This window comes from Pan troglodytes, chromosome 3, assembly GCF_028858775.2.
Source record: "Pan troglodytes isolate AG18354 chromosome 3, NHGRI_mPanTro3-v2.0_pri, whole genome shotgun sequence".
NCBI classification, from domain to species: Eukaryota; Metazoa; Chordata; class Mammalia; order Primates; family Hominidae; genus Pan; species Pan troglodytes.
The window spans coordinates 29,157,672-29,229,760 of record NC_072401.2 but is presented as its reverse complement, the minus strand read 5'-3'; positions in this window follow the sequence as shown (position 1 = coordinate 29,229,760).

Genomic DNA, 72,089 nt, shown 5'->3' with positions numbered 1-72,089 from the left:
ATAAGAACTTTTACAAACTTCAAGACCTCTGCTTATCTCTCTACTCCTATTACTTCAGACCACATTTTATAATCTAAGGCCCAACTATGTCAAATGTTTCTCTGTAGGCTCAGAAATGCATCCATGCTCTTTCTTTCCTACAGGGTTTTGCTGTGCTATGGCATCACCTTGCAACATGCTCAATAGTCTCAATTCCTCTTTTAGCCTGACTGATGTCTCTCATTTTTAACTCGTAACTATGATGTCATTTTTACTAAGGAGACTTTGTTAACTCTCAAAGAAGGTTCCATTGAGTTCCCATAGAAACTTGAATTTATTTCTGTCATGGTATGGGCCTATAATCTATCTCCCTGAGACAGAAATCATATCTGTCTTGTTTGTACAATAGTCCAAAAACCTACCACAGGACTAGCACGTTGTGGTTACTCAATAATTATATGCTAAATTATTAAGGGGAGTAGCAGCTTTGAATTCCAAATGTCCATTTATTTGTATTTTTAATATTTTTTAGAAACTAGATTTCTTTTCTACCATCCCATTGCATCTTAATTGTTTAGGGTTTCATGTGTAGCTCAATAAATATCTGTTGACTACACCAGTGAGAGTAATCTTCTTGTGATATTACAAAATGGTATGTTCTCGTGAAAAGTAAAAACACTACGATTGCAGAAACCTGTCTTTTGCTCTTCTACCTCCACAGGGACTAGAATAGGACTTGGCTCATAGTAGATGGCTAGCACTTTTTACTGAATGAGTAGGTGAGACAATGAATCCTGTTCCAAGCAGTTTTAAAAATAATTAAGTTTCAGCATCATCATAATGAGCATTCATTGTCATTGTGCTGGATTCAATGGTGCAGTGGTGTACAGAGATTTTAAATTGAGTAAATAGCATTAAATTAGTTTTATAGCCTGACACTTGTTTCTCCAATATCAGTGTTAATTTCCATATGTAAATAAATTATTAAGTATTGTTTTATTACCTATAATAAACATTGATACTATACAAAAATATTTTGCCAATCTTTTTTATTTTTTATTTAAATAATAGTTTACAAATGTTTGTCCTTTTACCTCTGTAAGCTATAATCAGTAGAGGAAACTTTAAACAATCTTAGATATACTATGGAAAACGTAAGATTTTTCTTCAGTTGGTTAGGACCTCCCTTCCCAGCTCTACTCCCTCTTTTCTTCCTATTTATTATCAAGGAGGCAAAATATTTCACCTCTGCAGAGTTGCAATTGACTGTTTGGGGGTGGGTAAATACCATTTAATTTTCTCTGAGTATCCACCTGGCAGGTTAGCTTTCTGTATAAATCAAATGTAATAGCACATGCTTGAAGTAAGAACAAAAATGAGAGAGCAAAATTGGCCTTGAGAGCAGCAATCTTAAAATAGCCTTGCTCTTAACATTATTAGAGAAAAAAAATGTGTGATTTCTCCAATGGAAATGGCAAGCACAAAGGAAAATAAAAAGTGTTCAAAGTGGCAGTGTTTCTGCTTGTTCAGATTCTTAAAATATGGCTTCACATACAATCTCATAAAACAGTAAATGAGAGGAAAAAAAGGGAAAAAAAGTTCTCTCGTTGCATTCCCTCAAGAAAGCACAAAAAGACAGATGGCCCAAACGAGAGAGTCCCTGGTCAGATAAGTCCTTAATAATCTTCCTGTGCTTGGACAGAAAAACTATGCAGTGAACTATGTAATGACTTTGTTCTCCCAGGAGAAGCACAACAGTGAGAAAAGAAAGATGCCTAAAAATGGCCACATCTTTGACAACATGGGTTATAATGCTTCATTTTGTTAAGTAATAAAAGAATAATAAGAACCTTTTCTTTTGTACCTTGCGCTATCCTTACTTGGGTATAAAACCAAAAGACAAAAGTCTAAAATAGTATGAATTCTATGGTTTATTTATTTTCCTTTCTGTTATATAATGAGGGAAGAACAAAGAAATTTGCTTTACTCTGTCTCTAGGAAATGAATAGTGGCAAAAACAAAGAAAGAAAGCAGAAACAGCCCAAACCAACAGAGTGTTAAAATAAATTCAAGAATCTGAATTATTATCTCACACAGAACTACGGAGCTCCAATTTCATCTGTCAGTAGCAGATGCCAGTCTTGTACCAGACTCTCAGTTTCTATATTACCTATAAAATAATACCTATTGTGCGAGATCCTAGACTAATTAGCATTAATCACTTCAAGCATTCCTAATTGGAAGATAAAACAGTTTTCCCTTTCAAAGACTCAACACCAACATCCTGGTAGTATAATTAGGGGAACTCTTCGTTAGAAAACTTAATTTCAGAGAAGCATACATCCAATGCTTGACTCATTCTTCAGAATACACCAAAAACAAAAAAAAAAAGAGCACCACAGGGGTTTGTTCATGGAAAGAAGTATGATACATTGGAAAGACTGTTTCATTTTCAAATCCTGACTCTGACACTTGGTTATGTGAACTTGCTTGTTATTTAATCTCCCTGCACTGTAATTTTTCAGATGTAAATAAAAATAGTCTCTATTTCAGAAAAGTGCTATGAGGTTTAAATATGAGAGTAAATATGAAATAATTGATATATTTTAGGTTTTTTTCTTTACTATATATTATCATATCAAATATATGTGATCTCAAGAGAGATCTGAAATGAACCAAAATAAAATAGCACACTTAATTCTTAATTAACATACTCCAGCAGTATAGACTAGAGACTGGCAAGCTCCAGTCCGTAGGCCAAATCCAGCCTATGACTGTTTTTGTAAGTAAAAGTTAATTGGAATCCATGCTTTCTTATTTACATATTTTCTACTGCTTTGTTCTTGCTTCCAAGGCAGATTTGTGCAATTGCAATGAGACTGTAAAGACTCCAAGCCTAGAATCTTTAGCCCTTTACATAAATAAATAAATAAATAAAGTTTGCGAACCCTCATTTGAAAAAGAGGGAGGTTAGCATAATTCTTGAGAATTTCCAAAGTTGTTTAAAAAAAATCTGAAATGTATATATGCCGAGCACTAATATCGTCAACTTGCTATGAACTAATAATTAACCTAAATACCCATCTTTAAAGATTTGTTTCCATTCAGTAATTTAGGTGAAAATGGAATATATGTGTTTTGGTTTGCTTTGCTGAACTCCAAAATACAATAATAGCTGTACTCTTACAAAATATAACAGCTCAGTAAATTGACTAAGCCAAGCATTTTTAAACCCTCAGGTTGTCTTCTCTTCGACTTCTGTTTGTAATCACCTCCTTTCTTCTGTAACTACTGTTTCAAACACGCAACCAATGTCTCATGTCTATTGCTGAAAGAAACCTTAATTAGCCATCATTTAGTTCAAGACATTCGTTTTAGAAGAAAGAAACTGAGGCTTAGAGGATGAAGTGAACTATGTCCACACTGGTGATTAGCACCAGAGCTGAGAGGGGAATCTAGTCTCTGGGATCCTATTCCAGTGACCTTTTTAAGATACCAGAATGCTTCTTCAATCTGACTAGCCTCTATTCAAATCCTAGGATCTGCATTCAAATATTATCTTTGATTTCTGGATTTTTAATATCTCCCTGTATCCTCAATCCCAGTCCAAATAAGTCCTGTCTACAGAAAAACTGTATTCCCATCAAGCTTAAAAATTTGCTGTTATAATTTGGGAAAGAGTTGTACCCACGAATTTCTCCCACTTTTTTTCTCTTTCTACCTCTCATGTTCTTACAAGGTCTTTTCCATGGCCACAGCTCTTCCAATAGGACTTGCTGGTTTGTCACCAAATCTTACAAATGACCTATTGTGTTCCCTCCTTGCACCCATTTCTAGCCCTGCTTCCCAGTGGCAGCTGACTTTTTATATCCCTCCTTCCTTTTGTCAAATAATAAGGAATAATACTCCTTATTCCCCTGAAGATGTTTTCTTGTGGCTCTTTTCCTGTTATTCCAACCTGTCTTCCACTCTCTGAAGCTATTTTCTCTGAAGCCTTCTCCCTTTTTTTCTTTTTTATTTCATGTATCTCAAATGTTACCTGCACTCAGGAATTCTGCTACTCTTTATTTACATCATCCCCAAGAGTATGGTTGATAATCCTAAATTCAGACAGCATTGTGACAAAGGATTCAAGAAAATCTCCAGTTAAGTCCTAAGTAAATTTTTTTCCTGTCTCATCTGTTTACCTATGTCAGTGAATAGCATTATTATTCCTAGAGTCCTGGTTTTTAAAATCTCTCTCTCTCTCTCTCTCAGTCTCTCTCTCCCCCTCCCTCTGTTTCTCTCCCCTTTCCTCCCTCCCTTCACATGGTTCTTCTTTCTCTCTGTAACCATGTGGATTCTCAACCACATGATATTTCTTATTTCACTAAACTCTCATTTTTTCCTATTTATACTATTGTCATCTCCCTAATCCAGACATGAGACACTTCCCCTTTCTTTCATGGATAAAGGAATCAGAATAACCGTGCACTCTCAATGTCAAGAGGAAGATGAAGAAGTCAGAATGTACTCAGCATATTGCACCATTGATCCTGGTTTTGCTCAGAAAAAAAGAAAGCATCCTTAAATAATGTGAAACTGTACTAAAGGAAGCAGAAACAAGGGACACTTGAATAAAAACCAGCACATTCATAACAGGATTATGAATTCAAAAATACTTTAACTAAAATCATGTTAATAAGTGGAATTTTGTCTGTAATGTGAGTATAGATAGTGTGTTTTTAAGTTGAATTTAGTTTGCACTATGTGCCAAAACACCATTCTAAGTACTTTACACATATTAACTTATTTAAGTTTTCAAACTACACATGAGTTAAGTGGCCTTATTATAGCCATTTTGTAAATGGAAAGAATAATACACAAAGAGTTTGATCAAGGAATTTATAAGTAGTAAAGGGTATATTTGAATTCAGTGGAACCTCAGCTGTTAACTACAAATCTATAATGCTACTCTGGAAATAATTACTTTTGGAAGAAATTTATTACTTGACTGACCAATGTATTTTTACCTATTTACTCATTCATATATATATATATATATATATTTATTTATTTATATTTATATTTATTTTTTCCCCAAAACCTGGTCTGCAACAGTCAACGTATCCCATAGGGATATATCAGTGACAAGACAGACATGTCTTTGCCCTCATGGAGCTGGCTAATGGATCAGATGTAAGACAAGCAAGAAAAGGAAAGAAGGAAATGTAGGATAATCCTAGACATTTTATTTGAACAAATAGGTGGATGGTGACATTTTTTCCTGAGAAAAATGAGAATTATCCAGTCTCGTGTGTAATTTTCAATTAATTTGAGAGGACTAGACTTTTGTTTTGTTGATTTGCTTTTATCAGGAGGCACATAATGTCTAGGACTTCTCTTTTCATTATCGTTTTACCTATTATTGTTCGATGCTGAGACACAATAATAAATTCGAAGTGGGAAATTGTTGCTAGTCAAATTCTATAATTTCTTTTAATTTTTTTTTGCTATAATACTTTTACGAAAATAAACTTTCCCTCATTGCATATTCATTTGCACAAATTCATTTAGCTATAAAATTAATATAGAAAATATGAAATAAATGCTTGGTTATTTTTCTTAATTTACCAGTTTTTAAGATTAAAAAGTACTTATTATTATCTCCCAAAGGTAATCAATATTATTGTGTGTATGTGTACCTATAAAAATGCATTAAACTCATAAATTTAAATACACTTTATGTGTTTCATTTCATGTGTTTTAATTGATTGCTGAGTCCTTTAGCAATTTAATACATGCTTTTTTAAAAAATAGAGTGACTTAATTCTAATAACAAAAAGTGACTCAACTTTAATACTTTTAACTCAAATGCAGGGCTTAAGGTTGTACTCAGAACATTCTCTATTACCTTATCTCTACTTTTTCTTTCTTACACAGAGTGAATCCTGGTTTTACAGGACACAGAGGATGAGAGAACTAACACACCACATGATTACATATTTTCAATTGCAAATTACAAACAATGGTCCAGAATAACATTATAAATATCCACAGTGCTAACATTCTTAAAATAAACCAAATAATTGCTACAAATAGTAAATTTTTTCAGTTGTTGTCCACAATCTTCACCTCCACTTTTTAAGGTGTGACACACATAGTGACAGGATATTGATGTTATTTATTATATTTTAATTTTTATTTAGTCTTTAGTTCTAGAATTTACTACATAATCTTAATTTACATTTTGTTATTCTCTTAATCTCTACTCATTTATTGATCTGAAGGTCTTTCTCTAGTATATTTCTCAGGAATGGCACATGGAAATAATATTGCTCAAGTTCTTATATATTGATAACAGCTTATCTGCACACTTTATCTTTGAATAATACTTTTGCTCATTATAAACTCCATGGACATTTTCTACCTTTGAACAACTTAAATATAATCTGCCATTTTCTTTGTGGCAAATATTGCCCTTAACAAGTCTTAGGATTATCTAATTTTCTTTTCTTGCAAGTTCTTGCTCTTTCCGTTTAGATGCAAAAATTTTTTTTTCTAAAAATATCAATAATTTTTAAAAAACATATCTTGACTGGTTTTGCTGAGTAGGTATTTACAGGCATGCAAAGTGCCAATTCAGTATATAATTTCAAGTATTTTTTTAAAAAATCTACTTAACAGTTATATTGCATTCCAGGTTAGTTTTTTTTTACTCTGTCTCTTTGTTTTGAGTTTTATAAGTTTATTTTTCTCTTATTTGCTATTTCTTTCAAGGCATTATTTCATTGTTCAAAAAATTGTGTTTCTTTTAGGTTATACTGCATAACAAATTATTTTTTCTTTGTTTTTATAATTTATTTTATAATTGAATACTTTTATTTTTTCTTGTTCATATCTTTTCTCTTTCTTTTGAGATGAAGTCTCACTCTGTTGCCCAGGCTGGAGTGCAATGGCACGGTATTGGCTCACTGCAACCTCCGCCTCCTGGGCTCAAGCAATTCTCCTCTCTCAGCCTCCCGAGTAGCTGGGATTACAGGCATGTGCCACCATACTCAGCTATTTTTTTGTATTTTCAGTAGAGACAGGGTTTCACCATGTTGGCCAGGCCGATCTCCAACTCCTGACCTCAGGTGATCACCTACCCCAGCCTCCCAAAGGATTACAGGCTTAAGCCACCACACCCAGCCCTTGTTTATATCTTATATGACATTTTCAATATCTTTTAATTATTTTGAAATATTATGTTACACTTTTTTCCTGTTTTGTGGACAAGTCTTTGGGTATGGTTTCATTGTATGTAAAGACGTTTCAATCCATAGTCTCATTTTTCATATACAATTTTTCCAATGAATGTGATCTTGACTATTTTATGTTGCAAAATTAGCTTTTTATGGATTTTAATGCAAAATTAGTTTTCTGAATCTCTAGGTGGAAGCTTGGTTCAGCACAAGTCTTCTAACTCTACAGAGTTAAACCTACAGTTATCTCTTCTCTGTTGTTTACAAGCAATGCTAAAAAGTATGGTGATTTGCTTTCTGAAAATTTTGCTTCTGTTTCACTTTTGTTATTCCCTCATGCTTATGCATGCTAAATAAATTTGTATGCATAAGCATGGAGGAATTGCAGGAGAATGATCACCCAGTTATACAATGAAGCCCCAGTGCTTATATACCCTTCCTCAAGGGGGAAGAAAGGCAAGGGGCATAGAAGTAAACAATTTTCAGGGAAAATGAATGAGCCCAAAGAACAATGGTGTGGGACAATATTCTTCTATGCTCTGGGGGAGGTGGCGGGAAGGTGAGGGCAGAACTTGATTGTAAACAAAGGTTGACTTCTGTAGATAAAGTCTTCCAGGTAAGTCTCTCTCAGAGCTGTCCTCAGAAGAATAGATGAAAAGTCCACCTGGGCAGGACGATGGCTCCCAGGCTTTTCTTTTTTTCTGATGGCTAATCTTTCCTGGTTATGTGATGAGATTCCTAGAAATGGGTCTTAAGACAATTTCATTTGCCTTATAAAGAAGCTTCTCAGTTAGATAAATGAATTTCAGAGAGAGTTCCTTCCCATGTTTCAGAAAAGTAAGATGATCAGAGAGACAGAGGGTGGGGAAAGGTCAGAGAGAGACCTTGGTTCTGAAGTTTATTTCTGAGGCCTTTCAATTTTTTTTTTTTAATTCAGGGCTCTCAGCATGCCAAAACACCATATTTTGGAGTATTAGTTTCCGAGCCCCAACAACAGAAGAGCTTCTGATAACATTTTCAGAATTAAGACTGTTCACTCACTCATTCACTTATTTATTCACTCAATCATTAACTTATTCATTCATTTTTATATTCAACATATAGTTAGTGATCACATACAATGTCCTTGACACACTAAATCCTCTAGACTTAGTGGTTAACTAGTAAAAACAATTATTAAATCCCTGCCCTGATAAAGTTGATGATAAATAGGTGGAGATAAATAATAAACAATAAACAAATGAACAAATACATAAAATGTCCAGTTGGGATAAAGAGTATAAAGAAAAATAAAGTAAAATAATGATTTGGATAATAATTACTGCATGTGAGAAAGGCCTCTATAGACAAATGACATCTGAGCAAAGACTTAATTCAAGCAAGAGAGATAGAGTCCTGTGGATATTTGAGAGCAGCATCACTCACTCATCCACTCATTTCTCAAATATTTTAGAGTTCTACTTTAGGTAACATCTCAGCTAAGCACTGGAGATTAAAATGAGTAAAAGGGTCACTGTCCTGAAGCAGTTCAGAATGACTAATATATTTTATTGTTTTATTCATCAATTTTATAAATGTTACACAGATTTAATTGAATGATCTTCTAAAACCAGTAAAAAAGCACATGTGCTTTCTTTAAGAATTAAAGGAAGAACTACATTTAAATAAATTCCCAGTATTATCAAGAAGATAATTCACTTCTTTCAACATTTTTTTCTTACCTCATGGTATTTAAGTCATTCTCAAATTCTCAGTGTGAGTTTATTAAAGAGTTGTTATGTAGTTTGAGTACAGAGATTCATTCTCATCTACATAGAGTGCTCTCTTTTATCCTATTGATTGTTTTGATCTTATTTTTGTCTTCCCTTCTAAGATGGAAGTCGCCTTAACAATCCTTCTGAGGCATACAAAAGAGAAGTAGCACAAGCCGAGAGAGTTTCGTTGCTCTTTCTCTAAGAAATGAAGATTTTGTAATGAGAGCACAGAACACGGAGTCTCCCTCAAGGCAGAGGAATAAGTGCTTAGCTTTCCAACTCTGCATGTGAAATGATTCACTAATTAGTAGTCCTAAATGTTAGGGAAAGAGAGATGGAGAAATAAAAGCTGCTTATATGATGTTTTGTGCATGATGAAAGTGTTATATAAAACTTTGCTTCTTCATGGAAAATACCACTCTGTAAAAATCTGGTGCTATAAACTGTTACTTAAGCGGGTTCCTACAGCTGCAGACTTATTAAAACCCAGCAGGTAAAGCTATAATAAACAAATACCACCTGCTGCTGGAACAGGTGTTTGTGTCCTCATTTAGAAACCAAACTAAATGAGAGGATGCACAGGGGTTAGAAGAGACTATTTCTTGGATTACCAGGAGCCTGGCATTCTGCAATTCATTGCTTGTGTGTCCTTGAACTTAATGCTGTGGGTTTTGACTTGCCAGGTTAGTTGATGATGCCTCAAGGATGAAACTTCAGTACAATTAAGAAGACCTATATCTTCTCCTGGTAGGATTCCTCACACTCTGTGTCACATTTTTTTTCTCCTAAAGTTGACCTCTCTTCATCCTGCACTACTTAAATCAATTACAGGACACAAATTATTGAGAAGAGTTCCCTTAACCTCGTACACCAAACAAAAAGAAATTTTACAGTATAAATTAGAGTATACCGATAGCATACTATAAAATGTAATAAGTACCTTTTAAATATTATTGCATTATGTGATATTAAACTCTTCTACTCCTAGGTTTTTTTCTTTTTTATTTCTCACAACTATTCTAATTGTAACACTCACTATTTTCTGAGATAAGAAAATATAGTTTCATTGTACCAAAGATTTGTGACCTCTTCTTTTTAAACAATTTAGCTCTCCATCCTCATTTTATAATAATTCTGAGAAAGTATGATTAGAAGAGGCTCAAAAAACTTTGGGTAAATGGTTTCCCCAATTTGTTTTCAGTAGCTGCTTTTTTGTTTTGGCTTGAGGTGTGCCTAATATTGTAATATCAGATAGAAAAAGTAATTGTGAAAATGCTTGGACTATTTCAAAGTGCTCTGTGGATATAAAAAACAGTTGCATTGAGTTTTGCTTAAAGCCCATAGGAAATAAGCACTGCAATTTTGAAGTAAGTTTTAAGACTTCCGCCAAAGACTTGCAAAAGAGAGTTTGTGACTCTTAGAACCCTCTCACAGGGACTAGAGGTTGAGACCAAAGAGGTTTTGGGAGACCACCTGGAAAAATATTATTTATATCACTAAGTTTGGAGATCACAGTGATAGTAGGTGAGATCTCATACTCACACATTGGAAAATAAGAAAAGCAAAACACAACTGGTAGCTGCTTTGAAAGCAGAACAAAGGAGAAGTGACTGACGTGGGCAACCTGTGTGCTCAAACTTTGTGATCAACATATACAAGGTATATGGATATTCAGATGCTGTACTTGAGAGCTTCACAGAGGAATGTTTTAGTTAAAGCAACACTGGGTTCTTGCTGTAAAGACATAATCCCTACACATTCAGAGGCTTAATAAGATATAATTTTATTTCTTGCTCATATAAAGTCCAAGCAAGTAGGAAGAAGGCTTTCTTCCTTGTAGTCATTTAGGGGCTCAAGGTCCTTCTGTAGTATGACTACTCTTGGTGATTAAAATTCTTCCCTACTCTTCTTGATACTGAGAAGTTAGACCGTCTAACCCAGTTTGATCTGCAAGGGTGTACATTGGATCTTTTCACAGTCCATATCCTTGCATAGATCTAAGGAAAATTCTTCAAAATACAGCCCCTTACTAAGATGCCACTTTGAGGAAACAACTCAACACTACAAATAAGGATCATGACTGTTTGGTTGTTAGTTATGTTTATCTTCCATAGTGAAGCATAAATTAGTAAGAGGGACCTCTAGGTGTTTCAGGGCTAGTGATCATGTAAAGGATCATCCAGGATAGAGAGGTCCTCCATTCCTTTAAGGGAATGGAGGGAGAAAATGTTCTGTGATCCAGCATATAAGTGGATTTCCAAGGAAATCAAAATAGCCATGAAATGTGACAGAGCAGGAGCATCACCATCTTGGACAAATACTGCCATTTTAAGTTTCCTCTTGATTAAAAACCTCCTAAATCCAGCCCCAAAACATAAGCCTAATGGCTAATGTCAGCATGACCATAAGCCAGAAGTGACACCTCTGACCAGAAATATTCCAACCCTGAGATAAACCACCCCTGACCAGAAACATCCCAACCCTGAGATAACCTCCTCTCCCACCAGAAACATGCCAGCCCCGAGATAACATCCCCTCTGACCAGAGACATTCCAACTCTGCAATCAAACTCTCCTACACAGAAACATTCTGAGTGTGTGATAAGCTCTCCCTCCCTAAACCCTTAAATACCCTTAATCTGTAAGAGAGAAGGCGCCTGACTGAAATTGGCCAGAAATCCCTCTCAGGTTTATTCTCCGAAATAAATGTCTTTGACTGTTGAGCTGCTTTTCACATTTCTTTCTTCTTTCTTTAACTCTTAAAAAAGGAAATGTCAGCAATAAAAATTTCCTAAACTAGAGAAAATAATCTGTCAGTGCTGGTAAGCCATTATTTTTCTACTCTCTTAACTCTTTTTCTTTTCTATTTTTCTCATTTTCAGCCCCATCCCTATTCTTTTGGAGTCAGAAGTGGCTGATAAAAAATAAAGAAGGAAGAAATAAAATTGGGGATAGAAAAGAGATTATCCTATCCCTTTCACAGTAGAACTTGCAATACTGTTTTTAATTTTATTATGAATCTGCATTGTACTACATATTACTTACTACCCAAGGAACTTTCAATTACCCAAAAATAAAACAACAACATGACAGCAAAAAAACCCTACCAGATTAACCTTTAATTTCATTCAGAAACATGGGAAGATCTGCCCCAGAGAACACATTTAAAAAGGTAGTTAAAAAAAAACCTTATTATTATTTGATGGTTAGTTGTTTTATTATTATGTCCCACAAGTCATGCTTATACAATGTGAGGATGGAATAAATAAAAAGTAGTGTATTGACTATATGAAAGAAAATCTTTAGTAGGTATATAAAATTAAAGGTTGTGGTTTATCACTTTTCTCATTTTATGAATGCTAATCTCCATACCTATGATATTTATTAATTGCACATAATTGTATTTGAATACACTTTTCTTCCTTAGTTCAAAGTGAGCATTATTTACTTTTTGGTGATTTATCATCATTGAGAGTTTCAGCATCACTTTAAAATAATGTAATTATAGAAGAGATCAGGCATATTAGAAAAACTGGCTCTCTCCTTCAGTCTTTCTTAATACTTTCTTCCTCTTTTCCAGGTAGAATGGATTAACCTTTCTTGCAGTTAATTCTATAACTTATAGACATCTGTTTCTCCTGTTGGACCTGAACACCTTGAAGGCAGGGATTTTGAATTCCCTTTATCTTCTACAATACCAAATATGTAAAGGATCTGGTAAATAGAAGAGCTAAATTTTTTGAAAAAGAGGCTGAAAGTTAAAATTTTATAATAAATTCCTGAAATTATCTTTTTAGTGTCTTTTTCTTTAAAAAATTCCTTTTATGTCTTTAAAGTGGAACATTGGAAAAAATTAGTTAATTGAGGCTTTTAGATCTATGTTCCTATTAATCAAAATTTTAATAATATAGATATATATGATAGATCCAGTGTTTTACAAGATGCCTTCCTTGATATCATAATGAAGTCTAACATGTTAAAAAGTCCCTGCAGTAGAGACCTACATAATTCAGAATTCTGTCTTTCTTTTTCCTATACACAGCAACTGGAAAGTGACAAGTGCATTGGTGTGTAGTTGAGCAGCTCTGAGAAAGGGATTAATTGGTCCAAGAGGGAGTATTTCCAATGGGATATTTAGCCTTGGAAAAAGGCAACACAATGCAAGCTATCCCTTCTGCTCAGAAAAGCTTTTTGGGTGTCTATACCATCTCTCCCAAATCATAAAATCTGTGTTGCCCATTGTTTTGCAAGTCAAATTGTGAAACACTTTTGATTCCAATGTGAGGAAACAAAAAGGATCTTTTAATGAATCATGTTATTAATTCACACCTGTATGTTTTTGTTACATTTAAAATTAAGTGAATATCACTTAAGATTTCTCAGACTTTAGAAAAAAGTCAGTACGAAAAAAACCTCCAAGTTTAACATTTGTTGTCATTGTCAACCTAATTGATTATCTTAGGGAAGCAGATTGTACAGTAGTGACAAAATATGATTTGAAAGGAGAAATATATTATTGAAGTGGTACATTAACTACGAAGTAATCTTAGAGCTTCTAAGGGTTCACAGTCCTTCTGTTACATGTGAATGGAAAGTAAATGAACTACGCTAAATATTTTTCTACATTCTTCCCTTGTCTTTCGAGGTCACCAAAATTATTTCTGTTAGCCAATTTCCTTCCTATTAGCTCTCACATCAGAGTAACTGCCTTGTAGAATTTCTTTGATGCTGGACATTTATGACATGTTGGACTTTTACTGCTTGAGGCTGTTTCTAGCACATTCACTAATTATGTTTAAATAGGAGCTTGCTCTTATAAAATGGCAAATCTGGATTTTTAGAGCAGAACAGTTAAAACAACATTGATGCAAATCCAAGGAAAGTGGGGTTAAAACAGAAGCCCATTCAGCCAAGAATAACAATTCAATGGAAAAGAAATTAATTCATACATATATTTCAGAGGACATATTTCAGGGCTTCCACTTTTTTATCCACTATGAAATACTTCTTTTCTTTAACATGTTTGCAATTCATCACCTTTTCAGATAGACAACCTCAGCAATTTAAATGCAGACCTATTGTGCTTTGTTGCTCTTGTTCAGTGATGTAAGACACAAAATTTAACACTTGCCATCCTTCTCTCTGCAACCAATACCAAAAACCAGGCTCTTATGTGACTCCCTATACTGCTGTTTCCTCTGTGCCTAGATACACGGTGCAAAATGACAGAGAAAACTCCTAACATGGCAACCATATCAGAGGAAGAGAGAGAGTAAAGAGACTTTTTAGTCTGAATTTTTTCCCTAGCTTATGGTATCCATTTAGGCAAGTCAATAAACTTCGAGTCTTAGTTTTACTATTCATAAAATGAGAAATTAAGTTGAAATTTTGTTTTTTCCCCAAATTGACCAACTGTAATATTATCATTATTATTATTACCATAGATTTATACTTATTTTCGTTTACTGAACTATAACTTTATGCAAAAAGCGCCCAAACCTTAACTGTACAGATCAATGAATTTTTAGGTATGCATGGACCTGTGCAAGTACCGCTCAGATCAAAGGATAGGTTTCCAGCCCCCAGTGGGCTTGCTTGTTTCCCCACTGAGTTCATACCCTTTACCACTCTCTAGACTTCTGACATAGCTTTGTTTTTTCTGCTTTTGAACTTTTTGTAAATGGAATTATTCATATGTGGTATTTTGTGTCTGCCTTCTTCTGTTCAACAATACATCTGTGAAAGTCATCCATGTTGTCATTAGTAGTAATAGCTTATTTTTCATTGTTGTGTTGTATCCCATTGTGTGTATATGATCTTTGAGTTGTTTTGAGGTTTTGACTATCGTGAAGAAGACTGCTGATAACATTTTTGTAAGCAATATTTTTTTTTTGGAGGAAGATATGTAACCTGAAACAAAACTTCTGAATCATAGGTTAATCATATTTTTAACATTAGTACATATTTTGAGAAAGTGTTTCATATGTTTTATAACTGTACCATTGTGTACCTTTTTTTATTTTTGGTAAATTTTTGCTAACTCATGGTTGTATAATTATATGTTTTTATGGATTCTCAAATGTCTAAGCATTTTTACTTAAAAATATAAGTAATATCTATGATAGTTTGATGTCATAATTATATTTTGTCAAATTTCCATTAAGACTATCTAAAATTATTAACAGACAAAATAGTCATCTTGATATAATTTTAAATGCTTTAATGCTAACCATATTTGTTCTAGATAATTGTTCCTGGGTCACTCCCCCAAGAACTTTCAATTTTTAAAAAGTATATTTCTACTATATAAACAATATTTTTATTAAAATCAAAGCAAAATGTAAGCAGTTTGAGTTTGCAATTAAAGAAAATTTTAAGAACACACCAGAAAAAAATATTAACACTATCATGAGTTAATATGAATTAGTTTTTTGATTGTCTATGCTTACAATGTAACTTCTGTAGGAAGTTTTGGTTTAGGGTTAGCTAAAATTTTTGTCAAACATGTATGAACCCTAACTTTGTTTTCCAAATGATATCATAAATCTTTTTAAAATTTCACCACTCTGACAGCTGTTATTACCTTTATTATTATTAATGTTACTTTTATTATTGGCATTGAAAGTAATGGCAAAAACTGCGATTACTTTTGTACCAACCTCATATAATCCATTTTGCCACATAAGTCTTTGAGAATTATTTCATGAGCTTGGAAATAATGTTGTAGGACTTTTCCTTATTTCAGCTAAAAATGAGGTTCTTTGTCCCATGTCCACGAAAATTCAGGCTCACAGACAATTAAGTGGTGATTAAGACAGGGTTGCAAGGCCAGAGTCTCCGCTAGAGCACTTCCTGCATGCTGTAGAATCCCAGGTCTACACAGGAAGAGGAGGGGCCAGGCTCCTCCCTGCTGCAAATGGCATGAACTTCCTGAGGCGCCACCCAAATGGGCAGGCTGGTTGGAGTTTCTCCAGGGACTCCCTCCCATATGGCTGTCTCAATAACATGCATTATTAAAAATGATATACACTATGGCCATTACATACCACTATCATCCAATGATAAAAGCAACATGATGGCAAAAGTAGAAAAGTTGAAGTTGGCTTTGTCTTTCAATGGAATGTAGTTGGTTTGTTATTGTTAATTATCTGGGTCATCTTAAAGCAAAACTGGTGCCTCTAACCTTTATATTTGCACAATGGACCATGATTACATATGGCAGACACTGCACTCAATAAAAAATATTTTAGGATGAGTATATTTTTCCAAAATTAAACCTGTGTACATTTTCCAGTTTCTTTTTCCTGTCAAAATTTGTTTAGAAAACAACAATAACAAAAAACTAGTGTTGGGGGAGAACTCAGATAAAAATAAAAGGTCTGACTCTTGGGATCACTTCCTATATTGGTAATCCCAAATTACATAATCTGGAGCCAAGGATATATTAGTAACCCCAAATTACATAATCTGGAGCCAAGTGTTGATTTTCATGGTGGCTAAACTTATTTTTGCTAAATTTCTGTGATGAGAATAGTAACACAAATCACTGGAATAAAAGAGAAACCAAAAATGCATACTAAAAAATGAACTAATATTTTGTTCATACAAACATGCTGCAAATTATAATTCTATTTATTTACAATCAGTTTTATTTACAAAGAGGACTTCACCCCTGGACACAGCTGAGCAGTACCCTGAGGCTCTAACAGCTACAGCGGACCTCCCATATAAGGCAGTAGTACTCCACATGGGAGCTACCTCCATCTCCTGCCTTGGATGCCAGGTCAATAACTAGAGATAAGTTGCATCATCACCCTGCTGAAAATGAGCTAGGGCTGATAGAAGGGAAAAAAATAAACACTAAACTGGTTTTAATAATTAATTAGAAAGATCCAGTAGGAGCTACAGAAATACCCCAGGGATTGTATTTTTAGAGTATTTGATTAAGAGGGATAGAATGTAACTATCAATAAGCAAGAATTAATTAACTTGGGGAACATTTTCTCAGGACATGGGATTTAACTCCCCGGTAAGGGACAAAAAGAATGGGGTAAATTTGCTGCTGAATTAGCTCCTAGCAATCCAGAAAAAAAAAATGATGTCTGGTGCTCAGTAAAGTGGAAATATTTATGTTGCCCTCACAGGTGGTAGAGGATGAAATAAAGAGACTGAGGGAAGGAGCATGCTAGAATGACATAATCAATGTAGCTGGTGACCACTAATAAGTCCAGAAGAAACACCATTCACCAAGGTCATTAGAAACATGGTGAGTGAGGCACCAGAACTTCAATGATGACTCTTCTCTTCAGGCCATGGCTGATCATAGGAGAAGAGGGTCACAGAGCTAGAATTCTTAATATCCATGGAAATAGTGCACTCTCAAAGTAATGGAGGCCAGGAAGCAGCATTTACCCTCCACAAGCCAAAAAGCCACAATTTTCTTGAAATTCAGCAAGACAGGTAGGTGCCCAAGGATTTGCTAAATTAAATTTGTTAATTTATTCAACTTCAATTACAAAAGAGCAGCTAACAGAGCTTGATCCACAGGGGGCTGAGAAGATGGCATTACTAGGGTCAAACTAGATGCACAGTCAATAAAATTGCTGCTTAACCTTTATTATCACATACATACATACATACACAAATGCAAGATACAGAGAGGCCACTGCAATTAAGATTAAGTCAAAATCTCTGGCTAAGTTTCCAGAACTAAGCACATTTTCTGTTCTAGAATCCTTTGATTGAGAGTAGTTACATCCATAGGAAGAAGGATCTTGCCATATGTCCTTTTACAAAGGGGAACTATGATCATTTACTCTGGTGACTACACACTATGGAGAAAGGAATACTCAGACATTTTAAGTGTTCTTGAGCACACAGTCATACCTGGAGACTCAAAGCATCTTTATATTTCTCCATTAGAGTGGGAGCTTAAGTGTGCCACATAATACATGAGGTTCTAAATAAAGTGTGTTTCATAATATACCAAATGGATACATGGACCTTGGCCTTGCCCACTGGCCATTTTCCCAGGCTCTGAGTGTGTAATTAGAATTGATAGGCTGAGAATAACTCCCTATGTTGGGTCCCAGGCATGTGTGTAAGAGCTATCACACTGAGGTAGTTAAAGCAAAACTTTTAGAAATTGTCCCTCCTCCCCAACTACAATAGTAAATCTAAAACCATATTGCATTCAAGAGAGTGGGAACAGCAAAATCAGTTCTCCCATTGATGAATTAAGGGATACAGAACTGCTGGTCCCCAACATACCTCCATTTAATTTGCCTGGGTGGCCTCTGCTGATACTGGCTGGACTTCAGAGAATGCCTGTTGATAACTGCAGGCTCAGCTAAGTAGTGGTGCCAATCACAGATGCTGGTAAATGTGGAAATGGTGCTAGAGCAGATTAATAAGGAGGTAACAGGTGCATAATAGGTGCCCAAAAATTTGTTAAATATGTTTTCAACTTCAGTTACAAAAGAGGATCAGAAAGGATCATAGGGATTTCATTCATGTGGGGCAGACAATAATCTTTATTTACAGTTTTAACTCAGGACTATGTTCACTGTGCTGCCCTGTTTTATGAAATAGTCTGAGGACATCTGGATTACCAGGACACATCCAAATACCATTATTTTGATCTATTTCATCAGTGAAGTTATTTGTATTGGGAAGGACAAGAAATAGGTGGAAAACATTCAGGTAACTTTGGTAAGACACATGTTCCAGAGGGTGGGAGATTACGTTAGGAAGATTCAGAAACCTGTTTACTCAGAAATCAATGACATATTTAAGTGTATTGTGCTTGGGGATATTCCCTTCAAAGTAATATATATATATATTATATATATATACACACATATATATTATATATACATATGATGGGAACATTTTGCATGCCCCAAAACAAATAAGCAAGCATTGTTCCCTTTTATGAGTTTTGGAGGAATCATATTCCACTTCTAGGAGCCAATTCCTTTTCAGTCTATATACTAGGTGACATGGAAACTTGCTAACTTTGAGTGATCTGGAGCTGAAGAGGGCTCTCGAGCAGGTCTAGACTCTGGTACTTGGGCCATATGAACTGACAGATTCTTTGGTTTTTGTAAGTATCTGAGATAAAAATAGATGCTGCATAAAATTTGTGGCAAGATCCAGTGGGAAAATCACAAGAGCACCCATACTGAATGTTGAAATGGCTTCCTAAAGGCACAGTTAAAGTGGCATCTTGGAGGCAACACTCAGAAAGCGTGGCATCACATCCCTCAGAATGTAGTATATACACTAAATCATAGGCCTCTATATAATTCTCTGTCCTCAAAAGACAGATTCATTAGAATCAATGAGTGGAAACAAGTGTGATCACATTTACCTTTACTCCCAAAGACCTGCTTGGAAATTGTACTTTCCAGCTTCATGACTTGAGTCTGCAGGGCTAGAAGTTCTGGTTCCCAAAAGTGGTGCATGCTTTTCAGGGGACAGGATAGATTTTCCATTGTACTACAAGTTATAGTTGCTGCCATGACACTTCGGACTCTTTGTACCTAGGGACCAGTAGGTGAGAAGGTCCGTCACCATACTGTTAGTGGTACTTAGCAACACTGAGCAGCAAGAGAATGTTGGGTTGGTTTTATACAATGGAGGCATCGAGGAATATATGTGCAACACAGGTGAAGCCTTTGGGGTGCCTGCATACTTTCTTGCTACATCGTAACTGTAAATAAAGCCAGGCAGCAAACCTGGCCTAGGAAGGTGCTATGGAATACATTTTTGTGTCTCTCCAAAATTCGTATGTTGTGTGTCTCTTCCCAATTCCCAATGTGATGATATTCAGAGGTGCGGCCAACTGAGGGGTCATTAGGTCATGCGAATAGATCGCTTACAAATGGGAGTAGTGCCTTATAAGAAGAGACACAAGAGGAATGATCTATTTCTCTGCCATGTAGGACACAGCCAGAAGGCAGCTTACAGCCAGAAAAAGAGGTCTCACCAAGTGCCCAACCATGCTGGCTCCCAGATGTCAGACTTCTAACCTCCATATCTGTGAGAAATAAATGTTGGCTTTTTGTCCTTCCCATTCTACAGTATATTTGAACCCTTAGTTAACATAACCCTCTCTCTTAGTTCAAAGTACCCAGGAGATACATGTTGTAACACCAAGTAAGCCATGGAGTCAAAGGAGGAAAGGGGATTTTAGCATAGATAGTGTAAACAAGGAGTTGATTATTACCAGTTTTGGTACTAATATCATGTGCAGCAATGGGTATGAAGTTTGTCCCATTAACCTCTCCTAAGTGTTTCCTCAGGGAAAGAAACCTATGGGAGCCTTGGAGGAGCTGGCTGTAAAAATGCCCTCTTCAGATCTCCTTCAGCAGAGGGAAGAGGATGAAGTTTCTATGAAATTCATTTCAGCGCTGCACTCTGAAATCGCTCACCAACTTCACACTGAAGCTACAATTTTCACTCAGCTATTTCCAGCCAATGCCTAAACTCAATAGGGATATGAATGAAAGCTCTCTATGAAAACCATCGGACTTTTCTATCCTGCGACTTCGGCACAGGGACAATCTGTCAGCCCCACCCAAACTATTTTAGAACTGCACAACATTCTAAGATCTTCCCTTTTCGCTTTCTTCTTCTTAAGAGACAGACACTTATCACTGCCTGAAGAGCCTCCTATCCTCCTCAGGCTTCCTCCTGAGGCTCCTTCACGGGCTGGACTTTTCGATTAATAAATCTCCTATATATCAAACCTCATCCTGGAGTCTGCTTCTTGCAGGACGCAGATTAATTTACCCGTGATTTCAGGCACATCCTCACTTATTATATGTAAGTTTATGGAAAACTGCATATCCATCATTACACACCAGTATATCAGCTTTAATTTTTTCATGGTTTTCTGTTTTTTAGGCATATAATACAAATTAAATAGCAGATCCTAAAACAGCCAAAGTACAGTGGAAAGAAGAGGATAGAGTGGATATAAAAGAAAAAATTAAGTTAATCCTTTCTCTTAGGGGAAATTACAAAAAAAAATAAAAGATCCTGAACTAGATTAGATTATTGGCAGGTTATTACAATTTTAGTAAGAAGTAATCTTTTTAAAATTTTACTTAGGACTGTAGTATTCTCCAGGGCAAATGATCTTTTAAATGATAGATCAAAATGGGTATAAAATTATTTACCCTGTGAGTTACCCACAAAGGTATATTTAGTTTGTCTAAAATAAAGCATCCTTCACTTGCCTTGATATTTGTGTGTGTGTGTGTGTGTATAATGCTTGAGATAATTTGTACTTTTCTGTTAGTTAACACTTTGGCTCAAAGTCAGTATTTTCAATGCAATTGGTTCAGTTTTCGGGCTTAGCCTTTTGTCACAAAGAAAACCAGGACTGCTCACTAGCAAAATTTTGAGCCCATGAGCTCTTTTTTCTTGGTTAGGGTAATTTTGTCATAATCACATTTTTGGAACTACAATTCAGAGCACATATTTCTAAATCTGTCACATACATTATATATATATATGTATTTGTGTGTATGTCTATATATGTATATAAAATATGCTATGTCCTCTGAATTGTGATTATATATGTCTCTCTCTCTCTCTCTCTATATATATCTATTCATTCATTTATTTATTTAGAGCAGGAGTGACAGTTTATTAAAAAGCTTTAGAGCAGGAACAAAAGGAAGTAAAGTACACTTGGAAGAGGGCCAACTGGGCGACTTGCGAGATCAAGTGCACTGTTTGACCTTTGACTTGGGGTTTATATATACATAGAGAGAGAGAGAGAGAGAGAATGTATTTGTATGCGTGGTGCCTCCTTTGAACTTACCAACAATAAAAAGATTATTATAGAGCATGCATTCTTTATTTTCCCAGAAAAACAAGCTTCAGAGAGGCTGTCCAATATGCCCAAGGCCACAAAACTTTTATAATATTTCATTTTAGATTCATTGTTATTTTAATTGTAGACTTCCATTTCTTGTCTCGTTTTTTAACCGTCCAGTGGATTCTTCCTGCCCACTGCACAAACAAAACCAGACTATGGCATTACAATAAAGACAGACTTTAATAGACATGAGGCCAGCGACACCACGTGGTAGACAGTCATTACTCAAATCAATCTCTGAGAATTTGGAGGCCAGGGTTTTGGGGGGAAGTGGTGGGAGTGGCTAGGCAATGGGTGCTTGCTGCTGATTGGTTGGAGGTGCAGTTATAGGGATGTGGGAAATTAGCCCGTTAGTGTCTCAGCGCGCTGAGGACAGGGCCTGGTGGGGGTGGGCTGGGCACAAACCAAAGAGCAGCCCCTGCTACTCCAACACGACCCTGGAAACATGAGTGTTCCATGCTGGGGGAATCTTTTGGGTTTCGGCCCCTACCCCCCAGTCCTCACCTTTCTCCCTGTACCAGTTAGAACACTTGGCTGATAAGGGAAGAACGCCTCAAGAGAGCATTCATACAACTCCAGCAAACACTGCACATGCACCTCCTCCCAAGTGCTGACCCCTCCCAAGTGCTGGCAGGCCACGGAGCATGCAGACAGCCCACCTCAAGAGAAGAATCAGGGTAGAAAGGACACAACACCCCGGAAGTATGCCAACGCATAAAACCCCAAGTCAAAGGTCAAACAGTGCACTTGATCTCGCAAGTCTCCCACTTGGCCGTCCGTCTTCCAAGTGTATCTTACTTACTTTTGTTCCTGCTCTAAAGTTTTTTAATAAACTTTCACTCCTGCTCTAAATAAATAAATGAATAAATAAATAAATAAAAATAAAAATATATAGGGATGTGGGAAATGGTCCTTGTGCTTGCTGAGTTGCTTCTAGGTGGGGCCACAGAAAAGGTCCGCAGATCCAGTTGGAGCCATGGGTAGTCAGACATGCAAAAACTCTGAAAGACATCTCAAAATGCCAATCTCAGGTTCTACAATAATGATGTTATCTGCAGGAGTAATTGGGGAAGTTGCATATCTTGTGACCTCTGGAATAATAGCCAACAATTGTTTATGTCTACACTTTGGCAGAATTCAGGCTCCTCTATCCTCCTAGCCTAGCTGTCTCTTGCTATCTTTACAAAGGCCATTGTTTTGGAGAAGGGATATTATCATTTAAACTATAAACTAAATGTCTATCAAAGTTAGCTAGGCCCAAGCCCAGGAATAATTAAGGGAAGCTTGAAGGCTAAAGGCAAGGTGATGATTGACTAGATCAGATCTCCCCTACTGCCATAATTTTCTCACTGTTACAATTTTTGCAAAGGTGGTTTCAATTTCAGCCACAGTTTCTTGAGTCTTTTTCGCATTATATTCACTCATTTTGACAAAACAGCTAAAATGACTGAAGAAATCCACCCCCCACCCCACAATAAAGGCAGGTTAACTACTCCCCTCACGTTTTAGCACTTCATAGAAAATTCTCTTGGTTTATAGTCAATGGAGAGGCAGTTTCCATCCTCTCCCTGCTTCCTGTACTCCTTTGCCAAAGGAGAACAGAGATTGAGAAAAGAAAATGAGCATGTATAGCTTAGACCTTGAAGCATTTGTCCTCAGGACAAAGGTTTTCTCTGCTTATTTGGGTGGTAAATATATCATAGTAAAATCTTTCCTTGAAAGGGAGGCCTTCAAAAAAAGACTAGCTGTGCTTGTCTCAGCATATGGTTGTGTGTCTAATGAAACAAGAACAGTTTAGATAATTCATTTAGCCACAGCTCTAAGACATGTTACATCATCAGGATTATAAAAAACAAAGATGACATTTTCAACTCCGTCTGATTCCTGTGTCTACTTATCCAGAGGTTTTGGTATCAACAAAGATGGAGGCAAATTACATATTGATAATTTTAAGTCCCATTCTAAATGCTGACACTAAAAAGCTCTGTTGTGACAATAAAGCAGCAAGAATGGAAACAAATGAAATACATTAAGGCTGGTAAACGTGAATGACAGAAGGAACCCAGATAACAGATGGAAGGACAGCAATTGCCTCACTCTAATTTTTGCATTTTATGACAAAAGTAAACATTCTTTATTTAAGTTATGTTAGTTATATTTTCTATTACTTCAAGTTGGAAGCAATTCTATAGCATAGATAAAAATAAAGTGGACTTACGAGACAAATGTGGACTTGGATTCGCAAGATAAATTTATATTTATTCATTCACTGACTTACTCATTCAACAATTGGTGCATATAATTCTACTTCACATATTTTAGTTTTAAATAATTACATATAGTTAATATAGAAAGGTATTTATATATTAAAATTTTTGTTTTATATATAAAATTTGTATACAAAATAATAAAATATATTATTATAAAATGTTGTATCCTAGTGCCTAGAATACTCTCTGTATAAAGTAGGCACTTAATAATAAATCACCATTGAGTAAATTTAATCTGCTATCTACTAGGTGTATAAGAACAATATGATAGGGAAGATATAAAAAAATAAACATATAATTCAGGGTATAAGTGTAATATATTTTACACCTATATTCCTTACTGTATTTTAATGGAAGAAATATGATCCATATTATGGATGAAAACTATCAATCTGTTAAAAAAAAAAGAAATAGAGTTTTTGTTTTTACCATTTGCAACTCTGGAAATACTCTTACATCATTCCTGTAAGTATCAAACTGTTATATATTTTAATGATCGTTTGAAGGCTAATTGAAATAAGCATATATGTAAACGGTAGAATTTGATCATTTTAGCATATGTATATGCTTGAGAAACTGTCATCATAATTGAGTTACCAAATATTTTCATCACCCAAAAACATTTCTTTATGCCTCTAATTTCATTCCTTCCTCCACCTCTGTCTGCAGTTGATAACTAATCTGCTTTAGGTCATTCTAAACTAGTTCACACTTTATATGATTTTAGATATATACTCTTTTTTGCTTAATTTCTTTCCATTATCGGTTACATTGAGATTCATGTTGTGTCTCCACAGTTTTTTTTAATTGCTGAATAGCATTCAATAATAAGAATATATAATAGTTTACAGACATTTGGTTTGCTTACACTTTTAGGCTATTGCAAATAAATCTGCTATAAACATTTCTGTATAGTTTTTGTTTCATATGGATATATGTTTCTGTTTCTCTTGGCTAAATATCTTAGAGTCAATTGTTTCAGTCAAACGGTATGAATGTGTTTAAATTGAAATCTATTTTCCCCCTGGCAGGGCATGGTGGTTCACACCTGTAATCCTAGCACTTTGGGAGGCCAAGGTGGGCAGATTACTTGAGATCAAGAGTTTGAGACCAGCCTAGACAATATGAAGAAATCCTATCTCTATCAGAAATACAAAAATTTAGCCACACATGATGGTGCACGGCTGTGGTCCCAGCTACCTGGGAGGCTGAGGTCGGGGGATCCCTTGAACCTAAGAGGTGGAGGTTGCAGTGAGCCATGATTTTGCCACTGTACTCCAGCCTGGGTGACAGAGTGAGACCCTGTCTCAAAAAACAAACAAAACAAAACAAGAAAATCTATTGCCTTGAGCCTTGCCAATATGTGCAATGTTCCATTGTAGCCATCATAATTCATAATAGACATGTAATAGTATCTTACTGTGGTTTAAGTTTGCAGTTCTTTGTTGATTAATAATGGTGACCAATTTATTCATGTTCTCCTTGGTTACCTGATAAAGTCTTTTGACTGCCTTTAATGGATTGCATATCTTCTTACTGAATTAGGAAATTGTTTATGCATTCTGCATAAAATGTATTTGTAGTATATATGTTATTAATATTTTCTCCCTGTCTATGGCTTGCTATTTTTATTTTCTTAGTTATGTATTTTGAAGAGCAAAAGTTTGAATTTTGATGACTTTCAAGGGTTCCTTTTTGTAGTTTTTTTCTCTTTTTCTTCTTCAAAATATTTGACTAACCCAAGGTTATAAAGATTTTCTTCTGTGATTTTCTAGAAGTTTGATGCTTTAGATTGTAGGTTTTATATTTTAGTCTATGATCCGTTACAAGTTATTGCTTTGTATGGTGTGATATAAGAATTGATATTTATGTTTTTGTGTGTATATATATATAAACAGTCGATCTAATAACATTATTCGAATGGGCATCCATTAAATCATCTTTGCATCTTTGTCAAAAAATCTCCATTCTGTTCTAATTATCTCTCTTGCCATGTTTTTGTCAATGTTCAAATATTTTGATTATGGTAGGTGTATAGTAAGTAATAAGATCAGGTACTGTTAGTCCAACAATATTGTTATTTTTAAAACTGCTTTGATAATTCTACATGCTTTCCAAATTTTAGAATCGCGTTGTCAATTTACACACTGAACAGTCTTTATGGTATTTTTATTGGTATGTGTTGAATTTGTAAGAGATCAATTTGGGAGAATTGTCGTCACAATTGTGAAGCTTGCACCCCATTAAATTCATCTATTTTTCCACTTATTCATTTATAAATTTATTTTAGTAATATTTATAAGTTTCAGAGAAAAGATATTGTATTTGATCTTGTGAAATTTATGTGTAGGTATTTTTTGTTTGGGGCATTACTGAAAATACAATTTTAAAAATATCCAATTGTTCTATGTTTGCACATTGAAATACGATTGATTTTTTAAATAATAACCTTGCATCTTCTGACTTTACTAAATTCAATATTGAGTTCTAGTAGCTCTTTTTTAGTATCTTTGTAATTTACCATGTACACAAAACTGCATATAGGAGATTTTACTTCCTCCTTCCTGTCTTTATTATTTTTCATTCCTTCCTTATTACAGGAATTAGGAGCTCCAGTAAAATTTTTGAATAAGAAGGAAGGAAATAGTCATCTTCATCTTGTTCCTAAATTCATGAAAACACAATTCTGATTCAATTTATATGCCATTTTAACATATCCAGAAAAAATCATCAATCAGTGCAATGGTAAGCCCACACAGAAATATATATAGTGAATTATTTTTAATGAGAAAAACAATAAAACAGCTCAAATATAATTAACCTGATAATGGTGAAATATATTGTATAATAGCAATTTTAAAATTTGAATCAAATTTAGCTATATGAATCAGTAGATAAACACATAAATGTAAATTTGAATCAGGTAAATAGTTACATAGGATTACCTTAGCATGATATCATTTACATAAATATTAAAACCATGTGAAACTGAACAGTATAATTGAAAGGATAGGTACACACATAGTAAAACATTTCAAAAACTCAAGGGAATAATAAATACAGAATTAAGGATACTGGTGCTCCTGAGGGGTTTAAAGGGAAATGTGATGAGAAAAGCATACACTGAGGATCAATAATTATTTTATTTGGTAAGCTCGATAGTGGATATATGTATTTTTTAAATATTATTATTTGCACCTAATAGTTTACTTAAAAAAAAAGAAAACACTTGTTAGTAATCTTAGAAAGTCAAAGGTGAGTTCCATGTCCTATATCTAAAGGATATTTTCATCAAATTTATTGGAGAATAAGAGCCGATTGAACCAAGGTCTAAAATCTAAAATTAAAGTTTCTGATAAAGTTCTTAATTCTTATTCTTAATATCTAGGTAATAAAGCTTTAATAAAAAATATTCTTTTGAGTGTTTGAATGGCATTTAAATCTACATTTGAGTGTCCAAAGTGTTAATGACTGCAACATATTCCAAGAATGTAGTACTCTTTACATAGTTCTAAGGATGGAATAAGCAAAATAAAACATTACTAAAAATATAGAAAGAGCTGGCTGTTTTTCTTGTCAAGTTGAATGATTGTGCTCTGCTCTTGAGCTCACTTTATGATGTACAATCTTGTGAATAAAGGTTTTAAACTCACTGATAGCAAAATATGAAAGTCACTTTAATTCTTGTATTTTATGGAAATTAGATGTAACAACCCAAATCTTCTAAAATAGGGTAATTATAGCGAATATTTTAAGGCAAAAGTTTCTCAAATTTTACAGATTTGGGTCTTCTGTGTGCGACTCATGAAAGCTATGATGCTGGAGTTAAAAAATAAATATTGTGAGCAAATTTCTTTAATTTAAGTTTCAAAAAAAAATCGTGGTTATTTCAGAGCCTCTACATTAAATGGAATAAAATTAGTTATTTTGTAAGATTTCAAAAAAGTGGTCCATAACTTGCTTAAAAAGAAAGGACATAAAAAAGAAAGGAGGCAAAGACTGAGTACAACCCAAAGTGTTGAGTTCCCTGGGTGTAATACCAGGTGAGCTGATCATCCCCACAGGCCCAGCCTGGCTAGGGTTCTCATACTTAGTTCTTACCCATTCTTGCTTCACTTGTTTCCAATTTACAGTTCCCACATATTTGCATATTTCCAACTCTGTCTATATAAGTGTGTCGCTTGTAATGCTTACTGTTGTAATGCTTGTAATGTTTAAACCCATAAACACTATGACATTAGCAATGAACAGTCATTCAAGACCTTTAATTTTAAAGCATGCATTTGTAAAAATATGCTTTTCAAGATAATTTCAGGGAAATAGTGATTGCTAAATTCCAATACAAGAAACACAATGTCTAAGTATGTTGAATTGAATGCTAGATATTTATAAATTTATGTCATGTGACTGTTTTTCCCTTTAAGAGATTAAATTACAAGCTAATGAATTTGGAGTAAAAGATATATTTTCTCAAATTAAACAAAAATTTATAAATCATATAATAATAGTCATAAAAAACAGCAATACAAAATCAGCTAATGCAACATCTACACTCACAACTTATAGGAGAAAAATAACATGCAGGGTTGACGATCTACAAATGTTTCTACAAGTTGAAAGGAGAGTTCAACTTTCTACAAGTTGAAAGGAGAGTTCAACTTTCTGCAAGTTGAAAGGAGAGCAAGAATTGGACCTTAGAACTTCAGGCACATAGTTGTTGACATTATGACTCTTAAATAAGTCCTTTTGATTTACAGTATATGAAAAGAAGTAAATTAAGGGAGAAGTAGATAATATGAGAATATAGAAGTACCTGATATCACCTTTTGCTTTCTGCTTTTTTTCTTTTAAATATAGTTTCTAAAATTGTTACTACTTCACATTTACATTCACATAAAAATTAGTTATCTTATCCAAAATGTCCTAGTATAATAATTTAGTGAAAAATAATGTCATACCCATAAAATTATTTCTAACGTCCTAGAGAATTTTATTTTTGAAACTTATTTAAATGATAAAAAAGGAAAGGCATGTCTATTCTGTCCTATATAGTAGAGTATAAAATAGTTTTGTACTTTGGAGAGTTAACAATATAAGTACACAGGTAGAGACAATACTTCAAAATTGGGTATTGTTTCACTGAAGATTTGACAGCCCATTTCCTCAGTATTATTTTCATCGATAATAAAACCTTCATGAAAAGACAATTGTGGAGGAAAAATGCATCGTAGAAATTTTATTTGCCTTTCTACAATTATCTCTTTTAAAGGTAGCATTGTGTCCAAAACAAGGGATTTTACATATTAAAATATTTGATTCACTCTGCTTTCATACAAGAATTTAAAGCTTTGACATGTTCTCAAATGGCAATTACTAAAATAATTATTTGATTTACCAATAATTATTTGAGAAAAAGGATAACAATTTAAACACTGCTTGAGATAAAATGAACATTAAATATGTTAAACTTTTTTTTTCTTTTTTTTTTTCTTGAGACAGTCTCACTGTCACCCAGGCTGGAGTGCAATGGTACAATCTCGGCTCACTGCAACCTCCACCTCCTGGGTTCAAGTGATTCTCCTGCCTCAGCCTCCTGAGTAGCTGGGACTACAGGTGCCTGCCACCACGTCCGGCTAATTTTTGTATTTTTAGTAGGGGCAGGGTTTCACCATGTTTGCCACGCTGGTCTCAAACTCCTGACCTCAAGTCCTCCTCCGGCTTTGACCTCCCAAAGTCCTGGGATTACAGGCGTGAGCCACCGTGCACAGCCTAAGTGTGTTAAGTATTTACTGCTTAAATACCTATCAGTGTTCTCATCAATATAGAATTTTCCAGTTCCTCAGGATATAGTGCCCAACATTCTCACTGTGTCCTGGAAGTGTAATATAAAAAGCTGCTTATCGAAATCCATATTATATCAGTCTGTTTTAGTATTACAACAACATATTATATTATTTGTTATATTCATGTGTTATATGATATCTTATTATATAGCCAATTTAGATACTTCTTCCTTCCTCTGCAGCTTTTCCAAGTTTATTGAAGAAATTCAATTCCATCTTCATCCTCAGTCTTCTGAATTGGAACTTAAAGCACCTGACATTATTTTTCTACACACTTACTGTGCCTATATATTTAGTTTCTGTCTTCTCACTTAAAAAACCAATTGCCTTACATTTATAAAATGCTTTACTGTTATAATATGCCCTGGGTGAATATTTTTATTCCAATATCTGGTAAGATTTGAAGAACCACTGAGTTCCAAGTTAGCTGAAATGACATATGCTCTTGAATCTATTTCTCAACTAATTTCTATATGGGAAACACAATTATGCTCTAATCTTTTTTTTTTCAGTGAAATACATATCTTTTGTCTGGGTTGCCACTGGCTGGCAAAGCCTGAGACGAGGCTTATTTGGAAGGTGATTCTACAGGTAGGAGTTGAAGACTAGGGACAGTCAGACAGGAATGAGTGAAAACCAACACTTGTGTATTCTCCACTTAGTCACAGAGTGCACCACTGAGGTTCACTTGTTGGTTCTTTTCAGGATCTGTCTAGAATGTGCCTTAGAATGATCATCCAGAGAAATAGAAGAGAGGAGAAATTATCCTTTGGCCCCTCTCACCCATTGTTCAAATATTTTTAAATAAGGTGTTTCCTCACATTTCTAAGACATACCTGATTGAATGCTGGACAGGCTATGACAAAAATCCAAGGAATGAAAGAAAAGATTATAAAGCAGTGAGTCAAAGTGCTTTCAGTTACAACCATGAGAAGATGTTTGCTGAAGCTAGAGGTAATGTAACAGGTAGATTGAGATACGTGAGATAGGGTAGAAGTGATTTCTGTGTCCAGAGGTGTCAATAATTCATACTGCCATTTAAACAGTGTCCTCAAAACATAATATATTTCTGATGGATAAATAATTATATTTATAATTTTTCCATGCTGTTAATATTCATTATTTAGCAGTTATTGAACATCCCTATTTATTCAATGTATAATTATTTATCATATATAACACAGAAGTAACTGAATAGACATTTACTTCCTTGTCTTAAATTGCACATTACTAATTTTTCTATGCATTTGTAAATCAACTAAATCATATTTGGCAATTCTTTATGCTAGTTGGGATGTTTACAAATAAGTATGAACTTTCATTTATGTGAAAATGGAGTAGAAATATAATTTTTTATTGCTCTCACAAAATACAATAAAACACCATGGACTTTACATATAAGCCCTATTACATACAAAAAGAAAGAAAGGAAAGAAAGAAAGAAGAGAAAGGAAAGAAAGAAAGAAAAAGAAAGAAAGAAAAAAAGAAACAAAGAAAGAAAGAAAGAAAAAGAAAGAAAGAAAAGAAAGAATCTCAAATAGGTAGGGAAGAAGGTAGATGGATTGAGATGTACAAGCCTAACTTAAAATAATAGCTAAAGGAAGTTGCAATAGATAAAGGAGGTTGAAATAATGTATTAAATATTTTAATTAGATTGTGACATGAATTAGTTGGGACAAACTCCTTGAAACACAATCATTAGAAAATATCTAGGAACATGGATGGCCCTCTTTATCTATCACTTCTCAACTTTCTTCCCACATCCTAAAAAAAGTGAAGAAAAGCAGAAATGTCAAATTATGCCCAGTTTCCTAGAAAAATTATATTTTGATGAGATAGACTGCTGTTCATTTATGGGCAATAGTAATGCAAGGAAAGAAACAGAATCCTTGAGCATAATGTAAAATTCATGAAAAACATAATTATTTACATTAAAATTCAGAAAAAAAGGTCTCTAATTATTTCATATAACTAATATGCAATATTAGATACTTTTTTTTTTTTTTTTGAGACAAAGTCTTGCTTTGTCTCCGGGCTGGAGTGCAGTGGTGTGATCTCAGCTCACTGCAATCTCTGCCTCCCGGGTTCAAGTGATTCTCCTGCCTCAGCCTCCCGAGTAGCTGGGTTTACAGGTGTGCACCACCATGCCTGGCTAATTGTTGTATTTTTAGGAGAGATGGGTTTTCACTGTGTTAGCCATGATGGTCTCAGTCTCTCGACCTGGTGATCTGCCGGCCTTGGCCTCCCAAAGTGCTGGGATTACAGGCGTGAGCAATATTAGATACTTCAAGTGGCCAGAGTGTCTTCTTTTCAGAGAGATTTTGGGTATTCTGAAATTAGTTAATGAAGGTAACTTCAAAGTGTAATATATTGAGACAACACTTTAAAATTCTATGATCTAGTTTTTCCTTACTTTTAACTTTAATTGTGCCCTCTTCATTTTCCTCAATTTTTTTCTGCTTCTCTATTTATGGAGAAACTCTAAAGAATACACTTTCTAATCTCTGAGTTCATATGAATGTGGATTGCTATTTACTGTTTAGTTTGAGTAAAGAAACATTTACAATGTCTTGAACAGCACCCCCTACCCCTCACATTCTTTCCTTGTCATTTCTTGCTCAGGTTGTTTTATGTTACAAATTTGATCATAACTCACTGAAGATTTCAGTTGTGGTAGCTTCATGAAATAAAAACAAGTTTCTAAAAAGTTAAATTATGTAGATTTCCTGTGGTGTGGAATAAACTGGGGTTGGAGGACTCCAATCTGTTTGAGAAACAAGACCAGTGAGAACATATTTACACTAATCCATTAACTGTAGAATAACTTTTGGCAGAGGTTAAATACTGTAGAGCAATCTATGAGGTTGTGACATTAATTACGTATGTATTTATATTTTAGTAAAACAGTTAACTTTTACTTGTCACTAAAATAGGTCCATTATTTAAAAAAAAACACATTCATGATATGACTCTATATCTCCTGAATTTCTGTTTTTTAAGTTTTTTTTTCTAATAAAAAACCCTTTATGTTAAGTTCAGGTGCATATGTGCAGGGCCTATACATTATTATTTTTAAACATTTTCAAACACTGTGGTACCAAGTCTTCATTACATACTCTTTTATCATTCTTTTGGCCCTAAAATTCCCTCTAAACTCTTCTGATTAAAATATAATTTCCAAGGCTGTTAATCTGAATATTTTTGACTACGCTGTCACTTTAGTTGATTGTGGTATCCATCTTTGAGCCAGCTAAACAAGTTCGCATCAAAGACACTATGTAGTTTCAAGGAGATAGCTGATTTTATTTTTTCCTTCCCTATTGATGTGACTTTCTCAGAAGGTTTTATTTAAATCCAATATTACTTTCCCAGTAATTCTGAGATCCTTGAATCTTCACTAAAGTAGGTTATCCTAAAATCCTCTGGAAGATCAGAATAAAGAAAAGGCCATCTAGGACCAGGCTAGAACTTCTAGTCCTTAAGCCCTCTTTTATATATGTCCTTTCTACTTGAGCAGATCTTAGCATGATTTGCAGTACAGAGTTTTGTCCTCTGTGATTAAATCTGCAGTGATCAAAAATTCAGATGTGTTTTGCAGAAGCAATCCTCAGACCCATTAAAAGAGCCTTCAGGGCCTGGGTTAAACTAGTCCTATAGCATGCTTTATTTAAATAAATAGTTCGTTTAATCAAATAACAGCTCCCCTAAAGAGCTCACTCATTGAATGAACCTTTTTCCTCTTAGGATTCTCTTCACTGCACCCAGATGTAATTTCTTTGCAAACCGCCTCCAGCAATATTTTTGTTCCTTTGTCTTAATGTACAGATTTGAAATTTTTATGTTCATCCACCACTGTCTTCAGTGATTTCTCACTGAAGCATTTTCTTGATGAGAAATATTTTACCCTGTGGGAATCAACTGTCTTCTCTACCTGACCTTATCTAACTGATCCATCATTTTAAGTAAGATATACCACGGCATACACAGGTCCAGTCAACAGCAACAATTGCTCAAATATCTCCCATTCCTTAAATTACTACTAATCGGGACACCTAGTTCAGGCTAGTCTGTATTCCACTAACATCCAGGAATAGCAAACCTTAAATAGGACTATTTGCCACTACACAATTAGTTGCCTGAAAGCTGGTTAAACAAAACAAACCAGGAAGGAGAATCTCCAGCACTTCAGACTTAGCCATGAGAAGATCCACTGTGGAGCTAGTTTTTGTTTAACTGTAGCAGGAACATTTAACGGAATGAAATTTACCCTTTTAACACATGCGTAAGTGTACAATGCAGTATTGTTTATTATAGGCATCATGTTGTGTAGCAGATTTCTAGAACTTATCCATTGTACATGAATAAAACGTTACACCTGTTGAATAGCAACTCTCCATTTTCCTTTCCCCCCAACCCCTGGAAACAATTTTACTCTTTGCTTCTAGGCCTTTGAATATATTAGATACCTTATATAAGCAGAATGATTACGACTTCCTCATAGATTTATGAACTTGGCCAACTAATTTAACCTTCTGGACTTTCTGTTTTACAATCAATAAAATATTAACACTTGTGTATATTTTCCAATATTGCTATAGGGATGCATTGTGCTCAAAATAGTGAATGATGCTTAGTAAATATTTAACACACATTGTCTTTCTTCTTCCCCCCTCACTTTTCCCCACCCCATTTTTCATTTTCTCTTTCTAAATTTCTCATTCTCTCCCTCTCTCTTGCTCTCTCTCTCTTTCACAATCCATTTCCCGATCCTTCTCTTAATTTAAGTATTATTTTGCTTCCTCCTAGTTTTAATTCTGTATTTTCAGGCAAATTTGCAAGGTAGAATGATGTAAGATTGCCTAGTTGTCACAATATTATATATGTAAACAGTTCAGCAAAACTCCTATTATATATTAGTTGCTTAGTAAATACTGATTCTGCTCCATAAGAAGGAAGCAAATTCATTAAAGCTGTGGTTGATTTTGGTTGTTGCTGTAGTGATTGTTATAATTGTTGTTGTTGCCTGTGTATGGGGGGAGCGGTTCCTGTTAATTTTGCTTTGCTTGTTTTTTCACCTGAGGGAGCATCTTTTTGTTATTCTGTTTTCAAGAACTTTACTCCTGAAATTAGTTTACATTTGACTATGGGATTGGATAAATTCATCATGTTTTCACTTTTCCACTATTACTACTATCATTGCGTAATAATAATTTCAGTGAATTTGTAGTATTTATTGTGTAATGTATTCTGGGCACTATGCTAAGGAAATTGTACATACTGCTGTGTTTAATCTCCTTAAAATTTTTTTGAAAGTAGAAGCTGAGACCTAAAAATGTTAAATATTTTATCTAGAATTACATAATTAAAAAGCAACACAACCAGAATTTCAATTCAGGCTTGTCATCCTCCTCAAACTTTTAATTAATGATGTGATGTCTCCATTTTAGCACCTGAAGCAAAAGTTTTGCCACCTAATATGTTTGCCTCCTTTAACTACCAATTTCCTTTCTGCATTCTTTGTATACATCCAAAGTGAAATATCTAAAGCATCAAACTAATCATGCCCTTTTTAGTTCCTGAAGTTTATCTATGGCATCTCATTGTTTCTGCATAAAGTCCAATCTCAAAATCAATGCTGTATCTCTTAATCAAATGCTTCCATTCAAGGAAGTTTTCTTTGTTTCACCTAGGCTGAGTGAGGCTTCCTGTAACTTTACTGTCAAAATACCTGGAACAAACTTACATGATGGCATGTATTATGCTATATTGTAACACTTGGTACACTTGTTTGTTTTATACAACTGGATATCATCTATTTGTGGACAGGATTATGTTTTATTCTCTTAGTGCCTGTCTCAGAGCCAGTGTTGTAAAAACAATCATTTGATTAGGACAAAATATAATTAAATGCCTGCCGGGAAAATGCCCTACAAAATAAGAACTATCTATCCTATCACTGATTCCACATAAGACTGCTTAGGGTCTTGGCGCTCTTTGGGATTTCACCATAAACCTGGAAGACAACTTTGATCCTGTGATCTGGGTAGGGAGTCTCTCCATCAATACCAACAACCTTGATGTTTCTGAATAAAACCAGTCAGGAGTAATGAAAAAATAATAATATCAAGCCTTAAAATTTTCAGACACAGTCATCCATTACCTTTGCACATCAAGACCAGAAGCATTAAAAGAAACCTTATAATAACTGGATTTGTCATGGAAAAGCCAGGAACTATTGAGAAAATGAACAGTATCAGGGAATATGCAGAGATGTAAATACTTCAAGGAGTATTCTTCAAATTTTATTGTGTTTCCAATTTGACTCCACTCACTCCCTACATAATGAGAATGCAACCCTAAAAACAGAAAATGTTATGATACTCACAAGTTCTGCATACAGCTAAATCAGTTTTCATTCTTATCAAGCAATAATATCTTGAGATTGTATTCACTAAAGTTCCCACTTTAACTTCTGTCCTTTCAGCTGAAGTAAAATCCAACTGTCAGTTGATATGGGTGTTGGACATAATTACATACCACTCCTATAGCAGAAGAATGCCAGATTTTCCACTGCCTAATAATTCTTATTATTCTGTTCTGGATTCTGTCCAAATCTCTTAGGATAATTTTATGGAGAGTCCAAAAGTGGAGCATATTTCTTTTTAATAGGAGGAGGATTTCTTTAACCAAGGTTTATTAGGTTTATTCTCCTCTCTGTCACTAGGATTTTAATCTGTTTGCAAAGGATGGTAAAGGGGATATTTATAACATCCCACTTTATGGGTTTCCACATTCAGTTTTTCCATTATGGAATATGTAACAAGCATATCTGTGTTTTATGCGGCTGCTATTGGAGCTCTGTTTAACTCACCATATCAGTTCGCATTAATTGATGCAAGAGTAAGGAGGACTGGAAAGTTGACAGCCCAGCATTTCTGAAGCTTGAAATTCCTTAGTCAGGAAATGTGTATCTCAAATTGGTATATTAGGTTATCAAAGAAGTTTTAAAAACCTGGGGACTAAGAGTAAGCAGATTCTATACCTTGCAAGATTTATACTTGCATGCTAATGTATTCTTAGAGGAATTTTGTATGCAAGTTGCTAAGGTTAATGTTTTCTAAATGGGCTATTATTATTATTATTTTCCTGAAACTATGGTAGATGATCCATTTAGTTTTGACATAAGTTGGATTATTTGGATTCCACAATCCTACATTTCATATGCAGTACTGCCTCTCCTTAAAACAAACTCAGTAGACAGATTTAATATGGATTTGTGCCTTGCAGTCTGTCAGTATTCTTGAATATTTTATTATCAGAACAAACCAAAATAATTTTCCAAGTCCCAAGTTTCTGCTGGTAGTTGGGCAGAAATCGCATTTAAGAATAATCCATATCTTATTGGGTCAACAACTAAATGACAATAAAATGAAGGAAAAAAATCAAAAGCAGGTTACTTGAGACCATGAAACTTGCCAGTCAGTGAACTATATATCCTTACATCCCTCCCCTATGGCATGACAGACGCATGGCTATTGTAATTGGTCTTAGGAAGATGTTCATAAGACACTGAGATTTTGAACATTAGTAGTTTCAGAACATTTATAGTCAGTGTTCCTACAGAGAGTGTCTTTCTACTAAAATTATTAAGAGTCCCAAACAGTGTTTAGCAACAGAATGTACTAAGTTGAATCGAAGAGAACAAATACAAGTATGTGGTTTCATTTTCAGTTTGACTTCAGGCATAAATATCCTGGCCATTATAACAAAATTTGAATCAAAGACAGAAATTTTTGTTTTACGCCATCTTTGAAAACCTATTTTCTGATCACAGTTACCAATCTCAGTCTTCAATAAAACACACTAGAACTGAAGCAGAATTCTAAATAGGTTAGGTATCTTGGTCTTTGAGAAAACTGAACACATATACAAAAAGCAAAGACCACAGAAATAATAAAATGTATAAAAATAACATTTCAACACATCTCATGTTCCCAAATGTTGGCTGTACATTGATTAATCACTTCTTCAAATGATTTTGCCATATTATTTTGCACATTTAGAATATAAAGATAATGAAAATTCCCTTCTTGGAGGCTGATCAAAATTTATATTTGTTACTTATAAAAAAAAGTAAGTTTTAGATTTGTAACACTATCATTGATGACATGTACTCATTTGGAAAAATTATCAATTGGACAACCTCTATGAAAAAGAGAACTTTTGTATTGAATAGACATTAATTACAACTGAATTTTTATTTACTATTCTGTAAACTTTATAATTAGATAAATATTCTACAGCTTCTGTCTTTGGATGTTTCCAGTACTGTTTCTCTTCCACCAGCCTTACACTTTTGGCTCATATCAAAATTGTACCAGTAGCCAAGAACTTTGTGTCCCAATATAGAGTCCATTGGCACAGTGCACGGTATGAGTGTTCTATGAGCCAAACCTATACTGGTATAGCTAACAATAACCTAGCTATACATACATGGAATACATAAATATATCCCATTAAATCAAAATCTAATGCATCTTCAACTCAGCATTCCTTTATCTGAATGGAGAAAAAAAAATCCCGAGGCCATTCCAACAGAAACAGATATGAAGGGAACTTGGAATAGGAGACAGTGTTGTTAATTGCCTTCAGCTAAAATACCATATTTTGAAGAGTTTGCAAATATATACAACCAATTCATTATTACATTTTATTCAGGATTAAACTGTAGAGCAAAAAGAGAGAGAAGCACATAAAAATAAGACAATACAACTAGTGAAGAGTGAGAGAACCAAAGAGAGAATAAGAATTGAGACCTGATAGAGTACAGAGCTCTCAGCTAGGGATAATAACAACCATAACAATAATTAAAACTTTTGTGGGATCTCCTATGTGCTAGTATGTTTTATATCCCAGAGAAAAGCCTCTATAATTTTTATCTATTATTATAGCATGCTAAAAACTCTTAAGCTAATTTGCCATCTTACAGGCATCAAAACTCTGATTCACAATTGAGTGTAATTTTCACTTCTCTGAATCTGAACTCCTGGTGTGAACACTATCACATCTCTACTTTAACTGATAATAAATTTGAGGCTTGATTCTTATAGGTCATGTGATTCATGCCCAAGCCATTTGTGAATCACAGGCCAGTGATGCAGAAAGCTTTCCAAGGAACCAGATGTATGTGAAAATAACCAGGCAAGATTTCACTTTAAATTAAGGAAGTATTTATTTTATACCTCCCCTGTGATACATTATTTCACAAATATTACCTTAATAGGCTTTACGATAAATGCTTTCACAAATATTCCCTTTACACTCCTCAAACAACAATGAATCTCTAGTCATGTGTATTAATTTTATGGAAACAACGTTACAATCAAATGGAGTAAACCCTTCTGGCAAGCTATAATATTTTAAATATTCTCTCCAAGTCTCATTCATAACTATGAATTTAATAATTATTTAAAATTCAGAATGCTTTCAAAAGCTAGACAATCATATATATAAATTCATTTTGTTTTTCTTATTATCTAGTTCAGGCTGGCAACCTTTCTGTAGAGGGCCAAAGATTTGCAGGTCAGATAGTCTCTGTCACAACTACTTAATTCACAGACAATGCAAAAATAAGTAGGACTGGCCTTGTTCCAATAAAACTTTATTTACAAAATCAGACATGGAACAGACAAAATTTGGCTCATGGAGCTCTACAGATCCCTGCATAGATAATTGAATCTGAAATTTTAAAAATGACTGATAAGACATCAGACAATACCTGTATTTAGTTGGTAATTTAAGTTGTTTTTCAAAGGAAACTTTTACTATTACAATTGCGATGGACCCAATGTATAAGTTCCCCTGAAATAAGTAAGTTGAAACAACTAACTTCCAATGTAATGGTATTAGGAGGTGGGGTTTTAGGGAGATGATTAGGTCATGAGGACAAAGCTCTCAGTGCCCTTATAAAAGAGGCTCAAGAGATACACCTTGCTCCTTCCACCATGTGAAGACAAGGAGAGGAGACACCTTCTTGGACTTCCCAGATCTAGAACCCTGAGAAATGAGTTTCTGTTGCTGCCACTCTGTCTATGGCATTTTGCTACAGCCGCCCCAGTCAAAGACAATAATATTTGCCTAGGGAGTGACTTGAAATACTATTTAGTATATACCACAACTCTAGTGTTTATAGTCTAGAATCATTTAAACAAAGTTATGTTTTCCAAAAATACTTTTATGGCATTGAATTAAAACTTTGGAGAACTTAAATAGTGTGTAAATCCCACAAATATATCTAGTGATGATAATAATAAAGCAAAGGTTTGGGGATGTGTGAACAAGTAGGACCACCTGTCTAAGTAAGCACTATGGCTCTCTCTAAAAGAGGGTAAATTGCATGAACTCAGATTTCTTCTTTAAATGGGAAATTGTCATGCTTAAAACATGTTATTGTTTAAACTAACAAAGCTCAAAAAAAGCGGCTCTGGCATTTAATGTGTTAATATTTTTTATACATTGAATTGGGTCAATAATGCATCCCTGTCTATTTCTGTGTTTTCCTGTTTTCGGTTTGTTTGTTTAGTTTTGTTGGTTATCTAGTAATGGGATTAAAGTGAGGCTGTGCTGTCTGGTCAACTTAATAAGCAGTGAGATAATGGCAGAGTTTGTGAGTTTTTCTATTGCTAAAAGTAAATTTATACAAACAATCATCCTACCAAAGCCTATAATTATTAAAGAAAAGGTACTCAATGTCTATAAAAATATAAGTGTTCTAGAAAATAAAATAAAAATTTTGGGGAAAAAACCCTTACTTTAAATTTAGGAAAAACAGATGTTTTTCTTTGTTTATTTCTATGTCTAGAACCAATAGCCCTGGATTGAAACAATAATAATAAGATTGATAATAATTATAATGCTATTTACTCTTCTATCAGTATGGATTTTATTTTGTAGATACTTGAGAGCTAAATGTCCCTCTAATATTAAATAGTCATTAACGGCAAAACTCAAAGCCCGTTTAGTATACAAATGATTTTTTACAGGTTAAAGAACAGTTTACTAGAAATTGTATGCATAAAAATTGTTTTATAGATCGTATTTTTTAGCTTATATTTTTAAGTGTGAAATAAATGCTTTCCATTTAAGCAAACTTTGAAGATTTCCTAGAAAAGTAATACTAGGATGAGAAATTACTTTTGGGACTATTGGCATTCACCTATGTATTAGTCAAGATTCCAGGTGATTTAGTTTCTTAAACTTGTTAACATTTTTTCCTAATAATTTCAACTTTTATTTTAGATTCAGGGGGAAATATGCAGGTTTGTTATATGAGTATATTGTTTGATGCAGAGGTTTGGGGTTCAAATGATCCCATCACCCAGGTAATGAGCATAGTGCCCAAGAGCTACTTTTTAAACCCTTGTCCTGCTCTAACTCTAGCCCCTATAGTAGTTCCCAGTGTCTGTTGTTCCAATTATGTCCAACAGTATACTCAGGGTTTAGCTCCCACTTATAAGTGAGAACATGCAGCATTTAGTTTTCTGTTCCTGCTTTGATTTGCTTAGGATAATGTCCTCTAGCTGCATTCATGCTGCTACAAAGGACATGCTTTCATCATTTTTTAATGGCTGCATGGTATTTCACAGTGTATATGTACCACATATTTGTTAACCAATCAACCATTGATGGGTGCCTAGGTTGATTCTATGTCTTTGTTATTGTGAATAGTGCTGAGATTAACATGCTAGTGCATGTGTTTTCAGTAGAATGATATATTTTCTTTGGGATATATACCAGTAATGGGATTGCGGGGTCACATGGTAGTTCTGTTTAATTTATTTGAGAAAACCCCAAACTGCTTTCTACTATGGCTGAAATAATTTACATTCCCACCAGCAATGTGTAAGTGTTCCTTTTTTTTCCCATAGACTTGTCAAAATCTGTTATTGTTTGTCTGTTTATTAATAGCCATTCTGACTGGTATGAGATAGTATCTCATTGTGGTTTTGATTTGCATTTCTCTAATGATCAGTGACAGTGACCTTTTTCTCATATGATTGTTGGCCACATGTATATCTTCAGAAAAGTGTCTGTTTATGTGCTTTGCCCACATTTTTATTGGGTTGTTTTTTACTGGGAAATTTGTTAAGTTCCTTATAGATGCTAGATATTAGACACTTGTCAGATGCATACTTTGCAAAAATTTTCTTCCATTCTGTAGGTTGTCTGTTCACTTTGTTGATAGTTTCTTTTGCTGTTTAGAAGTTCTGAAGTTTAATTAGATCCAATTTTTTTCAATTTTTGCTTTGATTGCAACTGCTTTTGTCATCTTTGTAATCAAACCTTTACCCATTCCTATGTCCAAAATGGTATTGCCTACGTTGTCTTACAGGATTTGCATAGTTTTGGCTTTAAATTATTTTAATGTAATTTTTCTATATGGTGTAAGGAAGGAGTCCAGTTTCAGTCTTCTGCATATGGCTAGCCTGTTTTCCCAGCACAAATTATTGAATAAAGAGTCTTTTTTCCATTGCTTGTTTTTGTCAGCTTTGTCAGAGATCACATAGTTGTACATGTGACCTCATTTCTGGGTTCTCTATTCTATTCCATTGGTCTATGTATCTGTTTCTGGACCAATATCATACTGTTTTGGTTACTGTAGCCCAAGTATAGTTTGAAGTCGAGTAGCATATGCCTCCAGCTTTGTTCTTTTTGCTTAGGATTGTCTTGGCTATTTGGGCTCTGCTTTCATTCCACGTGAATTTTAGAATAGTTTTTTCTAATTCTGTAAAAACGACATTGGTAGTTTAATATGAATAGCATTAAAACTAGTTTTATTTGAATAGTATGGACATTTTAACAATATTGATTCTTCCAATCCATAAACATGGAAAGTTTTTTATTTGTTTGTGTTATCTATGATTTCTTTCAGCATTGTTTTGTAGTTCTATTGTAGAGATATTTCACCTTCTTGTTAGACGTATTCCTAGGTTTTTTATTTTGTGTGTGTGTGTGGCTATAGTAAATGGGATTGCATTCTTGATTTGGCTCTCAGTTATTTATTGATTATAGAAATGCTACTCGTTTTAGTGCGTTTTTTTTTTATCCTGAAACTTCACTTGTGTTGTTTATCAGTTTTAGAAGCTTTTTGTCAGAGATGTTGGGTTTTCTAGGTAAATAATCTTATCAGTAAAGAAAGATCGTTTGATTTCTTGTTTTCCTATTTAGATACCTTTTGTTTCTTTCTCTTGCCTAATTGCTTTGGCTAGGACCTCCAATACTATATTGAATAGAAGCAGTGAAAGTGGGCATCCTTGTCTTATTCCACTTCTCACTGGGATTGGTTGCAGCTTTTCACATTCGGTATAATGTTGGCTGTGGGTTTATTATAGATGGGTCTTTTTATTTTGATTTTTATTTTTTGATGCCTAATTTGTTGAGAGATTTTAACATGAAAGAATGTTCAATCTTATCAAAGGCTTTTTCTACACCTATTGAGATGATCATATGGCTTTTGTTTTTAATTCTGTTTATGTAGTGAATCATTTATTAATTTGCGTATGTTGAACCAAACTTGTATCCCAGGAATGAAGCCTACTTGATTGTGGTGTATTAACTTTTTGATGTCCTGCTGATTTTTGTTTGCTGCTATTTCATTGAGATTTTTTGCATTTATGTTCATCAGGCATTTGGGCCTTAAGTGTTTTTTTTGTTTGTTTCTTTTTTGTTTTTTGTTTTTTTTCGTTGCCTCTGCCAGGTTTTGGTATCAGAATAATGCTGGCTTCATCAAATGAAGTAGGGAGAAGTACCTCATCCTCGAATTTTTGGAACAGTTTCATTAGTATTGATACCAACTCATTTGCATGTCTGGTGGAATTTGGCTGTGAATCCCTCTAGTCCAGTGCTTTTATAGTTGGTAGGTTTTTCTATTATTATTATTACTGATTTGATTTCAGAACTCAGTATTGGTCTGTTCAGAGTTTCAACTTCCTCCTGATTTCATCTTGAGAGGTTGTGTGTTTGCAAAAATTTATCAATTTCCTCTAGATTTTCTAGTTTGTGTGCATAGAAGCCTTCAGAATAATATATGAGGAACTTTTGCATTTCTGTGGGATTGGTTGTAGTGTCTCCTTTGTCACTTCTAATTATGCTTATTTGGATCTTCTTTGGTTTATTTCTTTGTTAATCTAGTTAGTGGTATATTGATCTTTTTTTTGGTATCCCTTCAAAGAACCAACTTATGGTTTTGTTGATTATTTGTATAGATTTTTGGGTCTCACTTTTACTCAGTTTCACTCTGATTTTATTTATGTGTTTTGCTTCTGCTAGCTTTAGGGTTAGTTTGTTCTTGTTTTCATAGTTCCTTTAAGTGTGACATTTGAGATTATTAATTTGAGATCTTTCTAGCTTTTTGACATAGGCATTTATCATTATAAACATTCCTCTTAACAATTCTTTTGGTACATCACAGAGATTTTGATATATTGTGTCTCTTTTCATTTATTTTACAGAAGTTTTTCATTTCTGCCGTAGTTTTGCTGTTTACTCAAAAGTCATTCAGGAGCACACTGTTTAATTTATATGTAATTGTTTGGTTTTGGTAAATATTTTTGGTATTACTTTCTATTTGTGTTCTACTGTATTTCAAGAGTATGATTGGTATAATGTTGGTTTTATTTTTAAATTTTTTGAGACTCGCTTTATAGCTGAGCATGTGGTCAATATTGAGGTATGTTCTGTGTGCAATTGGGAAGAACATATATTCTACAGTTCCTGGGTGGAGTGTTTTGTAGATGTCTATTAGGTGCAATTTGTCAACTGTCAAATTCAAGTGCAGAAATTCTTTTAATTTTCTGCCTCAATGATCTATTGCTGCCAGTGAGGTGTTGAAGTCTGCCACTGTTTTTGTGTGGTTGTCTAAGTCTTTTCATAGGTCTAGAAGTACTTGTTTTATGAATCTGGGTGCTTCAATGTTGGATGTGTATATATTTAGGATACTTGGCTTTGTGTTATGTTGAATCACTTATCATTATATAATGCCCTTCTTTGTACTCTTTTATTGTTGTTGGTATAAAGTCTGTTTTATATGACATAAGAATTATGACTCATGATCTTTTTCTTTTCTATTTGCATAATAGATCATTCTCTAACCTTTTAATTTGACCCTACAGGCATCATTGCATGTGATATGGTTATCTTGAAGACAGCAGGAGGACGAGTCTTGTTTTTTATTCAACTTCCAACTCTATGCCTTTTAAGTGGGTCATTTAGACCATTTACATTCAAGGTTAATATTCATATTTGAGGTTTCTATCCTATTGTGAAGTTGTTAGCTGGTTGTTTTGCAGTTTTTGTTGTTTGGTTGTTTTATAGGGTCTGTAGGCTATGTATTAAAGTATTGTTTGTAGTAGCAGATGTAATTTTTTTGTTTACATATTGATAACCCTCTTTTGCTTCTCTTGTAAGGCTGGCCTAATGGTAACAAATCCCTTGGCACTTGCTTTTGTGGAAAATATTATATTTCTCCTTCAGTTATGAGTTTAGTTTGGCAGGATATAGGATTCATGGTTGGAATTTATTTTCTTTAAAAATGCTGAAAATAGGCCCCTAATGTTTCCTAGCTTGCAAGTTTTCTGCTGAGAGGTCTATTGTTAGCCTGGTGGGGTTCCTATTAAAAAAGATATTCACTGTAGTTTGAAATTTCTTAAATGAGTAATCCTAATCCAGATACTCTGATTGATTTCTTTTTAAGATGATCATCTCTTTCTTCATTTCCTGGATTGCTTTAGAAGTTTTTTGTGTTGATTCTCAATGTCTTGGATCTCATTGAGCTTCCTTGCAATCCATGCTTTGAATTCTTTATTTGTTCTTTCTGAGCTTCCATTTTGGTTGGTGACCATTGGTGGAGAGCTAATGTGATCCTTTGGTCATGTCACTACATTCAGATTTTTCATGGTGCTAGAATTCTTGCTCTATTTGCCTCTCATCTGGAGACACTGGCACTTCCATTTTCTGTAATTATTTTTGTGCCAATATGGGCTTTTTTTTCTTTCATTCCCTGTAATATTACTGTGGTTTCATTTATTTTCTTTTATCTTCCCACCCCTTCTGGGTTGTTACTGTAGACAATGTTGGGGAGGGTCTTTTGGCTTTGCTCTTGTAGCCCTATGCACTTCTCTCAGCAGGTTTCATATTGGGCTGTATAGTTCAACCTACAAGCCAGTGCCTAGCTCTTATGTGTGAGAGCTGGCTGCAACCAATATGACTGAATACATACCTGATCCTTATTTACCAGGAAAAGCTCTCATTGTTTCAGGCAATGGGCTAATCTTTGAAGATTACAGTAGTCTGATCTCCCCACTTAACTCTGGTGATCTCCCCAATTAACTCTGGAGGAATGGAGAGGGCAACATGGGTGGGCCCAGACTGGGCAGGCCCACCTCCAGTTCTCTTGATGGCAGGCACAAACACTAGTGCCAAAGGAGAATCCACTGGGCAGCTACCAAATACCTAGAGGTGTGCCTAGGCTTGGAGCTGAGAAAACTCCTTCCTTGGCCCCAAGTTCTGTGCATGGAGAGTATGGGGTGACCTAAACTCCTTATCCAGGAGAGTGGGTGCTCCAGATTCCTTGAGATCTGCCTGGATGTGGAATGTATAGGGTCCCCCTATACTACAACTTGCACAGGGAGGTTAATTGGCTCAGATGCTGATTTGGGCTGGTGTGTGCTTTGAATTCCTGGTGATCTGCCTGGGCATGGAGTGAAGAGGGCCCTACTTCACCACAGTCTTTGCACAGGAATTATGGGGCAGATCAGGCTGCTGATCCAGGCAAGTGAGTGCTCCAAATGCCTGGAGATATGCCTGGGCTAGGAATGGAGAGACCTCCTCCCACACCAAAATCTCTGTATAGGAAAGGTGGGGCAACTCAGGCTGCTAAACTAGGAAAGCAGGTGCTCCAAATGCATGGAGATCTGCCTGGGCATAAAGCACAGAGGGCCTCCCTGCACAAGGATCTCTGCACAGGAAGTATGGGGCAGCTAGGCTACAAGTTCATGCAAGTAGGTTCTCCAAATGCCTGGAGATTTGCTTTTATCAGATAGATGCCATCATGCAGGCTTTTTGCCTGCATTCTCCTCCCCAGGATCAGGGGTGTCCTTTACAATTCCAGTAGATTCTCCCTGAATTAAGGCTCACATAATTTATCTTTATGCACTATCTTGCTTTTTCCAAGTGGCTGAGACACACTAAAGGCCTCTAATCCACTCTCTTGGGGAAAAAAGACACTCATTAACTTTAAGAAAAATAGTATATAACATTTATATTGGGCAATTTACCTAGAAATGATTAGTGCATGTCTTTCATGAACATAATAGAGTGCTAGATATGAGGGAAAGGGTTATTAGAGTGCTCTTTCTCTTGGATTATGATTTTGGATTAATTTATTGGACTACATAGAATTTGTATATTCATAGAAACACATGGGTAATTTGTAGTATAACATCTTGCTGGGTAAGAGTATAGTGTCACTTTATGTTGTCTCTGTCAAAATGAGAGTGTAAAAGTATGCAATGGTATCTAATGTTAATTGAAACTGCAAACCCCTAGTAAAAGGCACTGACAGCTGGTATATTGACTGTGTATTAAAATTGTGAGGAAATCTCTGAGAATCCTCATCTCACACACCACACCATATTTCCTCTATATGGGATTTATATTGGATTTTAGTTTTTCTTGTTGTTGTTGTCATTTTCCCCTTTAAAATGTCACTTCCCAAAGTGCAGCATTAGGCAGGGAATGACTTCCAGAAATGACATTTCAATTTTGCTGATATACTAGCATTTGGTTTTGATTTTTTTTCTTTTTCAAAGCATAGCAACTAAGGCATGACAGTGCCTTAAATAAAATTGCATGGGAAAAGATATGGTAAAACATCAATAGCAAAGTCATTTCCCTTCTACCAAATGGAAGTTATCCTTTTGCGTATGCTCAGATATTGGTACTTGGCAGCCAGCACAATTAGGTGTTCTGTGCACAAGGAAGGGAGTGGTGGAATACTGAGAAAAAAACAATTTCTAATGTTTTAATGCTATATGATTACGGAATAACAGAACTTAACATTTTATGCCACCTCATTATGTTTTACTAGGTTTTATTTTAAAATATAAGAGATATGATCCATGTTAGAATACTTTCTGTCTAACACCCATATAATACTACAAAGACTGGCATAATGTTCATGTTTCTGTTGGCTCAACTAAAATTGCTCATAGGCAGCCTTCAAATCCCCCTGAGTTTGATACTGTGTTACATAATGGTCTCAGAACATTAAGGATTTGAAGAGGAAAATTTATATCTTATGCTTCTTCATTTGACAGAACCAGTTAGAATGCTAACAAATACGAAATCTCTGGAACCACCACACTATCACAAATAAACCATCACAAATGAAATCAAACTCATTTGAGCAAGCACAAGACACATTAAGTAACAAGAGCTATTGCTAAATGTAAAAATTTTCTTCCAATCCCTTTCACCCTGATGTGAAAATCAAGGCATTGCGTTTGTATTAACCTTTTTATTATAATTTTTTATTAGCAACTTTAATTCTAGGTTCTCAGCCAGAGCCACTAAATTAATAAGAATAAAGGCCTTTGGAGTAAAACAGATCTGGAAGATCAAAGGGAGTCAAAATCCCTGGCAAGCAGCAGACACCAACATCAGCCACTTAGTACAAAGCAGTGCTAAAAATGTTAATGTGGTGATAAATATTTAAATTTAGCTTGTTGATAAAAATGCCTAAAACATAAAGCAGATAAAACTTCTATTACTGAGAATACTAAGAAAAATATAAGATAAACTGGTACTAATAGAGAAAGAAGCTAAAAGAAGTCTTGTATAGGAACACTTAGATTTCAGAATTTTAGAGGTTTTGTAGTACATTTAGGATGAATATATTTAAAGTGTTAGGGAATAGGGAACAAGGACAGATTGAAGCATAGAAAGAACTAAAGATAAAGATGCTATAAAGAATATTGATGAAGGTGTTTGCAGAGAATCCATTGCAATGTAGTGCCTCGTAGATATGTTTCTAAATGTAAAAGTCAAACTAACTAAAACAAACAAAGAAACAAACAAGAAAACTAATGGATAACAAATGTATTAAGCAACAGGTCATACTGAATTACCATTAGCTGATAAAAGTAATGTGGTGACTTCAACTCAAATTGTACTTATTACCATCATAAACAATTATTATTTTAGCAATTCTACCATGTAAGAAATGGCGCTATAAGAAAGTGCTATAATACTAAATTACTGTCTAAGTCTTTTGTTATTTTGGGTATTCTCATTATGTTGTCATTATGGGTTAATGAAAGAAAATGATTCCTTAAAAATGAAATTTGGGCCTGGCACGGTGGCTCACACCTGTAATCCCAGCACTTTGGGAGGCCGAGGCAGGCGGATCATGAGGTCAGGAGATCAAGACCATCCTGGCTATGGGGAAACCCCATCTCTACTAAAAATACAAAAAATTAGCTGGGCATGGTGGCGGGCACCTGTAATTCCAGCTATTTGGGAGGCTGAGGCAGGAGAACGGCACAAACCCGGGAAGCAGAGCTTTCAGTGAGCCGAGATTGCGCCACTGCACTCCAGGCTGGGAGACTGAGCGAGACTCTGTCTCAAAAAAAATAAATAGATAAATAAATAAATGAAATTTGAAAGTAGCAAGGGTTCATTTTCTGTTTCGGATTTTGATTTTAGTATTAGCAAAGTTGGCAAGAGTTTTCTCTTCTTTCACCTATTGGAGAAAATGCATAAATGAGCAAAAACAGTGGGAAGGCAAAATTCAATGGAAGCAGATCATCTGATAATCATCAGCAGTCAAAATGACCATATTGATACTCAGAGATGTTTGTTTTTTAGTTTAACCAAACCAAAATTATTCTTTGAAATATTTGTTTCATGAAACATCTCTTAATATATTTTATTCTGTTTTCAGGTGGAGACTCTTACAGAACAGCTACTCATACTTCATTTCTTCTTTCTTGTAAAGTATGAACTTTCTTAGCACTTAAATTTATACTAAATAGAAATAGAATTGGATTCCAAACCATTTACTCCACATTGGCTTAATATTACATTTCTAATTAAAATGCCAGTATGTTATTTGTATAAACATGGCCTAAATTTCAGTATGCTCTTTAAATTTTTAATGAAGAACATAATTTTAGTGTCTGTCTCAGAATAGTTCCTGATTTCGTTTAATATAACAGCAAGAAAAAATTGTGAAGACAGCAAGTACCATTTGCTATTTGTTATTTGTAAAGCTGAAATTCAAACCTAGATAATATAGCTTCAAAATGATGTCTCAATGGGGCAATGAAGATTAATGAGTGTGTGGACTGTAACTCCTGATCCTGATGCATTTGGAATGCATGAAAATAAACATTGTCTATTTCAATGGGCTTCAGAGATAGTTATGTGTCTACCGGAACAATACATTTTTACTTATGTTTAGGAGGTACCTATTGAACAATGGTCAAGGATCAATACCTAAGAATAAGGGGAAAATTGCTGAGTGCAATTCAGGATTCTATGGGGGCAAAGTAGAATATTGCAGCTGGAAGGTGGAGGATGAGGGTTGAGTCTTATGAAAAGACATGCAAACAATTAAGGACTAATAAGATCTGAGACACTACTCAAAGAAAGTGTACATTTATGGCAGAGATTGAGTTAAGCAGAAATGTGAGAAATTATGTTTTTTAATCTCAGCAGTGTCTTGACAATAGTGAGCATTAGTCTAGAGCTGTGATACTGAAACTCTTCTGCATTGATTTGGAAATGATTTGGCAGACGCCCCATAGCTGGTGTTATAGTCTGGCTATGTTCAGCAAAAGAATGACTACACACAATAAATACAATAAAAATAGCTGAAGGAACTATATAAACATAACTAGTAGATTCATTACCTGATGCAGCCAAGGTTTTATAACTCTTTCTTCATGAAATAACACACCTAGCCTATAAATACCATTGTTTCCCCATATAATTATTTTTTAAATGCTGTGTATTTCTCAGTCAACGTATGCTACTTTTGATGGTGCTGTTGCCACTCATTTTTAAGTGGACGCTGATGGTTTTCAGCCTTGAGTACAGTACATAGAAAGAGTAGATACGTGAGCTGGGCCAGGTTCCAGAATAAGTGGAAGTACTTATGCCACTAAGTGCTTATATTAGCTTCCATAGTTCAGTGTATTCATTTCTAAGTTCAGAGTATTCTGAATTTTTATATGACACATAAAATCTATGGCAAGCCTCAAAATTAGAGCAGCATACTTACAGTTTTATTTTATTTATTTATTTTTTAAGAAATAGCTTTTGATTAGCTAGTGCACCCTGATGAAAGTGGAATCTGACCATGAGCGTCCAGCTGCCATCAATTAAGTATAACCAAAAAGGCTCCATCTTCAAATGGAACTATATTTGATGAATGGGCCCAAAGTCATGTATATTTTTTCTGATGTATAGCTTACATTTTCACCTGGGCTACTGCTGCCACAGTGTTGACTTTCCCTTAGTATACCCTCATGAGCTAATGGAGAGTTCCTTATCACAACTTGAGTAAAGGTGGGAAAAAAGATTGGCTAATACTCAGCACTGCATGCAGTGCAGACACTAACCTACTGTATGGCTAATACATTACAGTGGCATTCAAAGATGTTGCAGAAAGAAAATAAAGAGGTTAAAACCTCTCATGTGCTAAATTTCAAGGAGTACATCTTGAGGTTACTTTGCAAATAACAAAGTGAGCATATTAAAATCTAGAGCAATTTATACAGAAAGGTTAATTTTATAAAAAATGATCAAGGGAGTCAAAATCCCTTTGTAGGAATAAGAATAAATTGTTGGTGAAAAGAAGTCTTGGGAAAGATTTATATAGATGATCCTTTCAGAATGAGTCCAGAATGTGAATGTTCACCTCTTGCTCTAACCACCATAGTAGCTTTTTAAAAAAGGCTTTTTTGGAGGAGGGGTGAGAGGGGGAAGGCTCACAGTAAAATTAAGAGGAAGGTAGAGGGATTTCCCATGTGCCCGGTGCCCCTACTCATGCACAAACTCCTCCATTATCAACATTCCCCTCCACAGTGGTAATTTGTTACAATTGGTGAGCCCGCATTGACATCATAATCACCCTAAGTCCATAGTTTACATTTTGGGTTTACTCTTGTTGGTGCACATTCTGTGGGTTTGGACACATGTATAATAATATATATCCAGCATTATAGTACTATATGGAGTATTTCCGCTGCCCTAAAAATCCTCAGTGCTCAGCATATTGATTCTTTCCTCCTCACTATGATGTCAGTCACTGAACTTCTTATCGTCTCCATTGCTTTGATATTTCCAGTGTTTCATATAGCTGAAATCGTTCAACATGCAGCCTTTTCAGATGGGCTTCCTTTCACCTAGTAATATGCATTCTTTTCCTCCATTTATTTTTATAGAGGGTTAACAGTTAATAAAATCCCATTGTCTCAATGAGCCACAGTTTATTTATCCACTCATCTAGTGAAGGACATCTTGGTTGCTTCCCCATTTGGCAATTATGAATATAGATCTGTAAACATTCATGTGCAGGATTTTATGTGGACATAAATTTTCAATTCCTTTGACTAAATAACCAGTAGTGTGATCAGATTACTAGATCATATTGTAAGAATATGTTAAATAGCCTAAGAAACTTCCAAACTGTCTTACAAAGTGGCTGTACCATTTCTCAATCCCATTAGCAATGAATGAGACTTCCTATTGTTCTACATCCTCACCAGCATTTGGTATTGTCAGTATTCTAGATCCTGGCCATTCTAATAAATGGATAGTGATGTAACATTGTTTTAAATTTCATTTATTTAATAATATATGATATGGAGCATCTTTTTGCATGTTTATTTCCCATCTGTATACCTATTTTGGTAAGGTGTCTATTAAGGTCTTTGACCCATGTTTTAATCTGGTGTTTTCTTCTTGAGTTTTAAGAGTTCTTTGCATATTTTGGATTAACAGCCCTTTCCTAATACGTCTTTTAAAAATATTTTCTCCCACTCTGTATTCTCATCCTCTTGGTACTGCCTTTTACACAGAAGAAGTTTTACACTGTAATCAAATCCAATTTATCAATTACTTCTTTCATAATTTGTGACTTTAGTGTTGAATCTAAAAAGTCATCATCATATTCAAGGTAATCTAGTTTTTCTCCTATGCTGTCTTCTAGGAATTTTGTAGTTTTACATTTTAAATTTAGGTCAATGGTTCATTTAAGGTTAATTTGTATAGGGTGTAAGTTGTGTATCTAGATTCATTTTTTTATTTGTGAATGTTTACTTGTTACATCATCATTTGTGAAAAAGAGTAATTTGGCTCCATTGTATTACCTTTAGTGCATGTCAAAGATCAGTAATTTGTAACTTTTTAGTAATTTGTACCCTATTTTTATTTCACTTAGCCTAGCTAGAGATTGAACCATTTTATCAATCCTTTTAAATAGCAAACTTTTGGTTTCATTAATTTTTCTCTATTAGTTTCCTGTTTTCAATTTCATTCATTTCTGTTCTAATTATTACTATTTCTTTTCTTCTGCTTACTTTGGATTTAATTTGCTTTTTTTTTTCTAGTTTCCTAACGTGGAATTTTAAACTATAGTTTTTAGCTTTTTCTTCTTTTCTAATGTATACATTCAACGCTATGAATTTCCCTCTAAGCATTGCTTTTTGTATGTATTATAAATTTTGATGTTATGTTTTCATTTTCATTTGTTCAAATATTTTAAAATTTGTCTTGGAATTTCTTCTTTGACCCATATATTATTTAGAAGTGTGTTGTTTAATATCCCTTATTTTGTGATTCTCCCATTACCTTTCTGTTATTGTCATTTAATTTCTTTGCAATCTGAGAACAGACTCTGTATTATTTTTATTTAAAAAAGTTTCTAAGGTGTAAAAAATGTATTAAGCCCAGAATTCATCTATCTTGATGAATGTTCCACATGAACTTGAGAAAAATGTATATTCTGTTGTTGAAATATTTTATAGATGTCCATTATCCTGTTGATTGATGGTGTTGTTGAGTTCAACTATGTACTTATTGTTTTCTGCTTGCAGTGTCTGCCCATTTCTGATAGAGGGGTGTTAAAGTTTCCAACAATAATAGGGGATTCATCTATTTCTCTTTGCAGTTCTACTAGTTCTTACCTCATATATTTTGATACTTTTATTAGGCAAATACACATTAAAGATTATTATGTCTTCATGAAGAATTAATCCCTTTATCATTACAAATGCCCTTCTTTGTCACTCATGTTTCCTTCCTTTGACATATCTTCTGTCTGAAATTAATATAGATAATATTGCTTTTTATTGATTAGCGTTAGTGTGGCATATTTTTCCCCATCTATGTTCTTTTCATCTATATGGGTTTTTCTATCTAAAGTTCTAAAGTGAGTTTCTTGTAAAAATATAATTTGGGTCTTGTTTTATATCTACTCTGACAATCTCTGTCTTTACATGGGTGCATTTAAACCATTGATATTTAAATAATTATTGGTGTATTTTGATTAATATTAATCACATCTGTCACTGATTTCTATTTATTGCCCTGATTCTTTATTCCTGTTTTATGTTCTACTTATTTTCTGACTTTTGCGATTTTAATTGAACATTTTATATGATGCCATTTTCTTTAGCATATCTGTCCCCCCCGACCCCTGCCCACTGAGATAGAGTCTTGCTCTGTTTCCCAGGATGGAGTGCAGTGGCGCAATCTCGGCTCACTGCAACCTCTGCCTCCTGGGTTCAAGCAATTCTCCTGCCTCAGCCTCCCGAGTAGCTGGGATTACAGGCATGTGCCACCACACCTGGCTAATTTTTGTATTTTTTAGTAGAGACGGGGTTTCACCATCTTGGCCAGGCTGGTCTTGAACTCCTGACCTCAGGTGATCCACCCACCTTGGCCTCCCAAAGTGCTGGGATTACAGACGTGGGCCACCATGCCCAGCCTCAGCATATCTCTTATATATTTGTTTTTTGACCTTTTATAGTAGTTGCCCTAGGGCCTGCAATAAACATTTACAACTAATCCAAGTCCACTTTCAAATAACACTGTTCTATAGGTTGCTGCACAAGTAATTACGGTTTGTGCTATTAGAAGCAATGGCAAAAAAAAGCAATTACTTTTGCATTGAACTAATATTTTGTAAATATTTACCTTTAAATGCATGTACCTTTAAATAACATAATTATTTTGATTCCTACCATCTGTTCCTTGTATCCTTGCTGCCATTATTTTACTTATATATTACCATATATAAATGCACATCTGTAATACATTGTTGCTGTTATTTTGAACACACTATTATCTGTTTGAGCAATTAACAATAATTAAAATGCAGTATATATATGTATGTGTGTATATATATATATATATATATATATATATATATATATATATGAGAGAGAGAGAGAGAGATGAAGTCTCGCTCTGTCACCCAGGCTGGTGTGCAGTGGCACAATCCCAGCTCACTGCAGCCTCCGCTTCTTGGGCTCAAGTGATTTTCCTGCCTCAGCCTCCCAAGTAGCTTGGACTACAGGTGTGCGCCACCATACCTGGCTGATTTTTGCATTTTAAGTAGGGACAGAGTTTCACCATGTTGGCCAGGCTGTTCTTGAACTCCTGACATCAGGTGATTTACCCTCCTCAGCTTCCCAAAGTGTTGGGATTACAGGTGTGAGCCACCATGCCTGTCCAAAGTTTATATTTTATCTCAATACTTCTTCATTGTGCTTCCTTGATTTATGTAGATTTGAATTTTCTGAGCAATATCACTGTCCTTCTAAAAATATTTCTTTGAACATTTTTTGCAAGGTGATACTACTGACAACAAATTGTCTCAACTTTTGTTTATCTAAGAAAGTTGTTGTTTACTTTTAAATAAAGACTATTAATTCAATTTTGAAAGATATTTTGCAGAAAACAAAATCCTATGTTCTCTTTTCCCCTTCTCTCAACACTAAATATTTCACTCCACTCTCTTCTTGCTCACATGGTTTCTGAGATGAAGTTGGATATAACTGTTATCTTCATTTCTCTGTAGGTAAAGTATTTTTCCCTTCTGTCATCTTTCACTATTTTTATCTTCGATTTTCTGTTCTTTGGAAATGGTATGTCCAGTTGTAGTTTTTGGCATTTATCTGACTTGGTCATCTCTGAGCTTCTTGGATCTGTGATTTGGCGTCTGACAGTTAGAGAAATTCTCAGTCACCATTGTCTCAAATGTTTCTTCTGTTCCTTTTCCTTTTTATTTCCATTACATGAATGTTATACCTTTTCCAGTTGTCCCACGGTCTTGGATATCTTGTTCTTCTTTTTTTTTTCCCATTATTTCTTTTCTTTGCTTTCAGTTTTCAATGCTTGTATTCATATGAACTCATCAGAGATTCTTTCCTCAGCTGTGTCCTGTCTATTAATAAGCCCATCAAAGGCATTCTTCATTTCTGTTACAGTGTTTTGATCTTGAGCATTTCTCTTCAGTTCTTTTTCAGGATTTCCATCCCTCAGCTTACATTGCCCATTGTTCTTACATGTGATCAACTTTATCCATTAGAGACCACATTGGTGTTTTACATTTCTGTTCTGAAATTCCAACATCCTTGCTAAGTCTGGATCTGATACTTGTTATGTCTCCTCAAATTGTGTTTTTGACTTTTTGGCGTGACTTGCAATTTTTTTTGTTTTTGTTTTTGTTTTTACTGATTGTCGGATATGGTGTACCGAGTAAAATGAACTATTCTAAATAGGCCTTTAGTAATGTGGTGTAGTGGCAGGGGAAGGATTTTAGTTTAATGATTACGTCTCAGCTTTTTAGTGAGTCTATGCGTCTGGATTGTCAACTTCACAAGTGTTGTTCTGTTTTGTTCTCCCGCTTTGGTAGGACAAGATGACTAGAGTGGGCTGGAGTTGTGTATTTGCCTTCTCACAGGTAGAAAACTAGTGGAGCAGGAGACAAGCATTTCTCTTCCCCAGGTCAATTAGGCTCTGATGATAGTTTTGGTTAATTCGTTTCTTCTGAGGGCAGGCCTTGATAAGAGGAATAGAGCTCTGTGGTATATTTCAAAGAGGTTTCTTTTTCCCTTTCTCTCCTGAATGTACAAGTTAATTTTTCTCTGATATTTGCTGTGGAAAATGGTCAAATTTGTGAAGGTGAATCTCAAAATATTGTGAAGTTCCCCTTATGAGTTAGTTTTTCTGGAATGTTTAATTCTCAGTCTTGTCCTCACTTATTCTCCAGAAATTCATCAATTAGAGTTCAGGTTTCATACTCCATTTCTTTTTCTCGTTGGTGTTTCTTCTCGTGAATCTCCACTCTGGAGAGATGTGACTCCCTGTATTCTCCAAGTTGGGAGGCAGCATCATACTCAGTGACTTTCCCTCTTATAAGAGTTGCTGATTTTTTAGTCCATTTAGCTTTTTACTTGTTGATAGGATGGAGTGGCAATTTCCAAGTTCCTTATGTGTGGAAGTAGAAACCAGAAGTCTCTAGAAGCTTTTAGTTTTTTAGTATAAGAGGTATACTTCTCTGAGGATATAAGTCAGCAAACCCAATGTTTTCTCAATGGAATCAATAGCAAAAAGGGACCATGAAGGAGGGGGATGGCAGTGGGCTATGAATAGATTCAACAAGTCATCTCCTTAGCAAAGCTAGACTGACTCATTGTTAAGTGAAAAACTGACACTTAGTGTTATCAGTAGCAAACAGATTCAATTTCCAATATGATTTCTCAGCTATATAATGGATATGATAGTAGCCCCCACCAAATAGGGTATGAAAGCAGTGCCTGACAATAGTATAAATATTATATATTATTACACTGGAGTGTAATACACAGGAGTAGAGGTATACATTTGTTATATTGTTATACATTTGTTATATTGTTACATTTGTTATATTGTTACATTTGTTATATTGTTATATTGAAACTCTTCAGCTGTGGAAGAGTATCAGCTTATCCTTGATGAAACAGATACTTACTAAGATAATTTTACTTGACAGTGCCTCTCATGTTTCTGCTAGCACCATCATCTATGGGTTTAGCAAACATGTTACATTTGTTAAGGTAATATAGAATCAGAGATGACTATATAAATGAATCCACTGTTTCCTGATTTTTCCACACTGAATGGGAGAAGTTCATGGATAACCGGAGCAAATATTCAGACAGGACTTAACAAGTCACATATTCCATAGAAATATAGATTTTGGTTATAAAGTGCATTGAAGAATCTCTCAACTAACTTAAATGATGGCTATAGGAAGCTAAAATGTGAAATGGACAGTAGAGTAGAAAATTTACAATACTATTTGTGGTTTAATGACCAGTTGTAGAATGGGGAATATAGCCTCTAAGTTATTTCCATTTCTTTTCTTCCCTCCTTTTCTAACAGTAACTGCAAACAGTGTTGTTGTTATTAACCTTTATGATTTAATTACATATTGTCACATATAAATGAAGAGTTCCTGGGCATGAATGTAGTTATTGATACGAACCTCATATATTCTCCTTTGGGAAGAGGTGGATCCATGTTCCATTATCCCAGTTAGGTGAGAGCTATCTTTTGGACACATAAGAAAGAGGAAAGAATATCAAATAGTGCGAATTTGAAGAAGGCAGGATTCTGCTTTTTACTTTTTTTTATGTTTTTGAGATGGAGTCTCACTCTGTCACCCAGGCTGGAGTGCAGTGGCACGATCTTGGCTCACTGCAAGCTCCACCTCCCAGGTTCACACTGTTCTCCTGCCTCAACCTCCCGAGTAGCTAGGACTACAGGTGCCCGCCACCACGCTGGGCTAATTTTTTGTATTTTTAGTAGAGACGTGGTTTCACCATATTAGCCAGGATGGTCTCAATCTCCTGACCTCATGATCCTCTGGCCTCAGCCTCCCAAAGTGCTGGGATTATAGGCGTGAACCACCACGCCCAGTCCCCTGCCTTTTATGCTTAAAGCCAAAGTGGGACAGAGCTCTCTCCAGTTACTGTGACCTCATGCCCTAGACTATGGTCTTGTCTCAGCTATCTAGAAGTTCACAACCGTCTTTGGGTCTATTGATAATAAAAGAAAATCTTAGGATATTTCATGGACATAATGTCCACTGAGAGAGGCCAGCATCATCTGAATGACCAGTCAGTCAATAGCACACGTTTCCTAACATAATTCCTCATCAGAGTGTTCCTAGGGTATAAAAAAGGACAGATTTTTGGCTGCCTGATTTCACTTGGTTTCTTCCCATATACTGAGCCTGGCCCTCCACAATTACCCTTTTGATTCTATGAGATTAATATTGTTGCATTAAGTTTGCCTTCTGCTTAAGTTAATCAAAGTTGATTTTCCTTGTTACTAATCTTTATTAATAAAGATATGATGTTAAATATAAACTATGAAGAGTCTGGAATGTGGTAAACATACTATCAGTAATAGTTCTTATTTCATTCTTTTTATTTACTTTTAACACCAGGAAAATAGTATAAAACTCTGTTAATAACACTTTAAGTTAAGATAACACGTACAATTAGGGTAACACTAGCAACTCCAACAAACACGGCATAAAAATATATAATTGCCAATATATGATATTTTATTTGTAGCTCACATATATTCCAAAATGAGTATTTTAAATCCTTAGCTCTTCCCTAACCACTGACTGAGGAACCTAAATTTCTTGTATATTATGACTCTGCCAATTTTAACACATGATTTTGAGGGTGCTGAACTCTTCTACGTAAGCTGGTGGAATAAAAAAAGGGCATGGAGAATCTCACATGGGACATTTCCATTACCTGGAAATATTGTTTGCCACTTCTGCTCACATTCCATTTTTTGGAACTCAGTGTTATGATCACACAAAAATGCAGGGTTAGCTGGAAGGTCTACCTTCCCCAGCCCACTGACTCAAATGTTAATCTCTTTTAGCAACACCCATACAGACACACCCAGGATTAACACTTTGTATCCCTCAATCCAATCAAGTTGACACTCAATATTAATCATCACACCCTGTTACAATTAATAGCCACATTTTGTATACATTCTAGCAACCACTACTATACAAACATTGTATATAACCTAACTCATTAAATCATCACAACAATGGGAAATAGACATTAGTTTGCCTACTTTAGACATGTTGTATTTTAGGTAGATAATTTAATTTGTTTACAATCGTGTGGCTTTGTATCAAGAGAACTGAAAAAAAAAAAATAGACACAGATGGTCCTGCTTAAAAAACTGATGCTTGTTATACTGATGCACTACTTTTTACTTTTCAGCAAAGCTGACATTAATCACATCAAACAAGTTTAAAAGCAAGATCACAGTTAAATCATCATTATTATTGACCTAAACCCTTTTGCCAATAGTTTCATGGTGAAATACTCAAACCATATGTTTCTTTCTAAACTTTATTAAAGAATAATTATTTGGACCAGAGACACATAAAGTGTCAGAAGCATGCATGAATGCACAGCTCCTAATTTTGTTATCTTATTTTCAATCTTTGAGTTATTTCATAATAAAAATCACTTAACATATGCCACTTAAAAATCTTAAATTTAGTTTTAGGTCCAAAATGTAATCAATGAATATTTTGTGTATGGCAAACTGAGGAAAGAGTATCAGGAAAATCCTGATAGTTTAAGTTATGATATTTCAAGGAGTAAACATACAGGTACAAAGGTATAATACAGTTAGCCCTCCATATCTGTGGGTTTTATATCCATGGATTCAGCCAACCATTAGTCAAAAATATTTCCAAAAACTTGTGTCTGTACTGAACGTGTACAGACGTTTTTTCTTGTCATTATTCCCTATTCGATACCGTATAACAATAATTTACATAGCATTTATTATACCATATTTGGCATCATAAGTAATCTAGGGAGGATTTAAAATATATAGGAGGACATGGGTAGTTCATATGCAAATAATACACAATTTTATATCAGGGACTTGAGCATCCACAGATTCTGGTATTTATGGGAGGTCTTGGAACAAATTCTCCAGGCATATAGGGAGACTATATATACTTTTTTCTCACCTCTCACCAAGACTATTCAAAATTATTAGACCATTCACTTGCAAAAGATGCTTTTCTTAGGAGGTTATTTAATGGTGTGTTTCAGTTAATTCCTTAGTATATAGAGAATAAGTTTCTTTTGCCATTTATTAGATGATAGTAACTTTTATTTTTTTCATTGTTTTGACAAGGAAAGATCAGTATACCTTTCACATCCACAGATGAAAAAATATAGTAAAATGAAAAAAGGCTGCAAAAATATAATTCGCTTTTATAAAATATAATGCTCACTTTGTGAAAGGAAAGAAAGTCTACAGAGGTGCAGCTCAGTGAGAACACCTTAAATACATTTTTATTCAGAAAAAAAAAGAGTGTTGAAAGAACACATTTTCTCAATGGCAATTGAAACTTACATGGAATAAATGTAAACTGTCTCTCCCTGAAAGGAATATCTGATAAAAGAATAAGTCTCATTACCCATGAAGGAGATGGCATAATATAATCCCAAAGTCTTCAATTTTAAATAATAGATTTTCAGTAGGCTTCTTCAAACAATAGCTCAGAAAGAATAGAGTCCTCTTAAATACAGATATTATAAAAATCACTTTATGGAAAGATGGCGTTTTTTTGAGGAGCAAAGTTTTCCATTCAGTTTCTTTCAATTCTGGGTTTACTTTGCAGACTCTGAGATCTTGCGTATTGAAAGGAATTCATATGCAAATACCATAGACCTTTGCAGCCAGACTTAAAAATATGTAAATTGTAAGGCTTTCTGTTCCATTCAGTCAGAATCATTATGTGCTCTTCTTTCTCGATGTAATTAATAGAGAAAAATTATGGATTTTTTTTTTACTTAATTTAGTATCTTGAAATACTTTTCTTACCTCTACATCTATCTTTATTGTAGGGCTGTCTGTGATCTGTAGAGAAGGAAACTATTCAGAAATGAAAAGGAGAAACTAAAATGATAACCAACAACTCGCCTTTTTTTAATTCCAGTTTTTTTTCCTACTATAAAATAAGTAAATCATTTTTGATCTACAGTCAAAATTCCCATCTCAATGATTAACATTTCCTGATTAATTTGAAAGCCTTTCCTTATGTGATTAAGTTTCTCACTTATTTACTTTTTTCCTTTTATGTTGGAGAAAGACATTATATTAGAAATAGAGTTTAAATGCCCTTTCCTCAGCTCTCCTGTGGGGCTACTGACAACAGGCACACCCACACTCACACATATACACACACAGATTACGATCTCAAATATAAGAGGAAATGACACTTCTACTACGATGATTTGTGGAAAGGATTTGTCCTGTCATCTGTAAAGCATCTTGTTATCACTTCGCTTTGCTTTCCAAGTACTGATGAAAATCTAAATTGCGTCTTTATATCTGTAAATACAGACTGGAATAAAAAAGAATGTAACTCAGCAGTTTGGTGATTGCACTGTGGGCCTGGCTCTCTGTAATGCTCCGAATTCTTTCTAAAGTAACCACAGACCTTGAAAATATAACTATTCAAATAGATATTGTAAACTCAAGTGGTAGAAAATGAGTTTTCAATACCGTTTGCTTTATTTGAGGGCTGGGCCATCTGCTTGCTAGTGTCAGTTTTGCATGGATGAATTTAAAATCGAGAGGCATTGCTCAAGATTTTTTAAAAAGCATAACCTTGTGATAAAAAATGCTCCATTGAAGTCCACTTTGCATCTGGCATACATTCTGTGGCCTTTATCTGACTAGCTATTGACAGAAAATTTGAATGAGAACGGCTATATGGGACTTAATTAGTCAGTAACAAATGAGCGTTGCAAAATGCCAATATGTCATTAACACCTGAACAAAAATTAGTTAATTGGATTTATCAAGTTACCCACTAATTTCCACTTCCAAAACTCCCAAGAGTTCAATAATTAGGTGGTTCTTCCTGTTTAGAAAATGTAATTCTCAAGGTTAAGAGGCTCCTGATAGGCCGCTTGATCATTTTTATTCTTATCCCTGTAGAATCAGCTTCAGTGTACAACTGTAGTGGTCCCACTCAAAGATTTTCCACTACACACAAGACTATGGCTCACCCTCAGTCTTCATAGACCCAGAGAAATGAGTCCTAGGAAACTAGGCAAAGAGAACTGGCCAATGTAATACCTGCACTCTGTGATTCACCAAACATAATCTCAATAATTGTTTTACATAAAAACTTTAAGCTCTTTTTGTGACACCATGTTTGTGATACCTCAGGCAATGAACTCCTCACTCAGCCTCTTCAAGCAGGAGGCTGACCAGGTAGGATATTCAGTCAAACTTAACCTGATTGTTTTGCCCCATGTAATCCTTTTTCCATTAATCTACCAGTGAACAAATGGAGGATGGGTAGCTGCATCATTCTCAAGATAGCTTTATGAACTCACACTCAGCAGAGTGTGAGCTATATTTCTTAAATATTAGTGGGTGAAATTATTTGGTTTTTATACATGCATTTAAAAATCCTTGCTAACATTACATCTGTTCTATCTAACCCATCACTTAGAGCTTATTTACATAATGAAAAAGTAATCACTTCAAAAGAGGCAGTGGAGAAGACATTATTAAGATTTGCTATGAATAGTTCTATAGAAGTCTTTATGTAAAGATACACTTTCATTTCTCTTGGGTAAATACCTAGGAGTAGAATGGCTGAGTGGCAGAGTCATAGGGTAGGTGTATAATCAAATAATAATAAGAATGATAATAAAACCTGCCCAACTGGAGTATTATCTTTGAACTATTTTTTATATTGTTAAATAAACTTTCAGAGCACATTTTTATTTGTTTTAGGGTATTACATCTTGTGATTATTGCATAATTTGTTAATCTATTCCCCAATTGGGTATTTAGGTTAGTGCCACATTAAAACTCTAACATATATAAGCAAATAATATTTTTATTAGGCATCTGCATCTGTGATTATTTGTTTAAAATATGTTACTATACATGGAATCATTGGCATTATTGAATCAACAGGATTACATGTTTTAAGATTCCTCTTATATAGTGTCAAATAGATTTTCCGAAAGGTTGCAAAAATGCATATTTTCAATGAGTGAGAGAGTATATCTCAATTAAACTTCTACATCCCCCCTCAAATTTTTTTTCTGAGTTTGATAGAATTTTAAAATTAAAAGGAACTGCATACTCCTTTTAGCCCAATTCTTTACCTGGTCTTCGAATATCTTCTGGAGCATATTTATGAAGTGCCTTTTCAGGCTCTGCCTAGATAGGGGAGTGTATGTATGGCTTTCAACTATTGTTGGACTGCATTAATTATTGAAGTGTTTCATATCAGTGAGCAGTGGTCTGCCTCATTTTAGCAAGTATCAGATGCATAAAAACCACAGTTCAGCTGAGGTTTCAGGCCAAATCTATGTAGTTCATGTGCAGCAGAAGTTAAGACATGAATATTTGTTCTGCTTCAGAAAAATTTCACCTTTATATGGCCTTCACTACATCTCTGGCTGAATACCAGCTTCTCTCTTAGTAGCAAGAACCATTTTCTAATTAATAGAATAGGAAATTGAATACAAAACAACAACACTAGCTCAGTGTATGGTACATTTCAAACATTCAATAACCATTGGATGCTACTGTTATATAATCGCTATAGTATTTATATGAATGGAATATGTATTTATAATTTCTATTCTTAATTTTGGAAAAAAAACTGTTGTAAGCATACTTGCTAATTCCTCTTGTCCATTTTTATTCATTGAATCCTTTTAACTGGTAATTTGCTCTGAAGCAGTGGGAAAAAGTGCCGTTGCTAGGGTGATGGTTAATGTTGTGTGTCAATTTCACTATGCTAGGAGGTACCCAGGTAGTTGATCAAGTTGTTCTGGATATCACTGTGAGGGTACTTTTGGATGAGATTAACATTTAAATTGGTAAACTGAGTCAAGCAGATTGCCCTCTCTAGTGTGAGTGGATATCTTCCAATTAGTTAAAGGCCTGAATAGAACCAAAAGACTGACTCCCCACTAAGTAAATGAGAATTTGTTCTGACTGTTTTTTAAAAGAAACATCAGAATTTTCCTGCCTTCAGATTCAAACTAAAGCAACCTTTAAACTGGAATGAAACCATCCCCTCTCTTAGGTCTCCACCTTGCTGACATACTCTGCAGACCTTGAGCTTGCCAGCCTCCATAATACACACACACACACACACACACACACACACACACACACACACACATTCTATTGATCCTGTTTGTCTGGAGAACCCTGATTAATACACCTAGTTTATCAAATTCAACAGAATGCACTAAGCACTGTATTTCATAGTGTGGAAAACACAGACATTTAACTGTGCCCCAGCTTACACAGATTTAGCCATGTCAGAAACCTAGAGATTAAGTTCTTTGCTTCTTAACCAACAACCCAAATTGGATGAATGCTATACAATAATTTCACACACAAAAAAATGAAAGCAATCTATGTGAGAAAATCATGTGGATAGTTCTAAGAGGAAAACCCTATGCTCTCATTCCCTATCCTAAAAGCCATTCAATTCTTCTTGATGTCCGTTTGGACTGAGGGCCTTAATACTAGTTGTAAGTCAGATTAAGTGGAACTAGCAAAAAAAGCCTTCTAGTACTGATATAAAATTCGTATTTCAAACAGTAAGAAAAATTACTAGGTAGTGAAAAAAAAAAAAAACCTCAGTTGTCTCTAATTACTTGCTTCAAGAAACCAGCTGAAAATCTGAAGCTAAAATAGACAATAGAACTTCACTCAACCTTGATGTCAACCTCTCACCCACTCCCTCTGAGAAAAACCTTATCTGACTTTATAGAAGGAAAATTGACCACCTTTCCACAATGACCTTTATTTTTTTTAGTAAGTTTCTTCTTAGTGATGAGATAATCCCCCAATGTGTCAAAAGGTTGTTTTCAAAGAGACATTAGTTTATTTTGGAGAGGCACAAAGCTTTACTAACACTGCTCTGGATTAAATGCATTCAAATACATTATCTCCTTTGAAATGTATTTTTTGAAATGCTTTGCAGCCATCCTGCATTATCTGTCCTGAATGGAAATTAATACACACTCCTCTGTGCATTCAAAAGATCTGTATATATCCTTCTCATAAGTTATTTGTATTATTATTATTATTATTTCAAAGAGTATATCAAAGTGGCTTCACTGAGATATGTTAAAATGATAATTTTTCAGTTACATTATTTAACTAGATGACATTCTATTGAAATTTATGTTGGAATTTTAAATAAATTGTATACTACTTTAAAATACTTTCCTACCTTCGAGATAATCTTTGTTTAAAAAAGAAAGAGGAGAACAAAAAGACTTTATTTCCAAGTTTTCCTTCTTGCAAATAAACATGAAGTATGCTCTACACAGTTTCTAGGAAGTTCTTGGAACTATTCATTCCTCATTATTTCAATCAACATATATTATGTGGATTCTAGGTACAAAGCACTGTATTTTATCATTATATTTTGGTGTTATATTGGGCTTTTATTGTAAAGAGTAGGGCCCATCTTTAAGTAACATGGAATACATATTTTATGTGAATTTTATTGATCAGAAATCTTTACATTCTGGAAATTTACAGCTTTACTTTTATCTAAACTCCCTCATTTTTTGAGAGCTTTTTCTAAAACCAATTAATTCTTTCATGCCACTCCTTTTCCTGAAAATAAAAAGGGATTTTTAAAACTATATTTAAGACAAGTTCAAACTCCTTACAATGCATAAAACTTACCTCACGACTTCATCATTTCAACCTCATCTCATATACTTGTGTGTGTGTTGTGCCTGTGTATAAAATCTCCCTCTGTTTGTTGTCTGTATCTTGCTTATGGAAGTCTCATCCTTTAAATATCAGTTGGGCATTACATCTTGACAAGGATCACATTTCCTTTCTTGGGCAATAGCATTGTTCCCTATCAAATCCTTATTAGAGAGCTCACTGCGTTATTTTGTATATTTTTATTGGTTGATTAATACTACGTTTTTTCATAATCTATTAAATTCTTGAATATAGATATTTTGCCTGGGGCATATTTACAAACCTAGAAAGGCCTAGCATATAATAAACATTTAACCAATGCATATCTGAGTGAATGAAAGAATAAACGAATGAATGAAGAAGTATAGGAAAACAGAGATCCTGACAAGTTTAGTGATTTAGTCGAAGTCAGAGAGTGTAGCAAAATCAGAGTTGGGATTCCAGTTTTTATATCTCTTGTGCAGAGCTCACATTTCTACTTAGGTAACGATGGGTGACATTTTCTAAATTCATACACAGCAGAAAAATATAATGTCCCTACCTTTGGGCCGGTAGCTTTAAACAAAAATAAAGATAAGATGGATAATCAAAAAGGAAAGGATTTTTATTCCCAGTAAAAATTTGATTGAAGACCACACAGCTGCCTTTGAGGCCATTCATGTCCACACTTTGCATTCTCCATCCTGGAGCAGAAGTCAGCTTTGCTGGGGAGGAAGAACTCCCCAGGACGACAAATGTAAACGAGGATTCTTCCCATTGCCTGCCCAGCAATAGAGTGTCACTTTTTGCAGTGTGTGCTGTGAGACAGACGCAGGCTTCGCTTCTTTGGGGTATGGCAGTGTGTGAAGGTGTGACACTAGCTACTAAAAAAAATGCCCTACTAAATCTTCTATGACCTTTTCTTATCAGTACATAGGCAACTGGATGCCTAGAGATCCCAAGGCTCCAGCAGTAAGCTAAAGTTCAATCAATCAAATAAACAGACAAGACTTTTATCTTTATCTTTCTAGAGGGCTTAAGCTTATATCATCTGGAGAGAAATGGACAAATTTGATCATAAATAACTAAATAGGAGGACAGTCAATATTTCATTAATATGACAAACTTATTCTGAGATATTGTTTAAACATATATGCATAATTTATACATAAGTGTATGCATATTAGTGATATAAGTAAAAAGCAAATATATGTAAGACTACAATTCAAAATTGTAAGATTTTTCTAAGGGCCTAACTGCTAATTGTAGCCCCTCCCGAAGTGCAGCTAAATGCTGATTCATATTTAAGAGTAATATCAAATGCAAGATACAGTTGTTTTTGTTAACTTAAGAAACAGTATATTTAATCAGGTAAATGATTACAACTTAAGTTAACATTTATATTAACAGTGAGTTTAAAACTATACGAGTTTGCAATTGTTGAATGCAAAACTCGAAGTGATTATTCCACTAATGTGTTCTTTGTTTGTAACTAGTATTTATTTCAATAGGCTTTTTCAAATTTAACTTATTTTTATTTCCTAAAAAGTATATTTCCTTCTCTAAGATTCATGTGGACAATCTTTGCCATTGCTTGTGGATCTTAGTAACAGAATTAGATAAATTAGTTCATTAAACTAATTGTCTCAAAATTATAATGAATACATTGTAGTTCTAAAGCACTTCAGTTAAAGTATATAAATATAGGAAAAACAATAGCAGGTCTTCGAATGAAAAAGTCACCGACATAAAGTAGTACATTGAGAAAGGAATATAAAGTAAATAAATTTAAAAATCAGAAAATACTGACTTTATGCCGCTACCAGGTGCAGGACAGAAGAACCCTTAACATAACTACTATTAGTCTGATGTAAACTAAGGGAATATTCTGGTGTGTGATCCAAAAAGAGCCCTGGAAAATATTTTTGCCTCTGGATACAGATGACTTTGAAGAAAGGATAGACAAGGACTGATTAAGCTTTGGTCAAGATGTTTGCCTGCCTGGATGTAATGTGGGATCATATCATACCCCAAAAAAAAAAAAAAAAAAAGGCGAGGAGAAATTTTTGAAATAAATATATTACAGAAATTTAATTTGCATACCAGATGGATTGGTATCATCAATAAATATCATCAATATAAAAATCACCTAATAATTAATTCCCAAATCAAAATGGATATCTAAAAGAGAAATAAAATTATATAGAGAGGAATACACAAGAGGTTTGGAAGACAATTGCGAAGGCAAATTTAAATTAACTTCATTTCTGTAAGATCAAAATCTACCCATTATGGTTTCTTCAGCGAAACACAAACTACATTATCAAGACATATATTTATCATACTGGGTGCAAAAGTTTAGTAATTTTATTAACTATTTCCATTGAAATACATTTTATGAGTTTTATTTAATAGCCATATATAACTTGTCTATTTTAAAAAATATGTTCAACTCAAAGAATATCAATGTTCATAGCAAAGTCCTAATTTTCTGAACTAATAAAGAGGTTTAAATAATTTTATTTATTGAATATGTGCTTGGATAATTCTTTCAATATGGAAAAATGCTTATTAAAATGTAAACATGTTAATTATTTTAAGTCTCACAGTTTTGCACAATCTAAAATATTTCAAATAATTCTTGAGGTGATTTCTGGAGGTTAGAAAATTTACATTTTTCTTGGGTGCATTTAGATTTTTCTTGGGGTGCATTTAGGTTTTCTTGGGTGTATTTTACTGAAACACAAATATCAGGCTTTGGGCTCCATAGTGTTATATGTATTTTTAATAAGACATAATTTAACCCATGATAATTTAGCCCAGATGACTTAATATTAGACTATCCCCATGTAACTAGAGATTCTTTTCAGTTTGCAGTGTACACCTGTCCATTATGTATATAGCATTATAAGTGCTATGTCCAAGATGCCAGGGAGTCAAGGCAAACTTCTGAATTCAAGAAATTTTGACAATGTATTTGAAAAAATTAAAAGATTCAAACGTATATCAAACAAGTAGAACTCAAGTGTTTTTATAATATCATTATGTTAAATGGGGACAGCAGAAGCATCCTTAACTCTCACTCTATTTTTTTTTTGATATGGAGTTTCGCTGTCCCTCACGCTGGAGTGCGGTGGCGCGATCTCCGCTCACTGCAAGCTCCGCCTCCCGGGTTCACGCCATTCTCCTGCCTCAGCCTCCGGAGTAGCTGGGACTACAGGCGCCCGCCACCATGCCCGGCTAATTTTTGTATTTTTAGTAGAGACGGGTTTCACCGTGTTAGCCATTATGGTCTCGATTTGCTGACCTCGTGATCTACCCGACCTCGGCCTCCCAGAGTGCTGGGACCACAGGCGTCAACTCTCACTCTATTTTATTATCTTTCAGGAATATATTTACTGCCTTGACCACACTTCCAGGCAAGATGATTGCATATTCTGGAAAATGCACTTTCTGCTTTGGTACTAGTTAACAGAACTATAACCTTTACTTTTCACTCAAAGCAAGTTATAATATGTTCTATGTGTTATGGTATGAACTCTCAGCTCAGAATTTTTTTTAATCGACAACATTATACTAGGTCAAGCCTCAGTTGAAGGAAAAATAAAATATACATTTATGAATCGTCTGAAGTCTTTTTATACTGAAATATATCTTCTCAGTTGTTATTTAAAATGTATTTATTGAAGGCCAAATAGGAGCTATAAACTTTGCTAGGTGCTGGTGTTTTAAAGAGGAATAAGACATTCTCTCAACCCTCAAGGTCCTTAAATTTCAGCCAGGGACACTTGGGGTAAACCCAAAACTCTCATATAGGCAGTTAAGAATCTCACGGTTGTTTGTGCTATTTATATCTTCGAGACGCATATGCCAAAATGCATTCTCTAATGTGCCAATTAACATATGTATACTTCACAAAGTTGCTTTTGGGCACATTTAATCTCCAATAATGGAATAATATAACTCTTCCAAAACTGTGAAACCTGTTTAAATGTATTTTTTTTTTCTGAATGTATATGCCTTTGAAGAAGCTAATTAAATCAATTAACATTAAACATTGAAGAATTGAAGCATACAACAATTTTATTTATAACTTTCATGTGAAATTTGTATCTCCCACAAGTATCAAGAGAAGTAATAATTAACACCACCCTGAGGCATACCAAAGTGTTTCTTGGAATAAAAAAAAATAACTTTTTTTTTTTTTTTTTTGAGACGAAGTTTCGCTCTTGTTGCCCAGGCTGGAGTGCAATGGCACCATCTCAGCTCACCATAACCTCCGCCTCCCAGGTTCAAGCGATTTTCCTGCCTCAGCCTCCCTAGTAGCTGGGATTACCGGCATACCCCACCACCACGCAGGGCTAATTTTGTATTTTTAGTAGAGACGGGGTTTCTCTGTGTTGGTCAGGCTGGTCTCCAACTCCTGACCTCAGGTGATCCACCCACCTCGGCCTCCCAAAGTGCTGGGATTACAGGCTTAAGCCACTGCGCCTGGCCCAAAAATACCAGAATTTTTAGTGCTTTACATTTATTTAGTCCACATGCCATTCCATAACCCTCACTTACTCTTACATTTACAAATGTGATAATGGTTAGGTTAAAATTGTTACTGAGTTTGTCCTGCTTCAGTCATTCGGAGGTAGTCAGTCCTCTTTGTGTTTTATTTCGATAATCCAGATTCTTGTTATCTACAAGCTCTTCCTAAAAGTCTGTTTTACAAACTGCGTGGTGTCTTCCAGGTTATTGAATGTCATTACATAAACATTAGGGAGCTATAATGTTCTGAATGATGCTTATTGGTAGTTTAAATAAATTAATGAAATTTTAAAAACTACCTTTTCCATTCCAAGATAATTATAAGAGCTTATAAATAGATAGCTCTTAGTTCTATAAAGAATAATCTGTATGAATAATGTTATAGTAATTTTTGAGAGATTAAAATAGTAGTTTATTTGGAACAGCATAATTTACATACACTTAAATGCACTAACAAGAAAGATAAAAGAAGATATTAATGGTGCTATTTAGATTATGCTGGGCTAGAAGAGCCAAGAATATTCTAATTTTGCTTTAGCCCAACCACACCTTTTTCTACAGAGTCCTTCAGGTAGATTCTTGTGTAAAGGGGTGCAAGGAATAGGTAAAATCTCAGCAAACTAACACAGGAACAGAAAACCAAACACCGCATGTTCTCACTCATAAGTGGGAGTTGAACAACGAGAACACATGAACACGGGGAGGGGAACA